Source organism: Pituophis catenifer, unplaced genomic scaffold (genome assembly GCF_029215685.1).
Source record: "Pituophis catenifer annectens isolate HBS135680 unplaced genomic scaffold, rPitCat1.0.hap2 SCAF_19, whole genome shotgun sequence".
NCBI classification, from domain to species: Eukaryota; Metazoa; Chordata; class Lepidosauria; order Squamata; family Colubridae; genus Pituophis; species Pituophis catenifer.
In genome coordinates, this window is record NW_027256899.1 from 565,435 (window position 1) to 637,245 (window position 71,811).

The 71,811-nt window shown below is 44.6% G+C and overlaps 1 protein-coding gene across 1 annotated transcript; it reads left to right on the forward strand.

Moving 5' to 3' along the window:
• The first annotated feature begins 16,114 nt into the window (after positions 1-16,114).
• LOC139326220 (vomeronasal type-2 receptor 26-like) lies at positions 16,115-32,328 on the forward strand. The gene is made up of 6 exons (XM_070956376.1): positions 16,115-16,341; positions 17,198-17,486; positions 18,384-19,178; positions 21,663-21,875; positions 22,380-22,506; positions 31,418-32,328. The coding sequence occupies exons 1-6, from the start codon at positions 16,115-16,117 to the stop codon at positions 32,326-32,328; spliced, it is 2,562 nt and encodes an 853-aa protein (XP_070812477.1).
• Positions 32,329-71,811: the final 39,483 nt, after the last annotated feature.

The following is a 71,811-nucleotide window of genomic DNA, read 5'->3' on the forward strand; positions in this document are numbered from 1 at the left end:
ACTATTATCTCCTCCTCTGTTATAGGATAATTCATTCTTTCCTTTTGTTGATCAGTAATTTTTGTAACTCTTTTATCGTTTAAGTATTTTTCTATAAGTCCATTCTGCACCTCCTCCTTAGCATATAATTTGGTATAATAGTCCACAAAAGCTTCTTTAATTAATTTTTGTTGAAAAATTTCTTTCCCTCCAATATCAATACTATCTATAGTCCGTATACTTTGTTTTTTCCTCAATGTGTAAGCCAACCATCTGCCCGGTTTATTAGCGTTGCAAAATGTATTATGCTTCGCATATTGTAAATTTGTTGCAACTTGTTCCGCCATAAGCATTTGAAATTGGTCTCTCAAAAGTTTTATAGCACTGCTTATTCTTTCATCTGTTGGGTTTTTAATAAGTAACTGTTCTTTATTCTTTATTTCTATTTCCAATTCAGATCTTTTCTTTTGTCGAAACAGTCTATGTTTAGAGTTCATGTAGATAAGTACCCCTCTCATATAAGCTTTACTTGCGTCCCAGACAATTTCAATTGGGGTACCTTTATTCAGATTTATTTCAAAAAATTCTTTCAGATGCTTTTTAAGTTTTGTTGTATTTTTTTCATATCTAAACAAGTTCTCATTTAATATCCAGGAACGTCTCTCAACCTTATCCATCTCAATTTCTATCCATACTGGGCTGTGGTCAGTCAAAGTTCTTGGAAAAATCTTTGTTCTTTTTGTCTTAACAAGTAAATCATCTGACAACAAGATAAAGTCAATCCTAGAGAAGGATCTGTGTCTATCAGAAAAGAAAGTGTAGTCCAGTTCTTTTGGATTATGTATTCTCCAAACATCTTTTAGTTCCATATCTTCTTTCATGTCAAAAAAAGTCTGTGGTAGTCTGATCCTAGACTTTGCCAAACTCTTTTTATCTAATTTAGAATCAATTACTCCATTCCAGTCTCCCATAATTAAAATAGATCTGTAATCCCATTGCAGTATTTTGGTATGTAGCATCTTGTAGAAATAGTCCTGTTGTTGATTGGGAGCATAAATTCCAATCAAAAGAATTTGGCCCTTTGCCGTAAGCAATTCAATTGCTACAAACCTACCATCTTCATCTGTTTCTATAACTTTAGCTGTTAATTTTTTATTTACATAGATAACCACACCATTCTTTTTTTGCGAGGTTGAAGATATAAAATGTATTCCTAGTTTGGAGTTTATCAGATATTTTTGATCTTGAGTTGTAATATGCGTTTCTTGTAAACAAATTATATCATTATTAAATTGTTTCAAATATGTAAATAATTTCTTCCTTTTCTGTGCTGAATTCAACCCATTAACATTCCAAGATAAACACTTAAAGGTCATGAGCCTCTTTTCGGAGCACAGAGCAAAATACTTGAAGATCATCCGAAAGCTTCGATTTCGCTCCTCCCATAGCTCCAGTCTCTTGTGCAGTACTCTTAGCTGCCTCCTTGTCTTGTCTTTCCTGTTGTTGTTGTTGCTTTTGTTTAAGTAACTTAGATTGAGCTCTAGTTATACGTTGATCCTTAGATTCAATCATCCGAACCGAGTCCAAAATTGGAGAAGATTCCAGCAAGGGCTCATCCAAAAAACCTCCTTCTGCACCTTGCACTCCTTCTAATTCCTGCTTGGACTGTTCTTGCAATTCTCGTTGAGGTTGCTTCTCTTCACTCTCTTTGATCTCCAAAACTGTAGATGTACGTGGAGATGGTGTTCTTTCCTTAAGAATAGTAGTATAAAAGTGTTGTGCCTTCTCCACGGTATTCAAACGACATCTTTCTCCTTTGTATCTGAAAATTATCCCAGCTGGTGCGTCCCACCGGAAGGGTATCTGTAAATTTTGCAATTCCTTAACAAGAAAGCCAAATTCTTTTCTAGCTTTCAACATTTTAGGAGGCAATTCTTTATAAATTCCAATTCGTGAGCCCCCAACTTGTATAGAAGTGTAAAAGGATTTTTGCAGGATATCATTTCTTATTTCTCTTTCTGTAAAATATATGACCACATCTCTAGGTAATTGTCTTTGTCTGGCCACCCAAGAGTTCACTCTGTAAATTTTGTCTATTTTATGAAAAACCACATCAGGATTAACTTGTAGAATCTTAGCCAAGGCCTCAGAACAGATTTGTCTCAAATCCTGTCTTTCCTCCTCTCGAATTCCCCGAAGCCGTATAGCAAACTCCATTGCCCTGAATTGTATCATAACAATCTCGTCTTCAACTCTCTGCATTCTATTATCAACATCAGCAATTTTATAATCATTGTCTTTCATCTTTACATTAACTTCTGATTTAAGTTCTTCAACTTTAGAATCAACTTTCCCAATAAATTCTGCCAGGCCAGATGCCACTTCTGATATTTTTTTGGTCACCTTGTTTTGATTCTGTTTCACCATATCTTTAACTTCATTAATTTCCTGCATAAATTCCTGGTGTGATTTTTGAAGTTTATCATCTATCCCCTGGTGTGATTTTTGAAGTTTGTCATCTATCTCCTGTTGAGATTTTTGAAATTTATCATCCAGAGTTTTAGAAATAAATTCTTTTAAATCTCCCACATCAAATTCTCTTTTTTGAGTCTGTAACTGTTGAGCAGGGGGAAGCTGCGTTTCATGTTTGTGTGTGGGGGATCCCCCCCCTGTTGCCTTCCCTTCCTGCTTCTTTGAAGCCATCGTGCCACGTAAGCTAGTTTTTCTGAAGAGGGAAATTCCTTTTCCTTTCCCTCTTCCACAGAAACTTCTAAAAAAGTCCCCCAGATTTAATCAAGTGAAGCTGAGATAAAACAAAGTCAAATTTTAGAAAAAGAATTTTTTTCTTTAGATAGAGCAACTTTGTAGCAGCTTTATAACTTTGTAACAAAGCAGGAAGGCTTCACAAATCCACTTTCATTAGCTCGTTAACTCAAATGCTGGGCGCCATTTTTTTCCAAATCACTTTCACTCACTCGCTTTCTCTTTTAAATTAGAAAGTCAACAAAACACTAATACTTGCAGTTTTCAAGTTTCTGGATTCAAGTGGTATTTCTGCTGTTTGTTAAAATTAGTTCCTTTCGCTTTAAGAGTTTGCTGCTGCCGGCTTGTTCTGCTAATTAGCAGAAACGTCCCACGCCGCCCGGAGTTCAGCAGGTTGGGAGGGAGCCACGCCTGTTTCCTCCCCAGAAACAATTCCCTGGGGGGTTACAGGGGCTCAACCTGTACCCTGCTGTCTCTTCTCCTTCAATCTTCAAGATTTTGGAGTTTTCGAGCTGCTCCTCGATTGCGGGGCGGCTCTACAGGCGGCGGGGCTGGCGGTCTTTAAAGAAACACCGCCGTCGCCGAGGCTCGCAAACCGGAAGTCTCAATAATCAAATATTTCTTATCCTTATCAAATGTTCGTTTTAGCACTCCCAGGAGATAGATTTCCGGCAAGAAATTGATATCCTCCTTTAATATTTCTTGGATCCATTTTTGTATTTTTTTCCAAAACTTCCTCGCTTCCGGACACATCCACCACATGTGATAGAAGGTACCTTGGTGGTGGCCGCATTTCCAACACTTGGGGCTTGTATTTGGATAGATCTTAGCAATTCTAGATGGTGCTAAGTACCATCTATATAGCATCTTATACTGATTCTCCTTATAGCTTGTTGCTCTCGTCAGTTTAAGATTGCTATTCCATATTTCTTCCCAATCATCTAGATTTATCTTTGATTCGATGTTTTTCCCCCAAGTGATCATTTGGTCTTTTAATATTTCTCCTTCTCTGTCGTATTCGAGCAGGTAGGAATATAATTTGGCTAATAGTTTGTTCTCACTACCTAGCCATACCTTATTCAAACTATTTGTCCCCTTCTCTATTCCCTTTTCTTGTTTATCTTTACTATATCGGGATTTAATTTGTAAATAAGGCCACCAATCTATATGGATCCCTTGCTCTTTTAATAGCTCATTGGATATAAGATTACCACTGTTATCTAAGATATATTGATAGGTGACCATTTTCTCCCTACTTATTGTATTTGGATGGATCAGTGCCTCCATTGTAGATATCCATTTTGGGTATTTTAAGTAATGTTTATGCCTGATTTCTTTCCATGTCTTCATTAATGTATCTCTAATTTTATGTTGGTGGAAACATATCCCTGTCTCTTTTCCTTTGTCCCAGAGGTAGGCATGCCAGCCTCTCAATAGGTCGTGCTCTTCCAGTTGTAAAATTCTCTTGTCTCTTAATAAGGCCCACTCTCGTAGCCATACTAAGTTGGCCACTTTGTGGTATAGTTCCCAAACTGGGAGTCCGAATCCGCCCCTATTCCTTTTTTCCTGCAAGGACCGTAACGCAATTCTCGGTTTTTTCCCTCCCCAGATAAACTTCCTTACTATCCCATTTAAGTCCGAAAAATATTTTCTGTCAATACTAACAGGAGTGGTTTGAAATAAATATAGTAATTTGGGGAGAACACTCATCTTAACAGTGGCTATCCTACCAAGGAACGATATTTGCAGCTTCCCCCACCTATCCAAATCTTGCTTTATCTTTGTCAGTAAGGGTGTATAGTTATCCTCCTTTAAGGTTGAGCATCTGGCAGTAATCCAAATCCCTAAATATTTTATCTTCTTAACTATTTGGATACCCAAATTATTTGCTAGTGTTTCCTGTTCTTTTATTGGAATATTTTTTGTTAACATTTTAGTTTTTGTTTGTTTTCCATGATCCATAAGTCATTCAGGGTGATGGAGTTGCACTCCCTCCTTTCTAACACTCAAATTCTTTTCTGTTTTTTTATTTTTATTTTTCATTTATTCCTATATTGGGGGGTATGTCCAATTTCCTGAATGCTTTCCATGGCTTATCTCTTCGGTCTAATTTTGTGAAAGAGACTCAAAAAGGGGTCGGAAAAAAAGTTAAAAGGGCTGCAGATTATTTTCCTCTCCCTGTTCAATCCTTAATTTATCACTTGAATAATGGATTTTATTTAAAGAAGGGGTGGAATCAGTTGTAGTTGCCCTATCTCGGCCCATTTCCATATTTCTGTAACTGATCTTTGCTTTTGGATCAATGTTGGTTTAAAGCTCAATAGGCTTCTGGAGAATTATATATATTATATATAACAAAAGTATTTGTTATGGCTGTTGAATATAATAATTTTTTTTTCAATAGGACTTCTTACTATTTTTCTTATTGCTTACGATACATTTTCAACATTCAACTGGCCAACAAGAATTCCCATCTCTTCCACAACCTCACACTTGGCTACAACATCCATAACAACTATTTGAGCACTTTCCACACTTCTGATGCTTTGCTGGACATGCTCTCCACTGGAGAAGCCAATGTCCCCAACTACGGCTGTGGAAGGAAGGAGAACCTCCTGGTTCTTCTTGATGCAGCTGACAGAGACATCTCCATCCAAATGTCAACATTAGGAGGCACCTACAAAGTCCCACAGGTTTGTGTGTGTTTTTCTCCTTCTGGTAAAGTGAGGGGTGGGTGGTGGGTGAGCAATAGATGCAATCATGTCTTCTCCATGGAATTCAAAAACTGCTTTTCTCCATATTAGCAAAAATCTCAATATTTTACCCCATTATGTTCATGTTGAGATTAATCATAAAAGGCCTGAAATACAAGTAATACATTTCCTGGCGAAGATATTCTAACAACTATTTAACTGATCAAAAAAGGTTCCATTTTAGGCCCAGTACTCTTCAACATCTTCATCAATGATTTGGATGAGGGGAGAAATGGGGAAATCATCAAATTTGAAGACAACACTAAAGTGGCAGGATTAGCCAACACCCCAGAAGATAGGCTGAAGATCCAGATGGATCTAGATAGACTTCAACCCTGGGCCTATCTAACAAAATGACATTTAACATTAAACCAAATATACACTTACAGAAGAGGTGAAACCTGGCTCAATAAGTGTAACTGTGAGAGGGATCTTGGAGTCCTAGTGGACAATCACTTAAATATGAACCAGCAGCACCTAAAAAAGCTAATTCAGTCCTAGGTTGCATTAACAGAGGGATAAAATCAAGATCACATGAAGTATTGGTACCATTTTATAATGCCTTGGCAAGACCACACTTGGAATAGTGCATCCAGTTTCAGTCTCCATATTATAAAAAAGATGTAGAGACTCTGGAAAGAGTGCAGAAAAGATGATTAAGGGCCTGGAGACTAAAACTTATGAGGAACAGTTGCAGGAATTCAGTATGTCTAGTCTAGGGAAAGGACGAGGGGTGACATCATAGAAATGTACCAATATTTGGGGGGCTGCCACAGAGAAGAGGAGGTCCACCTATTTTCCAAAGTACTAGAAGGCAAGAAAAGAAACAATGGAGGGAAGCTAATCAAGGAGAGAAACAACCTAGAACTAAGGAGAAATTTCCTAATCGTGACGAATGGAACGTCTACCCTTCAGAAGTTGTGGGTGGTCCATCACTGGAGGCTTTTAAGAAGAGACTGGACAGCCACTTGTCTGGAATAGTATAGATAGATACAGATTAACAGAGTTGGAAGGGACCTTCTGTCAAGATCTAATCCAAGCAGACCCTACACCATTTCTGACAGATGACGGTCCAGTCTCTTCTTGAAAGCTTCCAGTGATGAAGCTCCCAAAACTTCTGAAGGCAACTTTATCTCTTTATTTCCAGGTTGAATCTCTCCTTGTTCAGTTTTCATCCATTATTCCTTGTCCGGCCTTTGTCCGGCCTTTGGGTGCTTTGGAAAACAGCTTGACCCCCTTCCTCTCTGTGGCAGCCCCTCAAATATTGGAAGACTGCTATCATGTCTCCCCTGGTCCTTCTCTTCACTAGACCAGCCATGCCCAGTTCCTGCAATTGTTCATCATATGTTTGAACCTCCAGTCCCCTAATCCTCTTGGTTGCTCTTCTCTGCACTTTTTCCAGAGTCTCAACATCTTTTTAATAGATTTAATAAATCTTTTTAATCTTTTTTATAGTGTGGTGACCAAAACTGGATTCAATATTCTAGGTGCGGTCTTACTGAGGCTTTATAGGGTAGTATTAATACCTCTCTTGATTGTATCCCTCTGTTAATGCAATTTAGGATTGCATTGGGTTTTTTGGCTGCCGCTGCACACTCTTGACTCATATTTAATTGGTTGTCCATTAAGACTCCAGGATCCCTCTCACAGTTACTGCTATTATGCCTGGTTTCCTGCTTGAACAGGGGGTTGGACTAGAAGACCTCCAAAGTCCCTTCCAACCCTTTTATTTTGTTATAAGTTCTGTTATAGGTACACATGTTTAGCCTGCTAAATTCCTACTGGAATACACTGATTTATACAGATAATGTGATATTCTCTGCCACTGCATTATTTTATTTGCCAGCTGAACTCATCATTTCTGGACTGTCAGACTCTCCGTAGCTTGCCAACTTCTTATCAGTAAGCTACGTGTTTCCACATTCACCCACATTCCATTCCTTCACACTTCTTTCCTTTGTTCTCTTGCCAAGGTCCGGCTGAGATAGCCGGCAAGAATTACTTTCAAAAATGTAGCAATTAACTTTTCTTAGTTAGTGAGGTGTTTTATTTACTTTATAACAAATAAATGAGTTTTATTAGAAACTTTTCTTCGCGTTTCTTTTTCGGAATATTGCAAACAAGGAGGAGCCACGATTCATCTCCTCTAAACCAGAGTAATTAGTCCCAGAGCCAAACATGGGATTAATAAATGCCCTGACATCTGGTAGCTCGGACGGTTTGATTTATGGCTTTTTTCCTTGTTTTGTTATTTCTGATAAGAGCGCATAGGCAATTAGTTTTTAGCTACTGAGGTACGCTAATTATTTTGCTAAGATGCCGAAACAGAAGAAAAAAGGCAAAGTGAAACCAAGACCACTCTTCGTAAATGATTTGATTGATCTTTCCAACGAAGAAGTGGCAGACAGGAGATTTTCAGATTTCCAGCCCCTTACTACAGCCACACGCCTGAAACGAGAGGAAGCCGTGAGAACAGAAATGGAGGGAGATAAGACAGAAGCTGCTTTTGAAGATAACGTACTGGAACTGAGGTCAGTGACGTCTTCTTCTGATTATGCCAGCTCTCAACCTGTCTCCCCAGAACCTTCTGAATTTGTAACGCTCGATGCAAGGCCAAAGCACACTGCCGAGCAAAATTACTCCCACGCAGAGAGAGAAACAATTCATTATTCTCCTTGAAGCTCGAAGCTCACCCTGGATGAGCTGGCTATGAAAGCCTTTCGTGACCGTATAAAACTCTATGAACAGCAGCTATCCCAGGCAAAAATGGCTATATCTATGTTTGAGCAAGATAAGGGAGACAACTTAAGATCTTCAAAAAGCGCCATATTGCCTTCTTCTCCGGAGCCAAAGACACTCCCCCTGGTGGATTTTGTGTCAGGCCAATTAAGACAGAGGGCACTGCATACGTCACATGAAAGTCTCCCTGATCAAGTTACACATGTCTTACATAACCACTCCTACTCTAAAGCATACAATGCCACGTATGCAAAGCTGCCCGAAGCTAAAGGTGCAGCACCATCTGCTGGCAAAAGTAATTTACTACAGGAAGCTGAAATGCCACAAGTGTTTCCACAGGCCCAAACTCAAACACCCCCTGGTGGTGTTGGTGTCTTTTTAGATGGAACACAATTAAACTTAATGAAGCAAAGGCAAATGACTGCATCTCCAGCAGGTCATGCCAATATTGCAGATCAAGCACAAATGGCAACTGGAATACAGCAGATTCCAGTGCATCAGCCACAGCAGCTACAAATGCCTGCATATGTGCCCCAGCCACAAGTGCAAATAGGGCCACCTCCTGGCCCACCTCCAATGGCACAACCAAGACCATTTTTAGGTCCACAACAGGCACAGCAAATACCTCTGCCAGCACAGCCAGCATACCAAGTGCAGGTTCCTTACCAGGCATTTTCTGTCTCTCCACTAACTGGTGAGTCAAAACTACTCATGTCTGAACTCCACGGTTCGAGATTGAAACCTGGTGAACAAATTGGAGGACATTTGACCAAACTGAAAGGTCTGAGAACAGAATTGAGAGAAAGAGGCCATAACATTGAAGATATTCAAATGATCAGCATCATTATTAACTCTTTGAATTATGAATGGAAAGATGCTGTTACAAAAATTAACCAAGTCCCTATTGCTCAACGCACAGTGGACAATGTCTGTAGACTTTTAATTGAAGAAGAGGCATTCTTGTTGGCCACACCACACTTGAGAGGACCACCCGCATCAAGAGCTCCAGCTAGGCGCCCCTTCCGAGGAAGGACCTACGCTCCAAGGATGCCAAGATGCTACACCTGCGATCGTGTGGGACATGCCACCCGGGATTGTCCCCAACGAGTTCCAGCTCCTGTCATGTACCAGCCCAGAGGAACAGATTCCAGAGGCAGAGGCAGAGGCGGAAGACAAGGTCGTCGTGGTCCCCGGCGTGATCCACAAACTCCACTCGCCACATTGGCTTTAACCAATGATCCACAACCTCAACCAGAGTACGACAGACGACTCCTGTGGACTTTGGACAGTGGTGCAGCATTGCATGTTACCTACAGAAAGGAACTTTTCACAGAGATGCACGAGCCTGAACCAGAACTACGTGAACTTTATTCTTTTTCCAATCATCCTTGTCAGGTCAAAGGAAAAGGAACTGTTTATGTTGAAGAGCTCGATGCATTCATTCCTGATGTTTATTACATACCAACAGCAACCAGTAACTTACTTAGTCAGTGTCACTTGTCTAGAATGTTAAAGTTCCAGGTTCACCACCTTGAAAAAGCAAATTACATAGTTAAAGATGGAGATATTGTTGCTGAAACCATATTAATTGGTGGTGTTTATTACTTAAAGCCAAAGCCTAAAACACAAACACAGGCAAGTATGCAAACTCCAAAAAGGGAGAGCACAGGCCCAGAGAGAGATGCTCCAGAGAGAGATCCTGTTGCTATTCCTAAGGCTCCTAAAGCCAACAAAAAGAGAGTTGGTAAACAGGTTGCTCAGAGCAAGCCTGAGGTTCCGCATAAAAATGTCAATGTTGAGAATTCACTAACTGGTAAACCTTTGCATTCCAGGTGTACCCATAAATGACATAGAAGATTGGGGCATGCCAGTTTCCATGTTCTTAGGAAGATGCCGGAGTTCGCAAAAGGTTTGGATCTAAAGGGGTGTAAGGTGTTTTTGGATTGTGCTGTATGCAAGAAGGCCAAATCCAAAGCAGCAACCATTCCCAAACACGCTACACGCCTGTCAACACGCATTTTTGATTTGGTTCACATTGACATAGTTGGTCCTTTCCCGCCATCATTTGGTGGTAGAAAATATTTTCTAACAATTGTTGATAATTACTGTAGATATGGATATGTATATCCTAGGGAAAAAAAATCAGAGACCTTTCAGATCTTTAAAGACTTTGCAATCCTTGTTTCTACCCAACACCAAGTTCGCATCGCCAGAATCCAGAGTGATCGTGGTGCCGAGTTCATGTCTCAGCGTTTCCAGGACTGGATGCGTAAGAATGGAATTATTCATCAGACTTCGGCCCCTGACACACCGGCTCACAATGGAGAGGTACTGCAAACCATGATGCGTTGTCTCCTAGAAGACGCCAATCTTGATATGATATACTGGGGTGAAGCTATCAAGTATGCAAATTACATTGTCAACCGTACTTGGAGCAGTGTAACAAATCAGACTCCTTTCTTCATGTTGTATGGCTACAAGCCCGATCTTAAAAACATTCATATTTTTGGTTCATATGCTATGGTGAACATTCCCTTAGCTCAAAGAAGAAAAGGAGGTCCAGCAGCAAAAAGACTGAGATTTATGGGTATTGATGATAATTCAAAATGGAGCAGATTTATTGACTCTAAACATGCAATTGTGATTTCCCAATCTGCTAATTTTGAAGAAGATATTGACTGGTCCAGGATTCATTCCAATGATCCTGGAGTTTATTTTCCTAGAGATGATACTGCTGATGCCACGCAGATTGATGACCAAGATTCCACCACTGGTTCTTCTCAACCCGATGTTCCATCTTCGCAAGCCGCGGATGCTGACGCTAGCGACGAAAGTGAGGACGAGGACGAACCAGAAGAAGACTGGACAGTTGTTCCGAGACGTTCCAAGAGGGCCACAAAAGGAATCCCTCCACAACGATATTCTTGGCAACTGACAAAAGCACCCTTGCCTTTGATTTGCAATGTTACACTTCCACCTGATAATTTCACACAAATCAAGCAGCTCCCTGATTCAGAGCAAGACAAATGGTATGATGCAATGCAGGTTGAAATGGACAGTCTAAAGAAACTTAAAGTATTTACACATGCAAGACCTCCAGCAAACAAAAAGGTCATTGGCACTTGATGGGTCTACAGAATCAAAAAGAAACCAAATGGTGAGTCATTGTACAAGGCCAGACTTGTAGCTCAGGGTTTCGCTCAACGTTATCCTGAGGACTACACAAATACTTACTCACCGACAGTCAGAACTGAGAGTGTAAAAATTGCTTTAGCAACTGCAACTATCCTTGGTTTAGAAGTTTTCCAGTTTGATGTTGACACGGCTTATCTACATGCAGACCTAGACGAAGAGATCTACGTGAGAAGTCCTCCAGGATTCCGACAGCAAGAAGAGGATACCTGGTTCCTAAACAAAAGTCTTTATGGTCTGAAACAATCTGGTTTAATGTGGTACTTATGTCTTACTGACAAACTAAATTCAATGGGCTTTATTAAGTCCGAAACTGATGAGTGCGTGTTCACAAAAATATCTAACAATGCATATGAGATAGTTCTTGTTTATGTTGATGATATTGTTTATATTGGTCCAAATAAGCAAATGAGTGAAATTTTTGCCAAAGCTTTGCAGAGATACTTCACATTGAAATCATTAGGTCACATTAGCACTTATTTAGGTGTTCAGATTGAAAAAACACAGAAGGGGTTTAGCCTTTCACAAGAAGATAAAATTGAACAAGTTTTGCATCATTGCAACATGAAAGATGCTAACACAACAAAGACACCCATGCAAACAGATTTTCACAACTTGACACAAGAAGAAAGTCCTGAGTTCGAGGATCAAACACTTTATCGTTCAGTCATTGGGTCACTGTTATACATTAGTAGTTGGACCAGACCCGACATTGCACTTAGTGTTAATCTTTTATCTCGACACGTAGGTAAGGCAAAACAGTTTCATTGGACATGTATTAAGAAATTATTGAGATACCTAAAATACACCAAACATTTGAAATTATTGTTAGGACCAAGACATACTGATTATGCAGAATTAAGTTGTTATGCAGATTCTGATTGGGCAAGTGATAAGAAATCACGTAAAAGTACTTCAGGTTATATGATGTTCTTAAATGGATGTCCTCTTTATTGGCAAGTACGTAAACAGAATTTTGTTTCTTGTTCATCTACTGAAGCTGAATATGCTTGTGTTTCAGATGCATGTAATTCCCTAACTTGGTTTGATGCTTTAGTCACAGATATCTGGACACACCCGATCCGACCGATCACCATGATGGAAGACAATGAATTGGTGGTTTATATTTCTGAATCTCATTTTACAGGTTCTAGGTCCAGACACATTGACATCTGTTATCAAAACATAAAACATTTAGTGAAAAAAGGTTTTGTCAAAATGCAATATGTTTCTACACATGATCAAATTGCTGATATGCTCAACAAACCACTTCCAGCAGCTCAACATGAGTATCTGCGTAAGAAGATGTGCCTTATTTGATGATGTACAGATATTCGCTCAACTGGCAAAGAAGGGGAATGTCACTGCGTTATTTTATTTGCCAGCTGAACTCATCATTTCTGGACTGTCAGACTCTCCGTAGCTTGCCAACTTCTTATCAGTAAGCTACGTGTTTCCACATCCACCCACATTCCATTCCTTCACACTTCTTTCCTTTGTTCTCTTGCCAAGGTCCGGCTGAGATAGCCGGCAAGAATTACTTTCCAAAATGTAGCAATTAACTTTTCTTAGTTAGTGGGGTGTTTTATTTTCTTTATAACAAATAAATGAGTTTTATTAGAAACTTTCCTTCGCGTTTCCTTTTCGGAATATTGCAAACAAGGAGGAGCCACGATTCATCTCCTCTAATTAAACCAGGGTCATTAGTCCCAGAGCCAAACATGGGATTAATAAATGCCCTGACAGAAAGAAGGCCAGGGGTTGGGGCCCCATTCCTTGGGGGGACTCTGTGGCCCCTGCAGAGTTCCCCATTCCCTCCAGTAGACCCCAACATCCTCTGCGGCCCTTTGGAACTTCCTCCCCCCAGAACCCCGATTGGCCCCTGAAGTAACAATTGTGCAAGTCATCAAGGTTTTCAAACTCACAATTTATCGCCTCAGTCCGAAGGGCGGCGAGATAGTCATTAATGGACTCCCCTTCCTTTTTCACCCGTTGTCGAAACATGAAACGGCGAAAAATGCGGGAAGGTGCGGGTGCATAATGGCCCTTCAATTTAGCCAGCAAAGTAGGCCAAGAAACGGTGGACAGCTGTTGGGGCGCTACAAACGCCTGCGCCATTGCAAAAATCTGCGGCCCACACGCGTTGAGAAAATGGGCTCGTTTCCGGTCATTGGAAAAGTCAGTATAGTCATTTGCCTGCAAAAAACACTCGAAATGCTCAATATAAGCGTCCCAAGTTTCTGCGCTGGGCACAAAAGGCGTAAAGATAGCCAGATTACTCATTAGAAAGAGTTGCAGGCCCACAAGAAACGAGAGAGAAGAGAAAAAAAAATGTTTGCCTCACGTAGTTACCTTCCGAAATGCCAACAACAGAACAATTCTTCTCTCGTGGCCGTACTCAGTGGGAGTCATCCCATCCTCGTCGCCAGTCTTCTGAATTGAGAACGGCGGATAAGAGACCAAGATAAGCAACACAGTTTATTCCAGCGACAACACAAGGGTTAAAATATGTAACCTGACATCGGTCGTGCGCAGCCGCTATTTATATTGCAGCTGGGCTCGCACGGCCAATAAAACACTTTAAAACATTCACACCTCCCGCCGGCCGAGCTATCAGCTCAGCCGATCAGGAAGCCTCCGTTGCTGGGCGGCTGCTCATCAGACCGTAACATTTCCTACAGACTTTGATCTTTCTTAAAATCTTTGTTTAGTTTCTGTTTTCTATTCTTGTTCTCCAAAGTTTTAATTTTTCTTTCATTCTTTAATATATCTTTTAAACGTTCCCTCATTTTCTCCGTCTCTTCTCTCCTTCTGATTCTGGGCTTTATCTGAGCAGGATTTCCTAAAAGAAAGCAGATTTCGCATCCAAATCCTCCAGTTCTCAGGGAAGGCAAAAGTCCTGCCTCTCTTTCTCTCTACTGGCTACTTCTATTCCTTCCCCCTTCGTCATGACAACCTTGTAGCCAATCAAACGGGGGGAAGAGACGGTTGCCTGGGAGCTTCCCTGCCCTCAGCCTGATGGAGAAGAGGCTAAAGAAGCCAAGCCAAAGAGGGGGGGAGGTTAAATAAAGAGCAAAATTCAAAGCTTTGGGGGAGATGAGAAAGAGGCAAAAGCTCCTAGAATTGTAGAGGGAGGGGGGGCTTAAGCCCCTTCCCCAGAAAAGGCTCAATGAAGAGGGTCTCCTCAGCTGGGTGCTCTGGAGGGGCCACAGGGGACCCCGTCTTCCTCAGAGTCACGGAGGTTCCCCTCCAGGGTGAGACAGGCTGCCTTTTCCTCCCGGGCAACCCCAGATCCCCCTTGGAAGACCCAGCCCTGCATGGCTTCTCCCTCACAGGAGCCTCCCCTGAAAAGACACGGAGCCCAAGCAAGGCTGGAGAAACCCCGGGGGCTGCGTTCCCCCAACATTCAACCCTGGGACCCATAAACCATGTTAGTCTCTTCCCAGGAATGCCCCAGATCCCTTCATCCTCCCTGGCCATCCTAGGCCTTCTCCGTGGGTCTGGGCTTTGCTTTCCCCTGGGTGCCCCATGCATGTAAAGAGGTGGCTGAGCAACATGGGATATGGTCTCCCCCCCTTCCCAGGATTCAGTAGATGGAACCTGGAGGGGGATTTTGCAGATCTGCTTCCCTTCCCCAACATGAGGCTCCCCAGCTTCCTTCTCCCAAGAGGGGCTCCCCACTCAGCTGGGCAGAGGCCTGTCTGGCATCCCTGCAAGAGCCCCTTGGCCTCTGCATGGGAAAGGGTGGCAAGGGAACATGGGATATGGGCTTCTGCATTCCCAGGTCTCTGAAGATGGAAGTTGGATTTTGTAGATCAGCTTTCCATCTGCAACATCCTGAGCTCTCCTTCCCTCCCTCCCCTCCCCACATGGGGTGAGAGGCAGCCTTGATTTCTCCATCTCTTTTCACTTGGTTTTTTTCTAATGTCTCTCTTTCTGTGTTTGTATGGTGGGTGTGATTTTTTTTTAATTCTACAAAGTTCTGGTAACTAGTTTTTCACTAAAGTTGATTTTGTTCTTAGAAACTGGCTGCACTATTGCATCAGCCCTTTTGTGTGATGCTCTTGAACATTAACTTTCAAAATAAAGTAAATTTTGGCTTTGACTCAACAGGGAGCTATTTCAGATCTGTGACATTCTCTGGCATTAACTGGCCCCTGGGATTTTTCTCTTAAACCACAATGCCAACAAATGTCACATTTCTTTTTATTTTCAGCCACAAGTGCCATGTATTCCCTCTGAGGTCAGTTTCAAGCATAGAGATCCCAAACCTCTCAATTCTAGATGATGAGTTTAATTCAATCTTTGCCCCTGTTATTAAGAATCACATGGGGATTTTTTCCCTTTCATTTCCCTCCAGAGAATTTCCCAGCAATCTTTGAATCCAAGAATTAATTGAATTATCCAGGGATCCCTCCTGAGAGGGAGAATTATGATAGAAGTTTCAGCTCTGCTGTTTGGCTGAATCCTCCAGGGGAGACTTTGGGCAGAGAAATATGGAGTTTGGGGACAGGCAGAGTCTGTGCTCTTGAATGTACATCTCTCTCCTTTCCAGATGAAGCTGAGTGTTTCTCTGTGTTTGAATCAGGAAAGCAACTGGATCATATTCCAACTTGTGAGAGTGTTTTGAATTCTTCTAAATCTTCTTTAGAAACAGGAAGGAGATTGATTGATTCACGCCATGAATGATGGACCTCCTGCTTCTGCTTCTGATGCTGCTTTTGTCCCATCCAGTCTCTGGGAAGCTGAGAATGAAATGCCCGCTGAGTTTGAAGAACCAGGATGGAAAAAATCCATGGAGCTATTATAGCCCAGGAGACCATCTCATTGGTATAGTCTTCAGTGGAGATGAAAGATTGCGTATAAAGTTGCTTTTCAATGTTACTCCTTCTGTTCAGTTTGTTTTCCGTGATATGTAAGTCAATTCAGGGTGATGGAGTTGCACTCCCTCCATTCTAACCCTCTCCTTCTTTTCTGCTTTTTTTTTCATTTATTCCTATATTGGGGAATATGTCTAATTTCCTGAATGATTTTGATTTCCATGGCTTCTCTCTTTTGTCTGATTTTGTGAAAGATACTCAAATCCAAAAATGGGTCTGAAACTGAACAGACTGCAGATTATTTTCCTCTCTCAGTTCAATCCTTAATTTATCATTTGAATAATGAATTGTATTCAAAGTAGTTGTTAAACCAACTGTAGTCAGCCAATTTCTTTCTTTCTTTCTTTCTTTCTTTCTTTCTTTCTTTCTTTCTTTCTTTCTTTCTTTCTTTCTTTCTTTCTTCCTTCCTTCCTTCCTTCCTTCCTTCCTTCCTTCCTTCCTTCCTTCATTTATTTATTTATTTATTTATTTATTTATTTATTGGTTTGATTTATATGCCGCCCTTCTCCGGAGACTCAGGGCACCTTACAATGTGTTAAGCAATAACTTTCATACTTTTGTATATACCTGCTTAGTAGGGCTTTTGCCCCCCCCAAGCAGTATTCTTTTTTATACAAAGTCAGCTTATTGCCCCCACAAACCGGGTCCTCATTTTACCTACCTCAGAAGGATGGAAGGCTGAGTCAACCTTGAGCCTGGTGAGATTTGAACTTGCAGCTAAGTGCTACTTAACAGCACTTTAGTCCGCTGTGCCACCAAGGCTCCTATTTGTGTAATTGATCATTGGTTTTGGATCAATGTTTGCTTAAGGCTAAGTAGGCTTCTGAAGGATTATATATTAAAAACAGTATTTGCTGTTGCTGTTGATTATAATATTTTCTTTTACAATAGGAATTTTTATAGTTTTAGAAATGGCTTACTATTCATTTTGGCCATTCAAATGGCCAACAAGAATTCCCACTTCCTGCAGAATCTCACACTTGGCTACAACATCCATGACAACTATCGGAGCACTTTCTGCACTTTAGATGCCTTGCTGGACATGCTCTCCATTGGAGAAGCCAATGTCCCCAACTACGGCTGTGGAAGGAAGGAGAACCTTCTGGCTCTTCTTGATGCAGCTAAAAGGGCCATCTCCATCCATATGTCAACATTAGGAGGCACCTACAAAGTCCCACAGGTTTGTGTGTGTTTTTCTCTCTCTGGTAAAGTGAGGGGTGGGTTGTGGTGGGTGAGCAATAGATGCAATCATGTCTTCTCCATGGAATCCAAAAGCTGCTTCTCTCCATATTAGCAAAAATGTCAATATTTTACCCCGTTATGTTCATGTTGAGATTAAACATAAAAGGCCTGAAATGCAAGAAATACATTCCCTGGAGAAGACATTCTACCAACTATTTAACTGATCAAAAATATCCCTGGTTGTTGAGGCCTCTGTTGGCATCTTCATTTTCACACATAAATGTTGCCTGCCCTATCAAGTTGGATTGAAGTTGGCAATAGTAGCATTTTATCCATCTAAAAAGTGGAATGAAAAGGACTATAGCCATTATAGGCCAAATAGACTAACAGATATAGCAGATATTGTGGCTAAAATTTATGCCATGATCCTCTTAGTTAAACTTGAGAAAAATGCATTCCTTGCAGAAGAACCAGAAGGTTTTAAGGTAGAGTGAAAACTATATAGATTTTATAAGAAATAATGCATAATTTAATAATCTAATATTGGCAACAAATTTGTCTTGAAATGTCTAATCTATATCAGTGAGGTAAAAGTGCAGCATTTGACTCAATAAACAGAAAAATATGATGGAGAAAATTGATGGCCCTCAAAATGGAGGTCAGCCTATTGCCCCTGATCCAAGCCCTTGTTTGAGAGGGAGGTTTTTTAATTTGCTTATTATTTTCCACTTTTATTATACAATCTTGGTAATATTCTGTCTTTAATATTTTAAATAATGTCTGATTAACAAACTATTCTAATACATTCTGAGAACTAGGTTGGATTTATTAAAATCTAATATTTTGGATTTGATTTGACCCCAAATGTAACACAGCTTTTTCATTGCTTTTTCAGATCAAAGTTGAAACTGCTTCAGAGGCTCTGAGTGACAAAAGTAAATTCCCCTTTTTCTACCGGATGGAGCCCAAAGAAGGGATCCAGTACCCAGCAATTGTCCAGCTGCTCCTCCACTTCAGATGGACCCTGATTGGCCTCTTTGCTTCAGACACAGAGGAGGGAGAGAATTTCATGAGGACTTTTACTCCTTTGCTTGTCAGGAATGGAATTTGTGGTGTTATATCACAACGATTCTTAACAACTGAACATGCAGCAGCCTTCAGGAAGGCCCTCTCTGAGTGGAGACAAGTCAACGTCTTTGTTCACTTCATGGAATATGGGTCCATTTGGGAGAGAATCCTTCCTTTCCATGAAACACTTATGCGTCTGCCAGGAACCGTTGAAGCAAAAGTCTGGATCCTCACACATTTTTTAGGGTACACACTAAACAAGCGCAGACTTCTCAAATACATCCATAGTATTTGGAACTTTGCTTATCTGGCAAACGACAGGCCAAGAGATGATGCCTTTGAACCCTATTACTTTGTGGAAGAAAAGTTTCAAGATCTTTATTTTCTCTGTTCTCTTTCAAAGAATGTCTTTTCTGTCAAAGGCCTCAGAAGATGCACCCAGAAAGCCCCACTGGAGACCCAGGAGAAAAGAAACAGGAAAAGGATCCCAAATCAGTATCAATATTACAGTCTCATTCAGACTCTGGCCCAGGCCTTGCATGCCGCTTATTCCTCCAGATCCAGGAGGAGAAGGAAGGAGAGAGAAAAGACTTTGGGGTCTCCAAGGCTGCAGCCATGGCAGGTATGGGGGTCCCGATATGGATCCATTAATCTGAGATCCTTTGGAGGAGGAATCCAGAGGAGAAGGAGGGGAACTACCTCAACAGATCTGGCAAACTTAATTACTCAGGGAATAATGGTTCCAAAGAGTAGATACCATGGCATTTTGATATTAAACTCTGCTCATTTGAAAATGCTGCATTCTTTTTTAAATGAATTCCTGTATTTGTGGGTTTGTGATGAGCATGGTGGAATTTCCCCTTTGTTCCGTCCTCACTGCAGGTGGGTCTGTGCAACAACTGCACAATAGATACATGTTGTGGTATGACAACCTTTATAAATTTGGAGGAGACCCTGAGACCATCTAGCCCAACCCCTCCTCTCTGCAGGAATCCCAGTTAAAGCTTCTCTGACTGATGGTTGCTCAGTCTTTGCATTCAGACAATCCATGAAGAGGAGACTGAACTTCTCTGCTTTACTGGCTCAGCTCTAAAACAGCTCATCCTTTTATCATATTTTTTTTCTTTCAATCAGCTAAAATCTCCTCTCTTCTAACTGAATTCATTTTTCCGTGTCTGACACTCTGGAATAATAGTGAGCAGATCTTACACTCGTGTGTAACGTGTGTCAGTGATTGGAAGAGGGCTGCATCCTCCCTTCTCCAACCGAGAGATTGTGTCAGTTGGAAAAGGGGCTCCCAGACTCCTCCTCCTGATCTTCAGCTCTTCTCCTTGTTCTCTTTCCTCAAGGCTAAGAGCAGCTCCTTTGATCTCTTCCTTGGCTTATTTCTCCTTCCTTGAAGTTCACATGTAGATTTTGTGCAAGTTCTCTTTCAATTGCAAGGCAGGGATGGGATTCAGCTGGTCTGGACCGGTTTGGGCGAACTGGTTTTTTAGATTTTGTGCAGTTGGGAGAATCGGCAAATTCCACCACTGGCTGGCCCACTCACCCCGCCCCACCCCACCCTGTATATTATCTTCCCTTCACCATGCAGCCCAGCTAATCTCCAGGCCTCGCCTCCAGGCCTCATCCGCTTGGTCACCAAAGGTAAGCATGCTGCCTACTCACCCTTCCCCTCAGGATGGGACCCAGGGACATGCCATTTCCTGGTTCCGGCTTTGCCCCGAAGCCTCCACTCACATTCCGCTGCCCCCCTATGGTCTCAATCTATGGCCCTTCAGGCCAAAGCACCGGACCTGGACGGTTCTTCTTACATGTAAGAAGTCCCAGCCAGAAAGTGCTGCAGCAGAGATCTTGCAGCCGTCTCTTGCTGAGCCTTGGTCGCTCGCGGAGATGTTCCAAGTGCTTTCTGGGTCGGCAGCTGCTTCTCTCCACTGCTGCTCTTGCTAGGAGAGAGAACGTTTTGTGCAATTTAGCAGCTGTGAGCCGCCACTTTCCTGTAAGTCCCATCCGGAAAGCACTGTGGCTGAGAGAAATAGCATTCAACATGGCTTCTGCCAGTGATGTTGATATGAGATCGACACAGGGAAGCGGATCTCAGCACCCCCACGCTGAATCCTCTTCGTTGGAGAGTCCCCCAAAGGGCTAATGTCGCCCTGTAGGGGCACCAAGGGGCACACTGCAGGTCACAGAGAGCGGCAGCTCTACTGCTAGACCCAGAGTTTCTTCCCTCTCTGATGAAGACGAGGCAGCCATCATGGCCACCGTGAATCAGGGGCAGCTGAAGAAACTAAGATTTTGCTGGAGCAGTGAGAGTGGACAGTTAGAGCTGGATAAGGTGAATTTTACTTTTTGCTTAGGATTTGACTCGAAAAGAAAATCAATCTGGGAAAAGAGGCTCTCTGGAATGTTTTTAAGCTGCGATTAAGGAGAGGCAGAGAGAAATTGCACCCTAACAGGAAATAAGCAAAAGCTATAAAATGTGAAAAGACTCAATGTCTTAATCTTACTGGCATGGCTTTGATCAGGCCTTTTAAAATGCTGAACATCTGACTGTTTATTGAATATTCTGTTTGAATCAACCTGAAATGTATAACTGGCAGAATAGTTTTAAAGTGGATTTTTAACGTTGATTTTTAAGCTGAAGACACCAGTAAGCCATCTACTGGTGAATGGATATATATACTATATCATACTCCTAGAATAATAAAACAACCTTGGAAAATTTTGATAAGAGAAGAACAACACCTGGAGGTCTGCTGTATTATCTACTGTTCTATACTTATCTACTTTATGGTTACTAGAGGATCAACCTTGAAAACCTGGAGGATATCTAATGGAATGACTTTGAGTACTGGAACTAACTAGCAACTGCTCTAGAATGTTCCCTATAATTGACCAATTGTGTCAATTATATTTTCTCTCTATTTTGCCAGTGTATGATTGACAATTTTTTCTCAAACTTTTTCATTCACATGAAGATGATGGCAGTATTTGTATCCTATTTAACCCTAATTGGAGATTAGACAATTGTAAAAGAAAGATTCAGTGTGGGATAAGAAACAAAGTTTTCTGTTTTTCAAATTCCTGGACGTTCCCATTCTAGTTTCATCCCTTTCTGAAGAAGAATGAATTTCTCAATATTTCTCGAAGAAAACTGTACTTGGACCAAAATGGAGAGATAACGGCAGATATGGGCATTTGGGGCTTCTTGGCTCTCCCCAAGGGGGATGTCAGGAGGGAGCCTCTGGCGTATTTTAAAAGACAGAGATTTACTATCAGAGAAGGTGCTCTTTCACGGCTAAAGTTGCTCAATAAGGTAGGATAAATTTTTGGTGTCCTTTCTCTTTTTTCCAAAACCTGAGGTCCCATTTCAAGTGGGATATACCTATAGTCTCCAGGGTGGTTAAAAAATCGAATGGAATAAACGTTTCCTAAAATTTTTACAGTAAACTTTATTCTCAATTTTAATATAAATATATCATCATACATAAATCTTTTTCATCTTTTTTCAATTCCATCCCTCAAGACTTTATGAAATAGATTTTTATTAAATAGAAAAGTAAAATAAATAAATAAATAAAGTAAAAATAAAAGTAATGTTACTTTATTGTAATATTAAATTCCAAAAGCAAAAGGGAGGAACTAAATGAAGAATCTGCCAGTTGTTTTACCTCCTGCATCTGTTTAGAAGTAGTCAGAGGTTTCATATTTACCCCAATGAAGACCAGAGGCTACTTGTCTCCATCCATTTCTCCCTCCATTTCCCATGGACGGAGAGTCCTAACACCTTTTCTTTGGCATTCCTTGTTTTTCTGCTCAGTCCCTGCCTCAGTCCAAGTGTGTGGAAAGTTGTCATCCTGGATTTGTCAAGAGGGCTCGAGAAGGAGAGCCAGTTTGCTGCTATGACTGCGTTCCTTGTCCGGAGGGGACCTTCTCCACTCAGGAAGGTGGGTCACACTGAGGAAAATGGGAGGCTTTGTGGAAGAGATGGCCGGAGGGGGTGGCAGACTGGGCAAATTATATTAACAGCAGAGGAAATATTTTAATTTGGATATATGCTGCTAAATTTATCTTTCTAGGAACATCTGAGTTCTTTGAAATTTGATGAATTGTTTTAGGTCCACCTTCTGAAAGACCTTTCAATCCACTGTATATTGGATCCTCCCCTTGAGGATCACGGAGAAGGTGTCACTGGTCCATAATCTGGTGCTGTGGATAGTTATGGGGGGAATTCATTACACAAATATTCTACCAGTCATGTAGATCAATCAATCAATCAGAATACAGCTGGAAGGAACCTTGCAGATCTTTTAGTCCTACCACATGCTCAAGCAGGAGACCGTTTACCATTTCAAAGGAGTGACTCTTTAATGAAATTGTTAAGAAATGCTTCTTGGTAAATGCCTGTGGTATCAGCTGTTATCCAAAGAAGGTATTTTCTGTAAGATAAAAGGTCAGAATGTTAAAAAAAAGTTGCTTTTTGGTTTCTCAGATACGGAAAAATGCACCAAGTGTCCAGATGATAAATATCCAAATGTGGACAGAGTCCAATGTATCCCCAAAGTTATAACCTTCCTGTTTTATGAGGAACATCTGGGCATCATCCTGGTCTTGTTTGCCTTATTCTTGTTCTTAATCACAGGCCTTATTTTAATCATCTTCATTAAATATCGAGAAACTCCCCTTGTCAAAGCCAACAACCGGGACCTCTCCTACATCCTCCTGGTCTCCCTCCTGCTTTGCTTCTTGTCTCCTTCTCTCTTCATTGGTCAACCAAGGAAAGCCACCTGCCTTCTCCGACAAACAGTTTTCAGCCTCACCTTCTCAGTTGCCGTTTCTTCTCTCTTGGCCAAAACCATCACGGTGGTGCTGGCCTTCCTGGCCACAAAACCAGGAAACCGAGTGAAGAGATGGTTGGGAAAGAGCTTGGCCAACTCCATCATCTTCTCTTGTTCTGGAGTTCAAATTATCATCTGCTCAATCTGGCTGGGAGTTTCTCCTCCCTTCCCTGACTCTGACCTCCACTCCCAGCCTGGAGAGATCATCCTGCAATGCAACGAAGGGACCGTTGTCATGTTCTACATCACCCTCAGCTACATGGGCTTCCTGGCTGCCATCTGCTTCACGGTGGCTTTCCTGGCCAGGAATCTGCCTGGGGCCTTCAACGAAGCCAAGCTGATCACCTTCAGCATGCTGGTCTTCTGCAGTGTCTGGGTAACTTTTGTGCCCACCTACCTGAGCACCAAAGGGAAATCCATGGTGGCTGTGCAGGTCTTCTCCATCCTGGCCTCCAGTGCTGGTCTGCTGGGCTGCATCTTCATCCCCAAGTGCTACATTATCCTTCTGAGGCCGGACCTCAACACAAAGGAGCAGCTTACGGGCAGAACAAATGTAAAAACATGAGATCTAACACCATTGTGATATTGGAAGAATTATTAAAGTTTATTTTATTTGAAAGGAGATATTATTTACATTTAGATAGTATGCAGGATTTAAAGAAAATCATATCTATATGTTTCATAATTAGAAATTGTTGAATGACTGGAATTCTTATAGCTCCCTTTCCTTTCAGCTCAATAAATCTTGCTAAAGAGAACTCTGTAGAAGTCATTTAGAGGAATTTGCTGTTCAGCAACAGCTACTGAATGTGACATTTTATAGAAATAATTGAGGCACTTGTTCCTACTGACAGCAGCTAAAAGTGTGTGTGAGAGAGAGAGCAGGAAAAGAGGCCAGGAGGAAGCTGTGGGAACCAAGCACCAGCCTGGTTGCCTGATCCTCTCCCTGACAATGCCAGAATGATGTGAAATGCCATCAGCTGAAGAGGGAAATCTTCATCACTCTTATATAATTCTTTCTTGATTTCCTCATAAAAGCCTCCTTTGCAGAAATAATTCAGCAGAACAGCTGTCTGGGATTTCAGTTTGGGATTGTTTTTATTTTGGTATGTACTTCACACCAAAATAATAATAAAAAAGTAAAAAAAAAGAAAATGTGTAAAGAAATTTCCACTGTATATTTTTTTCTTTCCTCAACCACAGAAATAAAATAGCAGTTTTCAGACCTTTAATTTTCCACTCTACAATTTCTATGTAAAGCATTTTCTCTGCTCCTCTTCCAAGCTTGTCTTGTCTGTGAAGGGCTGGGCCAGATGTCCAGAGAAAGGGGACCTGGAGACTCTCCCCGGGAGGAGGTTGAGGGGATCCTGTCTAAAGGCAGCTGCATCATTAACCAGGTCACAAACCTTCAATGCTGCATAATATTCATCCAGGTCCAAGAAGGGGGTGAATAAGGGTGAGGACTTCTAGCTTTCTAGGAAGAGGCACCCATGGAAGCTGTTCTGCTCTCGACCCATAGAGATTGCTGATCAATTGGTAATCAATTTTTATGTTTCAGAATGGCTCCCAATTGTGAGTAGAATCCCTTTGCAAATTTTATTTTAAGGAGATAAGAAAAGCTCTGATGGCATCAGAACAAGGTCAGTCTAAGATTCTGTCAGAATGTTCATGACTGAGAAGACACGATAACAAAGTCAGCCAATGAATAGGCATAGCAACTAAGTCAGCCAATTGAGAGCTGAGACAGGGCATGTCTTAGTCTGCAGCTTCTGAGTCTGTGCAGAGAAAAGAAACGGAAACCAGTGTGTGAACTTGTCTGCTGTTCTGAGCTGAAATGAAACTGTGAAACTGCTGCTGGTATTGTAAACTTACTTCATGTATTATTATTGTGTATATAAAGAAGTTAATGAATCCAGCTGAATCAGTTTTTGTGTGCTTCTGGATTTGATTTTTGTAAGAAACTCTGACAGATTCACAGTAACCACACAAATATCTCTGGTTCTCCCACAAGCAGAAGGCAGAGACTTATGGCTTTGCTCAACATGGAACTGGTCTTTTCCCACAATTTCACTTTCCTCCATCACACCACACAATATTGGACACATTAATCTGAGAAAATATTTCCAAGTTTCATACCCCCAATCAAAAAGTACTAAGGTGGGACTGGAACTCAAGAGTCTTCTGGTGATTGGCCCTATGGGGAAATTTTCATGCCTATGGGAGGATTAGAACTCAGAGTCTCCTGGATCTTGCAGCCGTGGCAGGTATGGGGGGTCTCGATATGGATCCATTAATCTTAGATCCTTTGGAGAAGGAACCCAGAGGAGAAGGAGGGGAACCTTCTCAACCACATTGCACTTCAGAAGGTCAACAGTTGGGCCAATCTAATTGGTTGAGACATAATCTTCTAAGCACCACGACAGATAAATTTTGGTTTCGACCACTGCTAATGTTAAAAGGACGTATGCATTTTAAATACATTCATCTCTTTATGGATTTGTGATTAACATAGTCAAATTTTACTTTTATAATTTAAAGGAGATCCTGAGATCATCCAGCCCAACCCTCCTCTCTGCAGGAGTCCCAGTCAAAGCTTCTCTGACTGACGGCTGCTCAGTCTTTGCCTCCTCAGTGAAGGGGAGGCTGAACTTCTCTGCTTTGAGGGCTCAGCTCTGAAATGGCTCCTCTTTTCAGGGTCTTTTTCCTCTCCTTCAGCCAGAATCTCCTCCCTTCTGACTGAGCTCATTTCCCCATTTCCCCCACCTCCCTCTGGAGCAACATGGAGGAGATCTGGAGTTTCTGGGCAACTTCTTCCAGTTATTGGAAGAGGCAGAATGGGATTTACGACCACAATTGAGCTCAGCATTTCTGTTGCTAAGCAAGACGGTCGTTAAGTAAGTTTTGCCCTATTTTATGACCTTTCTTGCCTTTTCTTCTTAAGTGAATCATCACAGTTGTTAAGTCAGTAACATAGTTGTTAAGTGAATCTGGCTTCCCTGTTGATTTTGCTTGTCAGAAGTCACAAAAGGAGATCAGGTGACCCTAAAACTCTGCAACCATCATAAGTGGATGCCAAGAATTCAGATGTTGATCACCTGGAGACCCTGGGGATGCTGCCAGGATCCTGCGAAAAACTATCATGTCACTTTTTTCAGTGCCGTTATAAGTTTGAACAGTCACTAAATGAACCCGTTTCTCATAATCAACCTGATGCTTTCTAGGCGGTTAGGAATAATCTCTTTTTTCCCATGATTCATTTTATTTGTCACTTGCTCTAGAATGTTCCCCCAAACATACCAATTGCATCAATTCTATTTTGTTAATATATATTTTGCCAAAACATGGTGGAGAAATTGGACTGAAGCTTTGTTTTTTATTGATGAAGATAGCAGTAACATCTGTTTTTCCAAATAAGCATATTGTCAGGGTTGCAACAAACTCCTCATCAAAGGAACAAAGTCCCCTCCAAATCAGTCCATTCAAAGTCTTTATGAGAGAAGTCATAGTGACACGTCTGGGAAAATCCGAATCTGAATTCCCACGTTTTTCCAACCCCTAAGCTAAACTCAATCCCTGCCCCTGTCTACCCTCAGCCTGTCACATTCCTCAATCATACCCCTGGTCTCCAAGTCTCCCAGAGTTCAGGCACACCTGTCCAGGTGCCAGCAAGTGTCCTTGGTCCCACAGGAATGGAATGCTGTTATGGCTATCTTCAGGCTTCACCCCCTTCTCCCTCCCCCCATTCCCATCACAGGCCTCCTGGCTGTGTCAGCCCTGAGAATCAAAATGGATCCAGGGCTGACACATACAGTATTTTGATATTAGACAACTGCAAAAGAAAGATTAAAAGGTGTAAAGGCTAAATGGGATTTGTTAAAATTCTTCGATGTTCCCCTTCTAGTTCCATCCTTTCCTGCAGAAGAATCAGTTTTCCAATATCTCAGATTTGATACTGTACTTGGATCAAAATGGAGATCTAGCAGCAGATCTGAGAATCCTGAGCTATTTGATTCTCCCCAGGGAGGATCCCATCGAACAGCAAATGGGGACTTGGGAAAGACAGAGACTTGCTATCCACCAAGATGCTCTTTCACAGCTAAAGTTGCTCAACAAGGTGGGAGAAATTTTGGGGTCTTTCCTGTTTTTTCCTAAAGATTTCCTGTGGACTAAGCCTAGTTTCCAGGGTCCCTGACCTTCACTGAGAATTGAACGTGGGGAGTAGAAACCTTATAGACCACTTGGGAGGCTTCAGTACTATTGACCAAGCTGTTCTTCAGATGCTAATAATATTGAAGACTGTTTTTAGATGATTCAGCCATGTCCAACCTAGGATGAGAAACCCTTAAGTGCTGGAGGTTGTGTTGTTGTTGTCATTTTTTAATATTTTTATGGTACATTTTTCTTCTGTTTTGCATCACAGTTTCAACTTTGCAACAGCGGTATACTGGTTGTATCAGCAATTTTTTATAATATACAAACTATTATACATCCTAGTTACAACCATTTAAGTCTTATTCATACCATATCATGTTTACATCTATTGTTTCCATATTTCTACAATAAATCTCTATATACTTATCATTCTAAATATTTTACTTTGCACTTTTATACCATCTTGCCATAATATTGCTTACAGTAAATATTCTTCTAACTATTGTTATACTTATTTCTAGTTCGTTGATCGTCTTTCATCATTAATTTTCTAATCTTTGCATCTATTATCTAACCAATTGTACCATACATCCCAAATTAAATAATATTCTGTTTTTCCTTTGTCTTTAATTTCCATCATCAACCTGTCCATCTTGGCACAATCTAACATTTTCTTTATTACCATTTCCTCTGTGGATATATTTCCATTTTTCCAATTTTGTGCCTTCATAGTTCTGCCCACTGTTATTACATGTAGCATTAAATACTGAATTCTTTTATTATATTTCCCTGTTAGTATGCCTAATAAAAATAGCTCTGGCTTTAAGTCTATTTGTTGTTTTACCATTTCCTCTAGCCACTTTTTTATCTTTGCCCAATACTTTTTCGCTGATGGACAGGTCCACCATATATGGCAGTATGTTCCCTGCATCTGTTTACATTTCCAACATTCTGGTGACCTATTTGGGAACATTTTTGCCAATCTTGCTGGCAGTAGATGCCATCTATAGAACATTTTATATAAGTTTTCTCTATATGCTGCTGACATTGTCAATCTGTAATTTCATTCCCACAGTTTTTGCCAATTATCTAGTTCTATAGTATACCCAAAATTTTTTGCCCACATTATCATAGTTTCCTTTATTATTTCTACTTCCATTTTAAACCTCAATAAGTAGTTGTAAAAAAATTTTAATCAGTTTTTCATCTGTCCCCTGTAATATCCTGTCTAATTCTTGTGGTTCACTATTAAATCCATAATTTTCTGTGTCCTTCTTGTACCTCCTCTGTATTTGCATATAAGGCCACCAGTCCAAATCGATTCCCTGATTTTTTATTTCCTGTTTCATTTTTAATTTCCCTTGTATAATAATAAATATATTATTTAATATATCTTTATAACTTGAAATTTTATCCAGATCCAACACATTCGGATATATTAATGCTTCCATTGTTCATAGCCAGATTGGTATTTTGCTATAGTGGTTCTGTTTGATTTTTTCCCATATTAATAACAGAGCATTTCTAATTTGGTGTCTTTGAAAGTAACTATGTGTTTTGCTTTTCCCGTCCCATATAAATGCATGACATCCCAGTTGTAAATCATGTCCTTCTATCGCCAAAATCCTTTTGTTCTTTAAATTTATCCGTGGAAGAGCTGAGGCTTCATAGCACAGCTCCCAGTCTGGTAGCCCGAATCCTCCTTTGTTTCTATTATCCTGTAGCATTTTTAATTTAATTCGTGGTTTTTTTCCCTAACCAAATAAATTTTGTTATTAGTTTATTTAAATCTTCAAAGAAGTCCTTCCCTAATTTTATCGGAATTACTTGAAATAGGAATAAAATTTTCAGTAGAATATCATTTTAATTGTGGCTATTCTTCCAATTAATGAGAGTTAATTGGAGGTTGTGTTGTTAAGAGCCTCAGGTTCGCTTGTTCCTTGTCCTGAAAGAGCAAAGCTGAAGGGGATTCTGTTGAAGAGACCCTGAATTGAGGTTTGGACTGAATGGGATGAAATTGGATCATGGCTGGATGGAGCTCCTGGGGGTCCCATTGGGAGAGAAGCTTCCTCTTGTCCTGCTTAGGGAAAGGCCATTGGGAAATGGTTCCCTGAAAGGGCAGGTCCATGGTCTGTGATGTTTTTAAGTAGTCCAGACCTGGTCAAAGGTAGCCATATCTGTCTCTCTCCCAACTGGGGGGAGCAATTGATCTTCTGCCCCTAGGAAGGAGGTCCAAGGCTTTCAGTTCACGTAAAATGAGAGTGACCAGTGAGAGAATCCCTTGACCAGAAACCTGAAACACAACTTTAGTTCAAAGAAAAGGTCTTCCCGATATCAGAAGTAATGAGTCAGATTGTGACAGGAAATGCTAGTTAGATTTAGCCTTTGCTAATTAAGAGGGCTCTTCATCTGAAAATGAATGGCCTTGTTGATCTTGAGTGTTAGTTATCTTCAGTCCCTCTGCTTGAAAAGGAGTCTCCAAATTCAACTACTATTAAATGTGGGTCTGACTTTCCATGCCAGTTGGAGTTTCCTAATTGGAGTTCTTCAACACAAAGGACTTTTTCTTGGATAACTGGATGGGCCTTAGAAATATCTCCTCCTGACCCAGGACTCACACTCATGTCCCCTCTGTTGCAGCCAAAGATTTGCAACTTAACCTTTTTCAGGGACACCTTCTCATCATCTCCCCTCAATCTCACTACAGTTCTAGAAACTGTGCAGAAACCTTCAGTCTTAATAAAGGAGAATATTGGTAGCTCAGGGTTGACATGAGGGCTCCTTGGTGCTCTCTGAGCTTGCTTGTTTTCTTCCAGGCATTTCATTACCCAACTAGGTAGCATCATCAGCTATAATTTATGAGGAATTTTTCCTTTTTAACTGGGAGACTGTTTGGAACTAGTGTCAAAGGGGAGCAGCTTTACAAGGCTTTCTGTAGTGCAGATTCTATGGGTTAGAAGTTTCCCTTTTAATAACATCTTATTCTACTTAAATAAATCTAATAAAATAACAATTTATTAAATCTTTGACCACAAATGTATTCACAAATTTAATATGAGTAGATCATCATAACCATGGATAGATGAAGAGTGCAGGGATGCATTTTAATATAGCCATGAGGAGAAACTGATTTTCCCCCCTTAATCCTTAAATCTTTTCTCAATTCCATCCCTCCACACTTTATTAAGGAGAAACGTCCTTCATTGCAATGTTAAATGCCAGAAGCAAAAGGGAGGAACTAAAGAAAGAACCTGCCAGGGTCATATCTCCTACATCTGTTTGGAAGGAGTCAGAGATTTCATATTTACCTCCGTGAAGAATTTACTTGTCTAATGTCCATGTCTACCTCCATTTTCAATGGATGGTGAATTCTAACATATTTCTGTTGGCATTCCATTTCTTCTGCTTAGTCCCTGCCTCAGTCCAAATGTGTGGAAAGTTGTCATCCTGGATTTGTCAAGAGGGCTCGAGAAGGAGAGCCAGTTTGCTGCTATGACTGCGTTCCTTGTCCGGAGGGGACCTTCTCCACTCAGGAAGGTGGGTGACACCAGAGGAAAGGAAGGCCTGGTGGAAATGGATTTATCCACTGCATTTTGATGAAAGTGCAAATTAAAGTATCCATTGAAATTCAACTCCTTTTTCTTTATTCAAAATGCACTAGAAATCCTCCAATTTCATATACTTTGGGTATATAAGTATTAGAAAATTATATTGTCATTTTTTCCCATGGAATGATTAAACAACATTTTCCACATCTTGGAAAATATTCCAGGAATCAGGCGTTCTTCAAAAATGGTATTTCTTGAAATGCAACCCCCACCCCCAAAAAAAACAGAATATTAAAGATATTGCTTTTTGATTTTGTCAGATATGGAAAAATGCACCAAGTGTCCAGATGATAAATATCCAAATGTGGACAGAGTCCAATGTATCCCCAAAGTTATAACTTTCCTGTCTTATGAGGAACATCTGGGCATCATCCTGGTCTCCTTTGCCCTATTCTTCTTCCTAACCACTGGCCTTGTTTTAATCATCTTCATTAAATACCGAGAAACTCCCCTTGTCAAAGCCAACAACCGGGACCTCTCCTACATCCTCCTGGTCTCCCTCCTGCTTTGCTTCTTGTCTACTTTTCTCTTCATTGGTCAACCAAGGAAAGCCACCTGCCTTCTCCGACAGACAGTTTTCAGCATCATCTTCTCAGTGGCCGTTTCTTCTCTCTTGGCCAAAACCATCACGGTGGTGCTGGCCTTCCTGGCCACAAAACCAGGAAACCGAGTGAAGAGATGGTTGGGGAAGAGCTTGGCCAACTCCATCATCCTTTCTTGTTCTGCAGTCCAAATTCTCATCTGCTCCATCTGGCTGGGAGTTTCTCCCCCCTTCCCTGACTCTGACCTCCACTCCCAGCCTGGAGAGATCATCCTGCAATGCAACGAAGGGGCCGTTGTCATGTTCTACGTCACCCTCAGCTACATGGGCTTCCTGGCTGCCATCTGCTTCACGGTGGCTTTCCTGGCCAGGAATCTGCCTGGAGCCTTCAACGAAGCCAAGCTGATCACCTTCAGCATGCTGGTCTTCTGCAGTGTCTGGGTGACTTTTGTGCCCACCTACCTGAGCACCAAAGGGAAATACATGGTGGCTGTGCAGGTCTTCTCCATCCTGGCCTCCAGTGCTGGTCTGCTGGGCTGCATCTTCATCCCCAAGTGCTACATTATCTTTGTGAGGCCAGACCTCAACACAAAGGAACATCTTACGGGCAGAACAAATGTAAAAACATGAGATATAACACCATTGTGATATTGGAAGAATTATTAGATTTTCTTTTATTTGAAAGAAAATATTAATTCTTTCTACTTAGATAGTATGCAGGAATCCAAGAAGAATATATGTCTATGTTTCTTTAATCCCCTTCCCTTTCAGCTCAATAAAGAGAACTCTGGGAAGGTCATTCAGAAGAATTTCATGTTCAGGAACAGCCAATGAACCTGATGCCTTATAAAAATAATTTGAGCAGGTTTGACAGAGCCGAAAAGTGTTTCTGTGTGAGAGAAAAGCCTGAGGAGGAAGAATGGCAAGATGGAAGCTGTGGGAAAGAAGCTCCAGTCATGTTGTGTGACAATCTCTGAGAGAAGCCATGAAATGATGTGAAGGTTTCACCTGCTCTCCGCTGGGGAGGCAGATCTGCGCAACTCTTAAATGGCTCCTTCTTGATGTCCTGATGAGACCTACTCTAGAGAAAGAGTGGATCACAACAGCCGTCTGGGATTTCACTGGGGCTCACTTTGTCTGGCTCCCTATTTTTTCTTTCCTTATTCAAGAAATAAAAGAGAAATATCTAACAATGTTCAGGTCCTTTAATGGTCCACTCTACAATTTCTACCTAAAGCATTTTCTCTGCTCCTCTTCCAAGCTTCTCTTGTCTGTGAAGGGCTGGAGAAGATGCCCAGAGAAAGGGGACCCGGAGACTCTCCCCAGGAGGAGGTTGAGGGGGGTCCTGTCTAAAGGCATCACAGACTGTGGCATGAGGGTTCAACGCTGCATCTTCATCCAGGTCCCGGAAGGGAGCGAGCAAGGATGGGAAGAGCTGGGTTTCTAGGAAGCTGCTCTGGTCTCCAACCACAGAGTCTGCTGATTAATTAGAAACCAATTTTTATCTTTCAGAATGGCTCCTAATTGCCAATCGAATCCATTTGCAAATTCTGGGATTTCAGTTTGGGATTGTTTACTTCACACCAAAAGTAAATAAAAAAAATGAAAAATGCAAAGAAATTTCCACTGTGTTTTTTTCTTTCCTCAACCAGAGAAATAAAATAGCAGTTTTCAGACCCTTTAATTTTCCGCTCTACAATTTCTGAGTAAAGGATTTCTCTGCTCCTCTTCCAAGCTTGTCTTGTCTGTGAAGGGCTGGAGAAGATGCCCAGAGAAAGGGGACCTGGAGACTCAGCCCAGGAGGAGGTTGAGGGGATCCTGTCTAAAGGCAGCCGCATCACTGACCAGGTCACAAACCTTCAATGCTGCATAATATTCATCCAGGTCCAAGAAGGGGGTGAATGGCGGGGGAGGGGGACTTCCAGGTTTCTAGGAAGAGGCACCCATGGAAGCTGTTCTGCTCTCCAACCACACAAATTGCTGATGAATTGGGAATCAATGTTTAGTTCTCAGAATGGCTCCTAATTGCCAATTGAATCCTTTGCAAATTCCATTTTCAGGGGATAAGAAAAGCTCTGATGGGTCAGAAGGTCAGTCCAAGATTCACGATGAGCAGAGAGAGGCCTCTGGTTCTCCTACAGGCAGAAGGCAGAGACTTTGCCCAACACGCAACGGGTGTTTCCCCACAACTGAACTTTCCTCCATCACACCAGACAGTGCTGGACACTCGGCCATCTCCCCATCTAGGACTCCCCAGTTCTGGGATCAGAATATCTGGGGTATCAGAACTGGGGAGTCCCAGATGGAGGGATGTCTCAGTGCCCAACACTGTCTGGGGTGATGGAGGAAGGTTCAGTTGTGGGGAAGCACCCATTGAGTGTTGGGCAAAGCATATTATGACTTAATATGAGAACATTAATATGAGAAGGTTCATATGAGAAAATATTTCCAAGTTTCACTCCCCCAATCAAAAAGTACTAAGGCGGGACTGGAACGCAGGAGCCTCTTGGTGATTGGCCCAAAGCCCCCCAGGGAGTTTCCATGCCTAAGGGAGGATTAGAACTCAGAGCCAGCTGGCTTTCATGCCTAAAAGAGGAGCGGGACTCCAAGTCCCCCCATGATTGGCTCCAAGTCCCCCTTTTGGCTTTTGTGGGAAGGTGGGATTAAAGCTCCGGTGATTGGCACAAAGTCCCTCAGCGGCCTTTGACTCCCCTTATGGCCTCCAGGCACAACTGATGGCTTCCCACAGACGAGGCTGCTTTCTGCTGCCGCCCCCCTGGCGCCCCTCCGCCTGGCGCCCCTCGCCCCCCCACCGCTCGCCCAGCGCCCCCTCCGACAGCCCCGCTCCCGCCTCCCTGGCCTGAGTGGCCTCCCTCCCCCGGGACTGAGCGAGGAGCTTTGCCGCAGGGCTGGAGGGGGGGGCTTCCTGCGCCCCTCCCCCCCCCCCGGGCCGCCTCGGGGCTCCGTCGTGGAGAGCGGCAGAGGAGCCGCGGGGGGCGAGATCCGAGAGCGGGAGGGGCACCCGGGGGGGCAGCCTCTGCAGGTCTGAGCGGGACCTCCGGGGGTCTGCGGGGGGGGGCATCCGGCGAGGCGGCGGGGAAGCAGCCTTGGGGGAGCGGATCGCCCCCCCCCACCCGAGCTCCGGGGATGGATTCCTCTCCCTGCGAGGTTGCAGCCGTCGGGCTGCTGCGTGGGGAGAAACGGCAGCTCTTCACCCCGGAGGAAGGCGAGCGAAGGGCGGCGGCAGCAACGGCGCAGAGCGGGAAGCCCTTGGAAGGGGGGGGCTGGGGAGGGAAGGGAAGGTGCTCGGGGAGGGGGGGGTAAAGGTCTCAACGCCCCCCCCTTTTTAACCTGCGTCCAGGTGAGCTTCCGAGAGGACCAGCATCACCTGGAGCTTCTCATCCACTGCAGATTTGAGGCCTCTCAATTCTCCCCCTCCCACCTGAAAGGGCGCACCGCCTCCCCTCCCCCCACCCCCCCCCAATCCCTTCCCCGGTCTTGGTCCGACCCAGCGCTCCTAGGACGGCGGTCCTTCCCCCCCCCCCCCCCCGCAGCTCCTGCCCAGAAGCCTTTGGAGGGTCAGCCGACCTCCCCCCTCCCCCCCTCCACCCCAGGACAGAAAATCTTTTTCTTTTTCTTTCTTTCCTCCTTCCTTCCTTCCTTTCCTTCCTTCCTTTCTTATTTCCCTTCCTTCCTTCCCTTCCTTTTTCTTCCTTCCTTTTCTTTCCTTCCTTCCTTTTTCTTTCTTTACTCCTTCCTTCCTTCCTTCGTTTTCTTTCTTTCTTCCTTCCTTCTTTCCTTTCTTCCTTCCTTTTTCTTTCTTTCTTCCTTCCATCTTCCTTCCCTCCTTCCTTCCTTCCTTCCTTTCCTTCCTTCCTTCCTTTCTTATTTCCCTTCCTTCCTTCCCTTCCTTTTTCTTCCTTCCTTTTCTTTCCTTCCTTCCTTTTTCTTTCTTTACTCCTTCCTTCCTTCCTTCGTTTTCTTTCTTTCTTCCTTCCTTCTTTCCTTTCTTCCTTCCTTTTTCTTTCTTTCTTCCTTCCATCTTCCTTCCCTCCTTCCTTCCTTCCTTCCTGTCTCTGCCTTTCAGGGCGGCTGTTGCGCTGAGGCCCGTTAAGCTCCGTCCTTCCCCCCAAGCCAGGGGGGCTGCGCACCTCCCCTCCCCTCCCTTCCAATATTGTCTCCGGTGAGACTGAGTGAAGACCCAGCTTCCCACCGCGGGATCCAGCCGCCCCCCTGCCCTCCCCCCCCCCGTTATTGAGCGACCCCCGCCCTGCTCGGAGGCGTTTGTGCTTTGATGGGGCCTCTTTCTCTGGGCGAGGGGCGGGGGAGGGGAGGAAACGTGGGGGGGGCTGGAGGGGGAGAGGAGGCGAGGGGGGTGGGGAGTGCAGGGCAAGGACCTCCGGGGGGGGCTGATGCGGGGGCTGGTGCGGCTTCTTCCTCCTGCCCCCCCCCGGCGCAAGGGAGCGGGGAGGGGGCGAGGGCTGCGTCTACGGGGGGGGGGGGAAGGCGGGAGGGGCAGGAGAAGGAGGCGCCGTTTTTGCGCGATCCTCGCCGCCTCCAGGCTGAGCCCAACGACCGGGGCCTTGGCACGACCTCTGCGGCGTCTGGAGGGGAAGGAAACGGAGGCAGGAAGGGAAGGAGGGAGCCGGAGGGGCTGGGAAAAAGGGGGAAAAAGGGAATGCCAATCATCCCTTCACCTGCCCTTCGGTTGCAATGCTTTTGTAACCACAAATAACTGAATGTCAGCCTGACCTGCTCAGAGATCCCGTCAGTGAGAACGTTTCCCTCTTCAGAAGAGATCCCGAGTCTTCCATTCTGGCCATTCCTTCATCTCCCCTCCCTCCCTCTCTCTCTCTCCCTCTCCCTCTCTCTCTCCCTCTTTCTCTCTCTCTTTCCCTCCCTCTCTTTCTCTCTCTCCCTCTTTCTCTCTCACCCTCTTTCTCTCCCTCTCTCTCTCTCTCTCTCTCTCTCCCGTCTTTTCCTTCCACGGAGGTTCCCTCCCTGATCAGCTGCCCCAAAGTCTCTGGAGCTATTAGTGACGCCCTCTTATTACGCAGCCCTTACACAGCGGAGCAAAGCCCACCCAGCCCAAACTCCCCGGGAGGCTGGAGGTCCCAGTGGCCGAGAAAGGGACCCAGAGGGGCCGCTTGGAGACGTTGGACCGGAGGACGGAGGCGCTTCCTAGGGCGGCGGAGCTGCCTGAATGGCCCTCACGAAGGGCCCCCTGCACCTCCAGCTCCGCCCGGCTGCTCGGCTGAAGTCCGGAGGGCGCTGGACCCGGAGCGTCTCCGGGGCTGCCGAGTGGGCTGAATCATTGGGCTAATGGGGAGGAAAGCGCCCCCTGTGGGAAGGAGGCAGAGAGGAGCCGGCAGAGTTTGGGGACCGCCGGGCAGAGGGAAGGGAAAGGGGGGCGGGGCTTCTGAGAAGGGCGGGGGAAAGAGGGAGGAGAATCTGGCTTTTCCGCAGCGCTCGCCCTGGGCGCCCATCCAGGTGAGACCCTCAGCATCCCTGCTTAGCACCGGAGACGCTCCAGGCGCGCTGCCGGCCGAGCCGTTGAAGCCGCTCGGGGAGAATCTCCGCGATTCTTTGGCCTCTTTCACGCGCTCCTCTCGCAGCTCCCCCTTTCCCTCTCCTTCCCTCCCTGGCTTTAAGCCCCCCCTCCTCCTCAACCGCTCCCCTTCCCCCACCCACAACACGCACCCACAAAAACACCCCCCAGCCCCGACCTCCCATCCACAGCCAACCAACCAACCAGCCACTGTCCCGCCAAGATCACCCCCCAAAGACTCTGCCCTTCGCAAACCAACGCCTCGCCCCCTCCCCACGCACACCCCGCCCCCTCCCCAAACGCTCCTTTTCTGTAGTTGCACCTCCCGGCTCCCCCCTCGCCTCGCCCAAACAAGGCTCCACCTCCCCCCCCCAAAAGGCCCGTTTCGACTCACCTTGATCTCAGAGGGATCCACTTTTATGTCCCCCCCTCCAAAGGGAGACCAACCCTCACCTTCTCCAGAGGCTCTTTTCTACAGTTGGGGGAGCGAAGAAGCGCCGAGCTTTCTCCCTCCTCCCCCCGGGACTTTCAACTAAGCAGAAGATCCGGCTTGGGGGTCTCCGGGAGCCCCTCGGCCCCCACCCAGCTGCCCTTGACAAAGGAGGAGGCAGGAGGGTTTTTACTTCTGGTCTTGGAGAAGGTGAGGCCCCTCTCTTGCCCCTCCACTGGCTTCTTAGGAAGCCCCTGCCAGGTAGAAGGACCGCCATCCTCGGGTGCTGCTTGGGACAAAGACTGGGGGGGGGGGGGAGACTAACGGAGGGCAATGAAATCCGGGGCCTCCTTTCAGGTCATTGGGGGGAAGAATGGAGAGAGCTCAACTCTGCAGCTGCATTAAAAGCTCCGCAGTGATGCCGGCGCTCTTGGAACCTCACCTGGACACAGGTAAAAAAGGGGGGCTGGGACCTTGATCCGCTTCCCTCCTGCCCTCCACCTTATTTCCTGGCGCCGCAGCTGCTCCGGACCTTCCCCAACCACCGACAGCCGAGCGCGGAGGCGGCCTCCGTTTGGCCCCAGCCGGATGCAGCACAGCCTCGAAGGGAAAGGAGTAGGCGAATAGGAGCTGGAGCCTCGCTTTGGATTACAATTCTCACAATCCACGATGTTGCTCGCATTGGCTGGAGTTGATGGGATTTGTAGTACAAAATACAAGGGGGTGCAATCTGCTTTACCTGCACTGCGCAAATCCTACTCCCTTCCCTGTGTTGCTTGAGTGGAGAAATACTTCAGAGCCACCCCTAGGACTACAAAGCCAATTCCTGAAGAGGAAAGAGGAGCCCGTAGGATTGTATAGGAAACATCCTGATTGGTAGAAGCTGTTGATCCCTCGACCCCCAGGAGAGCCATTGCAATTGAAGAGGAAAGGAAGACAGCCAGAAATCCACAAACGATGTAGATCCTAGATGGAAGGCGGGACTCAGAATCCCTGGGTAGCTTTCAAGGACCCGGATGGTCTTATCCATCCTCTGATGCTCAGAGGAAGCTTAAAGGGCTTCACTGACTGGGATTGAGTAACGGTCAACTCTTCCTCCTCTGCCTGGGATGGGGGCTCTCCTTCTCTGGCGGAATGGAGCCTGGAGCGCAGGAGGCAGGAGCTCTTTCCCAGAGAGCCCAGAGACGGGGGAGCTGGGAGAGTCTGGAAGAGACTCTGCTTAGCAACTCACAGTGTCTCTTTACAGTTAGGGCAGAGAATTGCTTTAGTCTGGGGAGAGGTTTGTTGGTAAGTGAATAAGAATAACGGAACTACTCAGGAGTAACTTCCAGGGCTGGGATTCAGCTGGTTCTGAGAACCGGCTGAATTGCCTCGGCCTGGCCCCTCCTCCTGGCCTCCCTTGCCTGGGCCTGCCCCGCCCCTCCTGAGGGTTACCCCTCCCCCAGAAAATGACCTGTCTTGAGATCCCATGGACCCCTTTGGCTCAGGCTGTTGAATATTAATGAGGGAGAAGTCGTGATGTACGACTTCCCCCTCATTGGTCCAGGCTCCAAGGCGGGAGAAAGGGCCGACATGAGTGGCTGAAGTGCTGGACAGCTCTGGGGGTTTAAAAGGAGCTGCCGGCGCATCTGCTGTAGCTTTTTTTAAACTGCAGGAATAAACCATTTTACTGCCCCATGCCGCGTCCTGCCTCCTCTCTCTGACCCCACATCCAACACTGGTGATGAAGGTGGGTTTTCTAGAGGAGAACAAGGGACAAGGCAAGGACGGCCATTTCCCCCCCTCCAACCGGATTGCCTTCTCTCCCAACACTGGCTGGCAGAATGACTCCCTACGCTCCCCCCCGAACCTTTCAACCTGAACTAACACGACTGCCTCGCATATATGGGACAATGCAGGATGTTCCTGGAAGCTAATGGCCTGTGAGGAACTGGAGGCGAAAGGAAGAGAGCCCTGTTCCCCAGCTATTGTGGCAACCGCCTGTACAAGACGGCTGAAAGCCTGGCTGCCCCAAAGAACATCAAACCATGGAAGGGAAGGAACGACAAGAAATGCTGGAGAAACATTATGCCCCAGCAGCATCCCCATTCGCCCACCGACTCGAGTTTTACCGTAGAGAGCAACAACCAAGTGAGACCATTAATGACTACGTTACCTAGTTGAGGGATATAGCAGCCGGTTGCAAATTCGAAAAAGTAGATCAAATGCTACTGGACAGAGTCCTTGTGGGCATGAGAGACCTGAGATTGCAGAGGAAATTAGTGACTAAGAAAGCGCTCACTTTAAAAGAGGTACTGGAAGAGGTGAGGGCAGCTGAACTTTCTGATAAGCCATTGACCGATAACCCCAAGTCAGGAAGTCTCCATTCCTCCAGCAGGGCCGACTATAGATACATAGACGGGGGTGAAGAGGAGAGAAGCGGGAAGAAGAAGAAGAAGAAGAAGAAGAAGAAGAAGAAGAAGAAGAAGAAGAAGAAGAAGAAGAAGAAGAAGAAGAAGAAGAAGAAGAAGAAGAGGAGGAGGAGGAGGAGGAGGAGGAGGAGGAGGAGGAGGAGGAGGAGGAGGAGGAGGAGGAAGAGGAAGAGGAGGAAGAAGAAGAAGAGGAGGAGGAAGAAGAAGAAGAAGAAGAAGAAGAGGAGGAGGAAGAGGAGGAAGAAGAAGAGGAGGAGGAAGAGGAGGAAGAAGAAGAAGAGGAGGAGGAAGAGGAGGAGGAGGAGGAGGAGGAGGAGGAGGAGGAGGAAGAGGAAGAGGAGGAAGAAGAAGAAGAGGAGGAGGAAGAAGAAGAAGAAGAAGAAGAAGAAGAAGAGGAGGAGGAAGAGGAGGAAGAAGAAGAGGAGGAGGAAGAGGAGGAAGAAGAAGAAGAGGAGGAGGAAGAGGAGGAGGAGGAAGAAGAAGAAGAGGAGGAGGAGAAGGAGGAGGAGGAGGAGGAGGAGGAGGAGGAGGAGAAATCTATACTCAAAGCAGAGAGAAAGCTGAGGCAAAATGAGGCACAACAGGGAACCCCATGGTGTGCAGGATGCAAAGGGAATCACTCCAGGTCGGCGTGTAGGTTTAAGGATACCAGATGCCAATGGTGTGAAAAGAGGGGGCACATTGCAGAAGTGTGCAGAGCGAGCCTGCCTGCATATCCCAACCACAGGCAGCCTCCCAACAAAGGGGATTCCAGAGGGCACCAAACTCAAACTACAGGCGGGAAGGAAACAGAACCGCAAGAGAGAGAGCCTTTTTTTTTCCCCAAATCATTTTTTATTTTAAAACAAAAAAAAAAGAAAAATAAAACATACAAACATTGTTCATTCAATCAAGTACAGACAGTACATCGGTCGGTTTGCATCCCTAGTGCCCTCTGCTCTCTTCACAATAGTGCTACATATCCAAAATTTAATCTTACATAAAATATATCAGTTGTATCATCATTTAAGTATTTCGACATTTGCTTCCATATCACCATTTTTTGTTATCTACCCAGTGGTAAAATAAATCCCATATCAAATAACATTGTTTTTCTTCCTGCTCTCTTATTTCAAATGTCAGTTTACTCATTGCGGCACAGTCCAACATTTTCCTAATAATTTCTTCATCCGAAGGTATCATTTCTTCTTTCCAATGTTTAGCAAATACAATTCTAGCTGCTGTTAGGAGATTCACAATTAAATACTGCAATTCTTTGTTGTATATTTCTGGTAAGATCCCTAATAAAAATATCTCTGGTTTAAAGTCTATGTGTCTCTTGGTCATTTTTTCCAGCCACATGTGTATCTCAGTCCAATATCTCCTTGCTTCTAGACATGTCCACCACATGTGGTAATAGGACCCTGGGGTCTGATGGCATTTCCAACACTTCTCCGATTTGCTCTGGAACATTCTGGCGATTCTCGATGGGGATAAGTGCCACCTGTAAAACATCTTATACAAATTTTCCTTCTATGCTGTAGACATTGTCATTTTATAATTACGAGAACACAATTTTTGCCATTTTTCTAAATTAATCCCATAACTAAAATTTCCCCCATGCTACCATCGATTCTTTAACTTGTTCTTCTTCCAATTTTAACTCTAGCAAAAACCCATAGAACTTTTTAATAATATAATCATCCGCTCCCATTAAAATCTTATCTAAATTAGTCAAAGCCTTGCAAAACCCTTCTTGTTTACAATCTTCTCGACACCTAGAAAATATTTGCATATATGAAAACCAATCCATCTTAAATCCCTGTTCCTCTAGTTTCTGTTTTAATTTGAGTTCACCCTTTTCATCCAATAGTTCACTATACCTGATAGTTTCTTCCTTTCTAAATATTACGGGATAAGAAAAAGCCTCTGCTCTGGATATCCAAACAGATATTTTCAAATAATAAAGTTTTTTAACCTTCTCCCAATTCAACCGTAAAGCTTCACGTATTTGATGTCTTCTAAAATACCCTTGTATTTTTGTTCCTTTAAACCATAAGAAAGCATGCCAACCCATCAACAAATCATGTCTCTCCAAATTTAATAGTCTAGTATTCCTCAGAGTTATCCATCCTTTTATCCACGTTAAACTTGCAGCTTGATAGTACCATTCAAAGTTGGGCAGACCGAAGCCCCCCCTTGATTTAGCATCTTGTAACAGCTTTAACTTTATTCTCGCCTTTTTCCTTTGCCATATATATCTCCTTATCATTTTATCTAAGTCTATAAAAAATTCTTTATCCAACTTAATTGGAATTATCCGAAATAAGTACAAGATTCTAGGCAAGACATTCATCTTAATGATTGAAATCCTACCAATCAAAGACAATTGGAAGTTGCCCCATTTCAACAAATCTTGCCCTATCTGTTGTTTAAGCTTGTTGTAATTATTTTCTTTCAGAGCACTACATCTTGGTGTTAAATGTATCCCCAAGTATTTCACTTTGTTTGTAATCTGCATTTTCGAAATCTCCATCAACTCTTCTTTCTGTTTTTTCAACATATTTTTAGTCATTACTTTCATTTTATCCTTGTTAATTTTCAAACCAGCTACTTTTCCAAAATCTCCAATAATTTCTATTAATTTACTTATTGTTGTTAATGGTTCTTCAATAATAAAAACCAAATCATCTGCAAAAGCTTGGAGCTTGTCTTCTTCCTTTCGAATCTTCATGCCCTTTATCTCTTTTTCTCCTCTGACACGCCTATTTAAAACTTCTAATGTCAATATAAACAACAGTGGGGATAAAGGACATCCTTGTCTCGTGCCTTTTTCTATTTCAATCGCATCCGTCAATCCTCCATTTATCATTACTTTTGCCGTTTGTTTAGAATAAATAGTTTCAATGGCCTGTACAAATTTCCTCCCGAAGAGAGCCTTTGAGCACAGGATAATAGGGAATTCTGATGCCTAGAGAGGAAAGAAAAACGCACATCACCGTACAGATTGGGGAAGAGCCGTGTAGTGTGGAGATAGATGGTGGATCCTAGATCTCCATAGTCTCCTGGGCAACTATAAAGAAGGCAGCCCCATGATCAAGGAAAGAGCATCCCAGTCCTGGGAAGAGGATTTTCCCCTGTGAAGTTCAAGACGTTCAGGAGCCACTAACAATCGTGGATAAGGACCTGCCCAGCCTGCTTGGGGCAGAAAGGTTTAAAGACATTGGCAGAGAAGGAACCATACATACCCTACAAGGAGAGGACTTTCGTGTGGGGGGCTGGTGTGTTGTGTGGCTGGTGTCCTTGTCCCAACTTTCCCCGGGTGCAAAGGGAGGGGGACACGCAAGGGGCGGCCGCCACGGCTCTGTCTTTGGGCAAGGCAAGAGGGGGGTGAGGAGGCGCTTTACTGTCCATCCATCCATCCGTGTCTCTACTAGGGTGAGTAGGTTGAGCCACAGCAGCCCCCCAGCCCCTCCGCTGCCTTTGAAGCCTTTGCGCCGCGCTCCCCGACCCCCTCCCCGCTCTTTGGAGAGGAGCCTTCGCCTGCGGTCGCCCCTCCAGCCTCCCACCCGCGGAGGACGCATCACGCTGCGCCGCCAATCAACCGACTCCCCCCCCAATTTTCTCCCCCCCCCAGGCTTCCCTTGAATGGCCTCATCCACCCCCCACCTCCTCCGCTCAGCGCCTCCGTCTCTGAGTAACGGGGGAGGTTCTGCACCTGGAGGGCCCCCCTCTCCTCTCTCCTCGCCTGGCCCAGATGTTGCCGCCTGGAGGTTGGGGGGCGGAGACGGGCTGAGCTTCCCCATCGCCCCCGCAGCTTCCCCAGAACAGAGGATGCGGGTCTTGGGGGGGGTCTGGGGGGGGCCTTGGCGGAGGCAGGAAGGGGGCTTCTCAGTCCTGGGGGGGGGAGGGACCTCCGGGGCTTCTGAGCAGCAGCTGCCAGGCGGGAGGAGGGCCGGGTCGGAGGAAGAGCGGAGAAGCGACTGAGGGGGCCGGGAGGGATGAGGGGAGCCCCTTATCTGGGTGCAGTTCAAAGGGGCGATTCCGACACAGCCACGCAAAGAGCCGCTTCCTCCTTCCAGGAGCCTCCGACTTCGCCCCTCCGGCCTCTGCGTGGAGCCGGGCGCCCTCCCTCCCTCCCTCCCCGCCCGACGGCCGCCACCTCGGAGGGGGCGAAACCTTCCAGGGAGCCCCGTGGGGGCCGATCCGCTCCTCCCAAGCGCGGCTTCCCCGCCGCCGCCCCCTCCGCAGCGCCCGCCTCGCCCGCCTGCCCTGCAGTGTCTGTGGGGAGAGGGAGGGAGGCCCCCCCTGCAGCCCCCGGGGGCCCCTCCTCGGTTCAGAGCCCCAGAGGCCGCCTGCCCTCCCCCCCCGCTTCTCCCGCTCCCAGCCACGCTCGCCTCCCCCGGGTCCTCCGGCCGCTCTCCTCGGAGGGGCCGCCGCAGCCTCTGGAGCCGGAGCCCCGACGTGGCCCGGGAGGGAAGAGGCGCCGGGAGCCCCGCCAGCCACCCCCGCAGCCCGGTTGGGAAGAAGCCGCTCCAGGCGTTAGCTCGCCCGCTGCTCTCCGACCGGCTCCCTGGCGAGGCTCCCGGCCAGCCCCGAAGAGGCTCCTGTGGGGAAGAGGCGGCAGGAGGGGAGGGAGGGGCGGGGAGGGCCTCAGGCAGACTCCTTGTTGCGGGTGGCCCTGCCCGACCTGGGCGCGAGGGAGCGGGACAGGACACTTGAGTGACAGCTGTCTGTTGGGGAGAGGGGGAGGGGAGAAGGGAGGCGCAGGGGCAGGAGGAGCCTTGGGTGCTGGGGGGGGGGAGAAGGGGGGCCAGGAGTGTCCGGGGAGGGTGCAGAGAAGCAAAGGCAGCCAAGAGACTTTTCTCCCCTCACTAAAGTTTTCAAACCAGCTTTCAAATAAAAGCCAAATGGGCGCCTTTGAGACAATCACTGGGAGATTGTGAGTTCTAGTTCTGCCTCAGTCATGAAAGCCAGTTGGGGGAGTTTGGGCCAAGGTCCAGGAGGCTCTGAGTTCTAATCTTCCCACAGGCATGAAATCTTCCTCAGTGACTTTGGGCAATCCCCAGGAGACTCTTGAGTTCCAGTCCCACCTTAGTCCTTTTGGATTGGGGCTGTGAAACATGGAAAATATTTTCTCAGATTAATGTGGGAGACCAGAATTGGGGATTCCTAGAGTGTGAGATGGCCGAGTGTCCAATATTGTGTGGTTTGATGGAGGAAAGTGAAATTGTGGGAAAAGACCAGTTCCATGTTGGGCAAAGCCAAAAGTCTCTCTGCCTTCTGCTTGTGGGAGAACCAGAGGGATTTGTGTGGTCACTGTGAATCTTAGACTGATCTTGGTCTGATCCATCAGAGCTTTTCTTAGCTTCTTAAAATGGAATTTACAAATTATTCACAATTAGGAGCCATTCTCAGAACTAAACTTTGATTCCCAATTGAAGAGCAGTCGTGTGTGGTTGGAGAGCAGCTTCCATGGGTGCCTCTTCCTAGAAAGCTAGAAGTCCCCCCCACCACCTCTATTCACCCCCTTCTTGGACCTGGATGAATATTATGCAGCATTGAAGGTTTGTAACCTGGTCAGTGATGCGGCTGCCTTTAGACAGGATCCCCTCAACCTCCTCCTGGGGAGAGTCTCCAGGTCCCCTTTCTCTGGGCATCTTCTCCAGCCCTTCCCAGACAAGAAATGCTTTACTTACAAATTGTAAAGTGGAAAATTAAACAGCCTGAAAACTGCTATTTTATTTCTCTGGTTGATGAAAGAAAAAATATACAGTGGAAATTTCTTTACACACTTTAGTTTTTTTTTATTTACTTTATTTTTTTATTTTGGTGTAAAGTACCAGACAACAAATAAAAACAACCCCAAACTGAAATCCCAGACAGTTGTTCTGCTGAATTCTTTCTGCAAAGGAGGTTTTTATGAGGAAATCAAAAAAGAATTATATAAGAGAGATGAAGATTTCCCTCTTCAGCTGAGAGCCATTTAAACATGGCAATTGATATCATTCTGGCATTTTCAGGCAACCAGGCTGGTTCCCACAGCTTCCTCCTGGCCTCTTTTCCTCTTCACTCTCTCACACACACTTTTAGCTGTAGGAAGAAGTGCCGGAATTATTTTTTATAAGGTGTCACATTCAATAGCTGTTGCTGAACAGAAAATTTCACTGAATGACTCTTACAGAGTTCTCTTTATTGAGCTGAAAGGGAAGAGAACTAGAAGAATTCCAGTCATTCAACAATTTCCCATTTTGAAACATATACATATGATTTTCTTTTCCTGCATACTATTTAAATGGAAAGAATTAATATCTCCTTTCAAATAAAAGAAACTAATAATTCTTCCAATATCATAATGGTGTTATATCTCATGTTTTCACATTGATTCTGGCTGTGAGCTGCTCCTTTGTGTTGAGGTCTGGCCTCAGAAGGATAATGTAGCACTTGGGGATGAAGATGCAGCCCAGCAGACCAGCACTGGAGGCCAGGATGGAGAAGACCTGCACAGCCACCATGTATTTCCCTTTGGTGCTCAGGTAGGTGGGCACAAAAGTCACCCAGACACTGCAGAAGACCAGCATGCTGAAGGTGATCAGCTTGGCTTCGTTGAAGGCCCCAGGCAGGTTCCTGGCCAGGAAAGCCACCGTGAAGCAGATGGCAGCCAGGAAGCCCATGTAGCTGAGGGTGACGTAGAACATGACAACGGCCCCTTCGTTGCATTGCAGGATGATCTCTCCAGGCTGGGAGTGGAGGTCAGAGTCAGGGAAGGGGGGAGAAACTCCCAGCCAGGTGGAGGAGATGATAATTTGGACAGCAGAAGAAGAAAGGATGATGGAGTTGGCCAAGCTCTTCCCCAACCATCTCTTCACTTGATTTCCTGGTTTTGTGGCCAGGAAGGCCAGCACCACCGTGATGGTTTTGGCCAAGAGAGAAGAAACGGCAACTGAGAAGATGATGCTGAAAACCGTTTGTCGGAGAAGGCAGGTGGCTTTCCTTGGTTGACCAATGAAGAGAGAAGGAGACAAGAAGCAAAGCAGAAGGGAGACCAGGAGGATGTAGGAGAGGTCCCGGTTGTTGGCTTTGACAAGGGGAGTTTCTAAATACTTAATGAAGATGATTAAAACAAGACCTGTGGTTAGGAAGAAGAGTAGGGCAAAAGAGACCAGGATGATGCCCAGATGTTCTTCATAAGACAGGAAGGTTACAACTTTGGGGATACATTGGACTCTGTCCTCATTTGGGTATTTATCATCTGGGCACTTGGTGCATTTTTCTGTATCTGAGAAAAGGAAAAAGCAACATTTCCTCAATATCCTTTACATTTCAAGAAGTCCTCTTTTTTTTTGGACTGATTCCAGCAATATTTTCCAAGATGTGTTCTTTAACTATTCCACAGGAAATAATGATAATATAATTTTCTAATACATTTATAACTAACTATATGAAATTGGAGGATTTCTAGTGCATTTTGAACTTTAAGGCATGTTTTAATTTGCACTTTCATCAAAATGCTCTGGATAACTCCATTTCCACCAGGCCTTCCTTTCCTCTGATGTCACCCACCTTCCTGAGTGGAGAAGGTCCCCTCCGGACAAGGAACACAGTCGTAGCAGCAAACTGGCTCTCCTTCTCGAGCCCTCTTGACAAATCCAGGATGACAACTTTCCACACATTTGGACTGAGGCAGGGACTAAGAAGAAAAACAAGGAATGCCAAAGAAAATATGTTAGGATCTCCATCCATGGAAAATGGGGAGAGAAATTGACATTAGACAAGTAGATTCTGGGCTTCACTGAGGTAAATAGGAAATCTCTGACTTCTCCGAAACAAGTGTAGGAGATGTGACCCTGGCAGGTTCTTCCTTTAGTTCCTCCCTTTTGCTTCTGGCACAACACATTGGAATAATAAAGGACTTTTCTATTTAATAAATTCTGGAAGGATGGAATTGAGAAAAGATTTAAGCATTGTGACAAACTTAAAGGTTCTCCCTCATGACTGTATTAAAAGGCATTCCTCCACTCTTCATATATCTATCCATGGTGATGATGATCATATTAAATTTTTAAATACAGTCATTGTCAAAGATTTATTAAATTATTTTATTTAATAAAGAGTTATTTAAGTAGAGTAAAACGTTATTAAAAAGGAAACTTCTGACCAGTAGGGTCTGGAAAGGTTTCTTCTGGACTACAGAAAGCCTTGCAAAGCTGGTCCCCTTTGACACTAGTTCAAAACAGTCTCCCCGTTAAGAGACAAAGCAAAAATTCCTCATAAATTATAGCTGATGATATTACCTAGTTGGGTAATGAAACGCCTGGAAGAAAACAAGCAAGCTCAGAGAGCACCAAGGAGCCCTCATGTCAACTCTGAGCTACCAATATTCTCCTTTATTAAGACTGAAGGTTTCTGCATAGTTTCTACAACTGTAGTGAGATTGAGGGGAGATTATGAGAAGGTGTCCCTGAAAAAGATAAAGTTGCAAACCTTTGGCTGCAACAGAGGGGACATGAGTGTGAGTCCTGGGTCAGAAGGGGATATTTCTGAGGCCCATCCAGTTATCCAAGAAAAAGTCCTTTGTGTTGAAGAACTCCAATTAGGAGACTGCAGCTGGCATGGAAAGACTGACCCACATTTAATAGTAGTTGAATGTGGAGACTCCTTTTCAAGCAGAGGGACTGAAAATAGCTAACACTCAATATCCACAAGGCCATTCATTTTCAGATGAAGAGCCCTCTTAATTATCAAAGGCCAAATCTAAGTAGCATTTCCTGTTACAATCTGTCTCATTACTTCTGAATCAGGAAGACCTTTTCTTTGAACTAAAGTTGTGTTTCAGGTTTCTGGGACAAGGGATTCTCTCACTGGTCACTCTCATTTTATGTGACCTGAAAGTCTTGGACCTCCTTCCTAGGGGCAGAAGATCAATTGCTCCCCCCAGTTGGGTGAAAGACAGATATGGCTACCTTTGACCAGGTCTGGACTACTTAAAAACATCACAGACCATGGACCTTCCCTTTCAGGGAACCATTTCCCAATGGCCTTTCCCTAAGCAGGACAAGAGGAAGCTTCTCTCCCAATGGGACCTCCAGGAGCTCCATCCAGCCATGATCCAATTTCATCCCATTCAGTCCAAACCTCAATTCAGGGTCTCTTCAACAGAATCCCCTTCAGCTTTGCTCTTTCAGGACAAGGAACAAACGAACCTCAGGCTCTTAACAACACAACCTCCAGCACTTGAGGGTTTCTCATCCCAGGTTGGACATGGCTGAACCAGCTACAAAGAGTCTTCAGTATTACAGCAGCTGAAGAACAGCTTGGTCTAAAGTACTGAAGGCTCCCAAGTGATCTATAGAAAGGAAACTATAAGGTTTCTACTCCCCATGTTCAATTCCCAGGGAAGGTCATGGACCCTGGAAACTAGGCTTAGTCCACATGAAATGGGTCATAAATCTTTGGGAAAAACAGGAATCACACCAAAATTTCTCCCACCTGGTTGAGGAACTTTAGCTGTGAAAGAGCATTCTGGTAGATAGTAAGTCTCTGTCTTTCCAAAGTCCCCATTCGAAGTTCGATGGGATCCTCCTTGGGGAGAAACAAATAGCTCAGGATTGCCAGATCTGCTGCTAAATCTCCATTTTGATCCAAGTAGAGTTTTATAAGGGAAATATTGCAAAACTCATTCTTCTGCAGGAAAGGATGGAACTAGAAGGGGAACATCCAGGAAGTTTAACATCTGAAAGTTTTTTTAAAAGAATCCTATTTAGCGTTTACACATTTGAATCTTTTTTCTACAGCTGCCTAACATCAAAATATACATTTAGAAAAATAGGCGTTACTACCTTCATAAATAAAACAAATGTTCAGCAAATTGCTCAACCTTATATTGGCAAAATATATATTAACAAAATATAATTGATGCAATTGGTAAATTATAGGGGACATTCTAGAGCAGATGATAAATAAAATGAATCATAGGAAAAAATTATTTATAAACGCCTGGAAAACATCAGGTTGATTATGAAAAATGGTTCATTTAGTGACCATTTCAAGGTTACAACGGCACTGATCATTTTCCCAGGATCATGGCAGCATCCCCAGGGTCTCCAGGTGATCAACATCTGAATTCTTGGCATCCATTTATGATGGTTACAGCGTTTTAGGGTCGCCTGATCTCCTTTTGCGACTTCTGACAAGCAAAATCAACAGGGAAGCCAGATTTAGTTAACAACCATGTTAACAACTGCGATGATTCACTTAAGAAGAAAAGGCAAAAAAGTCATAAAATAGGGCAAAACTTACTTAACGACCATCTTGCTTAGCAACAGAAATGCTGAGCTCAACTGTGGTTGTAAATCCCATTCTGCCTCTTCCAATAACTGGAAGAAGTTGCCCAGAAACTCCAGATCTCCTCCATGTTGCTCTGGAGGGAGGGGGGGAAATGGGGAAATGAGCTCAGTCAGAAGGGAGGAGATTCTGGCTGAAGGAGAGGAAAAAGACCCTGAAAAGAGGAGCCATTTCAGAGCTGAGCCCTCAAAGCAGAGAAGTTCAGCCTCCCCTTCACTGAGGAGGCAAAGACTGAGCAGCCGTCAGTCAGAGAAGCTTTGACTGGGACTCTGCAGAGAGGAGGGGTTGGGCTAGATGGTCTCAAAGTGTCCTTCAAAGTTATAAAGGTAAAATTCAACTATGCTAATCACAAACCCATAAAGACATGAGTGTATTTAAAAATGCATACATCCTTTTAAAATTCAGGGGCCTGGTGGCTCAGCAGACTGATAACATTGTGATTAACACCAGCTGTCTGCAATTAGTGTGAGTTCGAATCTCACCAGACTCAAGGTTGACTCAGCCTTCCATCCTTTCTAAGGTAGGTAAATTAAGAACCCAGTTTGTGGGGGCAATAAGCTGACTTTGTATAAATATATACAAAAGTATGAAGGCTATTGCTTAACGGATTGTAAGACGCCCTGAGTCTCCGGAGAAGGCGGCATATAAATCAATTTTTTTAAAAAAAAAATTAGCACAGCCCCCCCATCCCCAAGGCTCTCCCCACTTCTCTTCTCTCCGTATACCAATGACTGCATCTCTAAGGATCCATCTGTTAAACTACTGAAGTCCGCAGGTGACACAACAGTGATCGGCCTCATTCGAGACAATGATGAATCCGCATACAGACGGGAGGTTGAACAACTAGCCTCGTGGTGCGACCGGAACGATCTGGAACTGAACACACTCAAAACCGTAGAAATGGTGGTAGACTTTAAGAGAAACCCTCCCATACTTCCACCTCTCACAATACTAGACAACACAGAATCAACAGTAGAGACCTTCAAAATTCTAGATTCAACCATATCACAAGACTTAATTATAGTCATAGGGTTATAATTATAGTCATTAAGTGTTTGACCTTATGATTCTTGATGAACGTATCTTTTCCTTTTATGTACACTGAGAGCCTATGCACCAAAGACAAATTCCTTGTGTGTCCAATCACACTTGGCCAATAAAAAATTCTTTTCTATTCAAATCCACCAGGTGGACCCGGATCAAAGCATGCAAGAGGTTTTATGCCCTTCCTCCCGTCACTCAACCCTGTCCTGCTTCTTTATTGGCTGAAGGACTAGCAAGCTCTCGGCCTATCCGGAGCTCCTGTTCAACAATATGGCCTTATTTTCCCCAGCAACCCCCTGTCTCCATGGCCTGGTGTGATTCTGCATCAGTAACTTTCCTTTGTTCTTTTGCGTAAATCGGTTATATTTTGAAATGTGTCTGTCACAAGTAAATGCCTTATTCTTCATTATGTAAATAGTACATGACCAGGGTATCAGGGGTTAACTTATTCTTCACTACTTAATGGATTCATATTTCACCACTCCCATATCTAGCTCCACCCATTGTATATATAAGGAGCTGTATACATTCCTTCTGTGCTTCTATCTGTGATTATTCAGTGAATATAGAATGCCTTCTGTAAATAAACAGTGCTTTATTTGAACTTCTAATTCTCAACTTATTTATTGAGTCTGATCCTGAAAATATCGTAACAGTGTCCATTAAGCTCTTGCTCAGAAATCCCCCCCTTTTCTTTCTAGACTTTTCTGAACCACTTTGCTCACTCTAAGAACAATACCGTTTTAACTAGTTTTTCAAAAAATTCCTTAATATTCTAGTTCCTTATTTTCTTTATTTATTACGCAGAAGCAGAAGCTGTAATGAAACATTATTTTAGAAGCAACTCTTCACATCCCACAATATCGGAACCCCATACCTGCCATGGCTGCAGCCTTGGAGCCCCCAACCTCCCTTTGCCCTCCTTCCTTCCCCTCCTCCATCTGGAGGAATAGGCAGCATTCAAGGCCTGGACCAGAGTCTGAATGAGACTGTAGAAAAGATAATAATTTGTGATCTTTCTTCTGTTCTTTTTCTCCTGGGTCTCCAGTGGGGCTTTCTGGGTGCATCGTCTGCGGCCTTTTACAGAAAAGATGGTCTTTGAAAGAGAACAGCGGAAATAATGATCATGAAACTTTTCTTCCACAAAGAAATGGGGTTCAAAGGCATCATCCATTGGCCTTTCTTTTCCCAGATAAGTAAAGATCCAAATACTGTGGATGTATTTGAAAAGTCTGTTCTTTTCCAATGCTAATGTTCTCGAAGTTGTATAGATCCAGACTTTCCCTTCAATGGGTCCTGGGAGACGCATAAGTGTTAAATGGAAAGGAAGAATTCTGTCCCAAATGGAATCATCTTCTATGAAGTGAACAAAGACGTTGACTTGTCTCCACTTAGAGAGGGAATCCCTGAGGGTTGTTGTGTATCCAGTTGTTGAGAACAGTTGTGATATAACCACACAAATTCCACTCCTGACAAGCACAGGAGGAAAAATCCTCATGAAATTCTCTCCCTTCTCTGTGTCTGAAGCAAAGAGGCCAATCAGGGTCCATCTGAAATGGAGGAGCAGGGGGACAATTGCTGGGTACTGAAATCCTTCTTTGGGGAAGATCTGGTGGAAAAAGGGGAATTTCCTTTTATCTCCCAGAGCCTCTGAAACAATGTCATGACTGATCTGAAAAAGCAATGAAGAAAGTTGTGTTATATTGGGGGTCAGATAAAGTCCAAAACTTTATTTTTTTAATAAATTCAACTTGGTATTGATGAACAAATTAAATAGATTATTGTTGATTAGCAATTATGCCATATCAATAAACAGAATATTAAGCACAGTGTTAACAACACTGTATATAAAAACGGAGCCCAAGAAACAAGTTAAATAAATAAGAATAAGAATAAAAAAACATATTTCTGTATCACAACTTATTGCAATCAGACCCACATGTCTATGGAGATTCTCAGTCGTCCAGGTTCTTCAGCTCTGGATGAGAAGCAAAAGGTCTTCAAAGAAAAACCAGAAAGTCCAGTTGCCTCTTGAAAAAAGCACCTTTGGGACTATCAGATCCAGATGTGCAGGTGTCAAGTGAGAGTTTTGTTCCAATAAAGGGCCCTATTATAACTTTAATTCTGACTGAACAGCAAATGTGTTGCTTTAACACAAGTTTCCCAATAGGTTGTTTGTCTAATGTGCAGCCCAAGACTCTCATCTCTCTCTTTCTTATGCAGTTGACATTGAATATTCCAGATTCTTGGTGAAGCAATATTTGTTTATTTATGTTGCAATATTTTCAGGATCAGACTCAATAAAGATAATAGAAGTTAAAGATTTAAATATATCTCTCTTTAATCATAATAGGCATTCTATATTCGCTGAATATTCAAGATAGAAGCAATGAAAATGGGGAGGATGGCTCCTTATATATACAAGGGGTGGAGCCAGGAATGGGAGTGGTAAATTATGAATACATTAAAGTCCAAAGAATAAGTTAACCCCTGATGTTCCATATATACATTATTTACACATTAGAGAATAAGGCATTTACATCTGACAAATCCCCCTCTAAATGCCGGTTCGTTATACAACACCAGTTACATTCAGATTCAGGACAATATAATACATATAATTTAGAAGTTAAATATTTGTGTTGTTTAGAAAGTAAGGGTTTTGTTAATATGTCAGCTAATTGTTCAGAAGTATCACAATGTATTGCTTTGATGAATCCGTCTTGAGATAGTTGTCTCACGTGCTTAAATTTTATATCAATATGCCTGGACCTTTGTCCAATTGCATCGGATCTAGATATTTCAATGGCCGCTTTATTGTCTTCATGCATAATAAATGGTAAAGTAGGTTTCTTCCAAATATCTGTGATCAAATCATTGAACCATACAAGGTTATTTGCAGCTTTAGACAAGCAAACATATTCCGCTTCTGTGGTAGAAGTGGCTACCAGTTCTTGTTTACCAGTATACCAGTAAACTGGACAATCGTTCAATAGAAAAACATAACCAGAGGTACTCTTTCTGCATGATGTATCACCAGCCCAATCTGCATCAGCATAACAAGTAATTTTTGGTTCTTTGTCATTATTGGGTTCCAATATTAAACAAAAATCTAATGTACTTTTTAGATATCTTAAAATTCTTTTGACAGCTTCCCAATGATACAAGGTTGGTCTGCTAACATATCTTGACAATAAATTGAGAGGTAATGCAATATCTGGCCTAGTCCAATTGGATATATAAAGGAGTGAACCTATAACTGATCTGTAAAATGTGTTGTCTTTAAACTCAGGGGAAGATTCATCAATGTTTCTGAGAAAATCAGTTTGCATAGGTGTGTCACATGTCTTGGCATTATTTAAGTTACATTTGTTTAGGAGTTCAATGATTTTATCTTTCTGAGTAAGTTTGAATCCCCTTTTTGTTTTGTTAATTTGTACACCAAGGTATTTGTTCACTCTACCTAGTGATTTCAATGAGAAGTGTTCGTTTAACTTATTTACAAAGATTTCCCTGCTCTCTTTATGCTTTCCAATATATAAAATATCATCCACATAAATTAATACAAATTCAATATGATCATTACTCTTTTTTACAAAGAAACAGTTATCAGCAGTGGTGGCGTTGAAATCCATGGTTTTAAGTACTTTTACCAAACAATCGTACCATCTTTTTCCAGATTGCTTCAATCCATACAGACTCTTATTTAATAACCAAATTTCGTTCTTATTAGTGTATTGACTGTGTGGTGCTCTTACATATATTTCCTTATCTAATTTTGCATGTAAGTATGCAGTCTGTATGTCATATTGAAACACGTCCAGATTGAGTGCAGATGCTACTACAAGAGCTGTTTTGACACTCTCTGTTCTCACTGTTGGTGAATATGTGTCAGTATAGTCTTCTGGATATTTTTGTGCATAACCTTGTGCAACTAGTCTGGCCTTGTATAAGGTATTACCTCCTTCTAAATTCTTAATTTTATAAATCCACCTGGTACCTATAATTGTTTTATCCTTAGGTGCGATCGCAGGTGTGAATACATTTAATCCTTGTAAACTTTCCATCTCTTTTTCCATAGCTAGTTCCCATTTTTCTCTTTCTTCACGGGGAAGTTTCAATACTTCCTCATATGTATTAGGTGTTATTTGTTCTCTATCCATATGCATTATGTAATCTTTGTATTTATTTGGTATTTGGTTTCTATTGTTTCTAATATTTCTTTCAGGTTTGCTATGGTTGTCATGCAAAAATCTAGCTTCCTTTTTTGTTAATGTGTCTGTCTTTATTTTATGCTGACTATTTGTCCAAGTTTTGGTTTTGTTCTTACTTTTGTTAATACTTTGAATTTCTGTTGTTCCTTCCTCGCAAGATATATTATCTTTGCTTTTATTAGGAAATATTTCATTAAGGTGCAATTTAGACCAATTGGCCTGCTCATGGAACACAGCTGTTCTGGATACTATAAATTTGTTATTATTATCAATGAATCTGTACCCTTTGGTTCCAGTTTCGTATCCCATGAATCTTAATCTCCTGGATACGTTTTCTCCCTTTCTCCTCAATTGTTTAGGTATGTGTACGTCTGCAGTAACTCCAAATATGTGCATGTGTGCTAATTTGGGTTTTCTATTGTACATCACCTCATATGGTGTCTTATTCACAATACTGGACCATGTCCTATTTTGAGTGTAATTTGAATAATGTAAGGCTTCTGACCAAAATTGTTTGCCTAAACCAGCATCCTCTAATGTGCATCTAATCATGGTTTGTAGTGTGGAATTCTTTCTCTCTGCAATCCCATTTTGAAATGCAGAAAATGGATTGGACGTGAAATGTAGCATCCCTCTATCCTTTAACCATTGGGAGAATTCTTTAGACATGAATTCACATCCCCTATCTGTCATAATTTGTTTTATTCTAATATTATGTTGTGTTTCTATGCGTTTGTAGAATTCCTTAAATTTCTGAAAGGTTTCATCCTTGTGCTTTAATGTGTAAACAAAACCATAGCGACTGTAATCATCCACTATTGTTAGGAAGTAACGTTTTCTATAGGTAATTGATGGAGTTAATGGACCAACTAAGTCCATATGTACCAAATCAAAAATATTGTTGGTTGATCTGTTAGATTTTTTTGGTCTGGGACTGGTTTTTAGTTTGGTGGATTTACATACTGAGCATTCTAAATAATTTTCACAATTTTTTATTTTGACACCTTCTGCGTGTTCAGTCATTTTTTGTACTACAGGAAAGCTTGCATGTCCTAACTTCCTATGTAAGATGTGAGCACACTCATCATGAATTGGTTTACCTATTTTTGGTTTCTTCTCATTGTGTGTATTTTTGTTATCATGAGTTATTTTACATTCATCATTGTCACTGTTATTGACATTTTCATCATCTGCTTCAATACAATCTTCCATATTTGAATCAATGTTATGTAACCATCTTTCTTTGGTTATCAGATAGGGTAGACCCCCTTTTATCATCACAGTGCCTACATTTGTTTTGTTCTTTTCTATAGTTGCTTTCCCCTTTGAGAAAACTATATTGATGTCAGATTCTCTGCTTAGTTTTATAGCACTCAGTATGTTGTGAGATATTTCTGGGATTAATAATACCCCCTCTATTTTCCCTAAACCAGGCAAGTTCACATTTCCTCTGCCTAATACTTGAACCTTTTCTTGATTAGCTACCTTTATCATAAACTTATCTTCTGTAAATGAAGATAATATACTTTTGTTGTTAGTGGTGTGATTTGTTGCACCAGAATCAATAAGCCAATTATTGTTCTCATCTTGTTGTGTTCTGGTGCTGTCTTGTTTATTTAGCCCATTTAGTGACCCAGATTTTCTCTCCTTTGAATTTTCTCTACCCCCTCTACTTTCTCTGTAATTTGGTGGACTTCTATATTTGTGTCTATCTGTGGAAGATTGTCTGTAATTGTATTTGCTCCTATATTCTGGTCTATGTCTCTCTCTTGGGACTTTGTGACAATCTCTTCTACTGTGTTCCCTGGATCCACAATTGTGGCATCTAAAGGCCTCATTATATTTATCTTGGAAGACTACTTTCCTAAAATATTTGTGTTCTGTTTGGTTACTGGAACGATTTTTTCTTGAATTGTCTTCTGCTATCAATTTGTTAGATAGACTTTCTATTGATAAATATCCCAAATTAATGGTATCTAAGTGTGACATAAAGCTATCCCATGATGGATCAAGTGAATTGATAATAACACTTTTCATTGTTTGATCTGAAATCACTTCCCCCCTCAATTGCAGCTCAGCTCTTATTTTGTTTAGATTTATCAAATGCTCACTTATAGAAACCCCTGGTTTCACTCTAGAAGAAAAGAAATCCTTAGACATTCTTGTGGTTGTGGCTACGCTATCGCTGTGAAATAGATTAAACATGCATTGAATTATTTCTGATACAGTTAGGTTTGGTTTGATGCTATGATACATTGCAGGAGACACGCTAGAAATTATTATGAAAAATGCTCTATGATGTAAACAATCTATTTTTAAAGTCCAAGGTCTTCTTGGGGGACTGGTGATAAAAAACATTAGGTTTTCTTTCATAAAGGCAACCTGAAGTTGCTGATACCACTCTTGCAAATTAATGCCATCAATTCTAAGTTTTGGAAAATCGCTAGGTAAGTCCCCAGTATTATTATCCCCACTACTTACAACGGAGGGTAGTCCATGGTCTCGTAAGTGTTGAAAGTCACAGGATGGAGTGGGTATGCTGTGCATTAGTCTGAGTGGTTTTTCTTCATCATAATGTCTTCTGTAGTTCTCTGAATGCATCTGCGCATGTGCATAGTTTGTATTTCTGTCGAAGTTGTCATAGGAAGCCTCTGTCGCTGCAGTTTCTTCGTAAGGTTCTTCCTCCGACGATTCGGTCTCCATTTCTATCTTGATCTTCTTGCCGATGGCTGATGCTTGCCTCTTTTCGCCAAAGCCGCTCCGCTTGAAGCTCTCCACCTCCGGAACCGTCTGCGGTGTGGGAAAAAACCTGCAGGGTCCTCTGGGCTCAGGTGTCGTCATCCTTTCTGTACGAGTTGAACTGGATATGTTCTGGTTTTTCTTTTTGCTTGCTTGTCTTTTTACTTTTAGGTCATTGGCTTCCGTTGATTTTTTCGCCATTTTTAAATTTGGATCAGAAGTTCTAAATAGTTGTTTCTTTATCGCTTCAACTTTCAGTTCAATAGATGTTTCTTTTGTGTCCGTGTTTGATCCTTCTGAAGAATAAAGATTTTCTTTACTATTTTTTGTACTGTTTGATTCTTTTCGCGCCAGAGATTTTGAATGGTGTATCGTGATTGGCTCTGCTTTGCTTGTCTCAGTGGCCGGTTGAAGACAAGATGGCTGCCATTCGAAATTTTGAGCGGGATCTCTGTTCTTTCTTCTCGTTATTTTCTCTTTTATAGATGGGTTGCTCACCGTCTTTGTTTCTTTGAATTCAGCTGTCTCGATGCTATTTTCTCTCGCTGCTTCGTTTTCTTTCAAGAAGTTTTGAAGGTTCGCGATGAGATCGTAGTCATCCTTTTGTATTTTTATTATTCTCAGTATCTCTGATCTGAGATCGTTGCTTTCTATTTCTTTCTTATACATGTTTATTTTATTGAGTCAATTAACCATCCTCTGCTACCAGCTTGTTGCAATATTTTCAGGATCAGACTCAATAAAGATAATAGAAGTTAAAGATTTAAATATATCTCTCTTTAATCATAATAGGCATTCTATATTCGCTGAATATTCAAGATAGAAGCAATGAAAATGGGGAGGATGGCTCCTTATATATACAAGGGGTGGAGCCAGGAATGGGAGTGGTAAATTATGAATACATTAAAGTCCAAAGAATAAGTTAACCCCTGATGTTCCATATATACATTATTTACACATTAGAGAATAAGGCATTTACATCTGACAATTTATTTATCTACCACCTTGATTATTTTTGGGCTTCTTCTCTAGTTACACAAGAGAGAGGGGCCTTTCACGAGGAGAGTCTCTGCTCCCCATGGAAGCCCTCAGAGCCCTCAGAGGAGAGAAAGTTTAGGCCTGGATGGCCTTGAACTAGGCCGCCTCCCTCCCTCCCTCAGCTTAGTTAGTGCAGAAGATCCTCTCCTCCCATAAGGCCCTGCCTGTTCCTGCCCCCTTTGCCTCCAAGCACCATATTAATTATCCCCAGGGCTCTCCTCCCCTTCCAACCACAGGCCATCCCTCCCCTCCCCTCTTGACTTCAGCCCTAAGAATAGGAAACGTCTGGAAGTCTCTCCCTGATTCTCTCCCCTTCCACCCTCCCCTGCCTCCCCTAGACACCCCCCTCACCCTCTTCTCCAGGGGTCCCCAAGGTCCCCAAGGTCCCCCAGCCCCCCTCCCCTCCCCCTCCGCCTGTCCCCAATTTTCTTTTATGTACCCTGAGAGCTTCTGCACCAAAGACAAATTCCTTCTGTCTCCAATCACACACACGCCAATAAAAAAAATTCCATTCCTATTCCTATTCCTATTCCTATTTCTTATTCTATTCTAATTCTAATTCTAATTCTAATTCTAATTCTATTCTATTCCTATCCTATCCTATCCTATCCTATCCTATCCTATCCTATTTCTTATTCTATTCTAATTCTATTCTATCCTATCCGATTCTAATTCTTATTCTATTCTATTCTATTCTATTCCTATTCTATTCCTATCCTATCCTATTTGTTATTCTATTCTATCCTATCCTATTTCTTATTCTATTCTAATTCTATTCTATCCTATCCTATTCTAATTCTTATTCTATTCTATTCCTATTCTATTCCTATCCTATCCTATTTCTTATTCTATTCTATTCTAATTCTATTCTATCCTATCCTATTCTAATTCTTATTCTATTCTATTCCTATTCTATTCCTATCCTATCCTATTTCTTATTCTATTCTAATTCTAATTCTATTCTATTCTATTCCTAATTCTTATTCTAATCCTATCCTATCCTATCCTATCCTATCCTATATGTACTCATTTCATGTGTTTATGGCTAAGTTTTGCTAATTTACATCCATTTATTTGTGCCATTTTTTTAATATGTCCATGTCTATGTTTATACTGATACGTGTTTCCTTGTACTTGCTGACAAATAAATAAATAAATAAATAAATAAATAAATAAATAAACAAACAAATAAACAAATAAACAAATAAACAAATAAACAAATAAACAAATAAACAAATAAACAAATAAACAAATAAGCAAATAAGCAAAGGGGGTTGGCGGGATGTGTGAACCACATCAGAGTTTGGCATTCAGGGAAAAGAGGTGGGATTGTGGCAGAGGGACAGAGAGGTGTTTTTAGGGATGGGGGTGGTTGGGTTTCAGTGATTTCCCACAATTTCTGGACAAACCTTGATAAGAGACTTGCAGAGCTTTGTGGTTGTGTGTTCAGAGGATCGAATTGGTGACTTTGTATCAGCCGGATCTCCAGCCTAGGATTCTCCTTGGATGCATGCTTGCTATTGTAGGAAGTTAGCACCCACCCCTTTCCTGGAAGAGTGAAATATTTTAGGAAATATGAAAAAGGCAGAATATTATATTTCCCTGGATGAGAAATGGAGAAGCATGTTTTAAAGCAGCTCCCATCTTCCTGCCCCCACCCTTGGTCAATGGGCCATTAAGGTCTGGGCCAGTCTATTCTACATAACAAAGATCTGCCTCCTTCAGGCAGAGCCATAGTAGGAATTGCCAAAGATCCAATAAAGATAGGATTAGCCCTCTACACAATAGCAACAGAAACTCACCACATGTGACCTGGGAAGCACATGTGACCATCAGCCAGCAAGGCTAGCTAAGACCCCCACCCCCTGGGAGTCTGACAACCAATCAGGATACTCTTTCTGGTCCCCAGGAAGTGCAAAGCCAAAGAGAGCATAAAAGCCCAAGAACTCCCTGTATCTGCCCTTTTCTGTTCAGGAACTCAAGCCATGTGATCCTGTCCACCATTAAATCATCTTTCCAAGCAGTCTCCATGTTTCCAGTGTCTGTTTCCCCACTTGGAGCAGAACCCAGAAGGATGTTTCTTCCAACACAACACTATCGGCTGCCATAGTAACGGGGAGGGGGGCACGGCATTTGGGTTGGGGGGCTGAGCTGGTGAGATGGAGACCCATCTGAACTAAAAGGGAGGTTTGCTCTCATGAATGACTGCTGAGTGGAGTTGTTTACACCCAGTCAAGGCCAACCGTCCTAGGACTCCAGGTGGACGAAAACACCTGAAGATGGGCCCCACATGACACTATGTGGGACGGAGATTGGACTTTCAGCCTGGGTCCCTGGTGGGTGTAGGGAAGGATTTGGGGAAACTTTCAAACTGTAACTTTCACGCCTTTCGAATCAGATCTTGCCTTGCTTTTGCCGCTACCATTTCAAACTCAGTAAAAGGACCTTTTCTCTACTTCAATGGAGTCGAGGGGGGGGGGCTTCTTTCTCGGGTTTTGAACAGAGGCAGGCCTGACACTTTGATTCCCCTCCTCCCACTTGGAGCCCCAGAGATGGCTTTGGATGCTGGTTTCCAGAATTCCCAGTGAGGCCATGGCTCAGGATACTGGGGCTGCTCCCCAGAGCAGAAAGGCTGGGCGTGAATCCCATCAAACTGAAGAAGGGAGAATGTGGCTGTGACCCTCCCTGGGTTCCCTTCTCTCTCTCTCTCTGTCTCCTGCCAGGCGTTGGGAGGAAGAATGGAGGCTGCTGCTTTCACGAGGCTTTTTCCAAGTCCTTTGCTCAATGTTGGCTTAGAGAGTTCTTAGAACCAACCAGGATGGCTTCCAAACCAGGATCAGGGTCTTGGGGTTATAAGTCAGTCCAATTAATTGTGGCACTTCTGATGGCCATAACAAATCATGGTTTCTGCATTATGCAATCACTGGTGGTCTCTTCAGGTGTCCTTGTTGTTTTCCAAAATGGAGGCAACATGTGGAGAGTTCTTGGCCTGTATCCGTGTTTTTCAAACTTTAAGATGAATGGACTTCAACCCCCAGAATCCCCCACCCAAAAATGCAGGGACTTCATCATGCTGGCCAGGAGATTCTGGGAATTAAAAGTCCATTCATCTTAAAATGCCAAGTTTGAAAAATGCTGGTCTACATTCTTCCCTTCTATAAGGAGTTAAAGCCCTGCACCAAGAATTGGCTAACTCACACGTTGCTCAATAAGCCAGACACAATTTTTTCCCTCCCTCTCTCTCCGGGCAACCCCGGATCCCCCTTGGAAGACCCAGCCCTGCATGGCTTCTCCCCCACAGGAGCTTCTCCTGGAAAGACACGGAGCCCAAGGGAAGCTGGAGAAACCCTGGGGGCTGCGTCCCCCCAACATTCAACCCTGGGACCCATAAACCAGGTTCGTCTCTTCCCAGTGAGGGAAGCTCCCCCCACCCCCACTCCTAGAAGGATGAAATATTTTGGGAAATATGAAAAAGACAGAATATTATATATCCCCAAAGGAGAAATGGAGAAAGAGGCTTTTAAAGACAGAAAACAGACTTGATCTTTAGAATTCACCCATCACCATTTAGCAGAAGGCACAGAGCTCACTACATGGCACAATTTCCTAAGGGCATTTCAGGCATTGCCCAATCCCTCCCCCCCCCAGCAGCATTTCAGGACCTGCACAAAATCCTGGCATTCGTCCAGCTAGTTGTTCAGCTGGTCCAGAGCCCTGGTGGTTCTGCTTCATCAGTAAATGGACCTTCTTCCCAAGGAGCCTCCATTTTATTTCCAGTGTCTTTCTCCGGATTGGAACTGAACCAGATGGATTTTCCCTTCCAACACCAGGAATGGGGGGTGGAGGGTGGGGAGCTGCCCCAGATCCCCTCGTCCTTCCTGGCCATCCTGGGCCTTCTCTATGGGTCTGGGATTTGCTTTCCCCCGAGCGCCTCATATATGGAAAGAAGTGGCAGTGGAACATGGGATATGGTCTCCCCCGTTTCCAGGACTCAGAAGATGGAACCTGGAGGGAGATTTTGCTCTGCTTTCCTTCCCCAACACGAGGCTCCCCAGCTTCCTCCTCCCAAGAGGGGCTCCCCACTCATCCAGGCAGAGTCCTGTCTGGCATCCCTGCAAGAGCCCCCTTGCCTTGCCTGGGCATGGAAAAGGGAGGCAGGGGAACATGGGATATGGGCTTCCTTATTTCCTGGTCTCAGAGAATGGAAGTTTGAAGGGGATTTTGCATAACTGCTTTCCATATCCCTCCCTCCCTCCCTCCCTTCCAGGGTTGAGTTGCTTCCTTTATTTCTCCATCTCTGTTCACTTGGTTTTCTCTCACTTCTCCTTCTTTCTGTTTGTCTGTGCATGTGGGTTTTTTTTCCAACTATGCAAAGTTCTGATAAGTAGTTTTTCACTATTTTTTCATTTAGTTCTTGGAGTCAGGCCACACTATTACATCAGCCCTTTTGTCATTGAGCATCAGCTTTCAAAGTAAAGTAAAGTTTGGCTCCAACTCAACAAGCAGATCCGTGACATGCTCGGGCATTAACTGTCCCCCGAGGTTTTCTCTCTAATTGCTATGCCAACAAATGTCACATTTCTTTTTATCTTCAGCCACAGGTGCCGTGTATTCCCTCTGGGGCCAATTTCAAGGCTGTAGATCCCAAACCTCTCAATTCTAGATGACAGATTTAATTCCATCTCTATTATTATGAACCACATGGGGATTATTTCCCTCTCACTTCCCTCCAGAGAAACGCCCAACAATCTCGGAGTTCAAGAACTCGTAGAATTATCCAGGGATCCCTCCTGAGAGGGAGAATTATGGTAAAAGTTTCTGCTCTGCTTTTTAGCCGAATCCTCCTGGGAGACTTTGGGCAGAGACCCAGGGAGTTGTGGGCAGCTTCTCTCTTCTCCCCCCTGCCCCCAAAGGCCCCGAATGGAAAACTTTCCTGCCAGAGAACTTGGCTTCAGGCAAAAGGTTTCACTGAACAATTTCAGACTCTGGACTTCCCTTCCCACTGAAGATCAGTGTTAAATAGTTTGTTCAGGCATGAATTAGGCCGAGGTTGCGTTTAAACAGAACACTTTATTAAACAGCAACAGGCATTGAGAAAACACGAACAAGGCTGAGGAGAACTGACAGCCTATTTATACTCCTTAGCTTGTCAAACGATAACCAATCAGCAACCACAGATACTCCCGCTTTAGGGAGGCCACGCCTCTTGGCCAATCACGGGGTGGCGTCCCCAGTTGCCGGGGCCGCCGAACACAACACTCCTTCACCCCTGGCTTGAACAGACGTAGTCTTTAAGGTACTCTGGGCGCCTGTGCAGACGAGATGAACGTCTCAGCGCCGGTGCGGCTGCAGTGGCAGAGGGGGCAGATCAGTGTCAGGAGCTGGCGTGGCTGGCGAGTCGTCATAGCCAATGGGGACATCCAGAAGTGCTGGTAAGTCTTGGGCGAGACTCGGCCCCCAGGGGGTAGGAGGAAGTGTGACGGCCACCGGGGCGTATCTGGGTGGTGTTGCATCTTGTAGGACTACGCTTGGGTCTCTTCTGTCCCCAGCGTCTGATGGGGTATCTTGTCGGCCCCTCAGTTGGTCTGAGTGTCGGCGCCACGATCGACCATCAGTCAGTTGAATCCTGTAAGAACAGGGGCCAGTTACATCTATCACCCGTCCCAGTAACCAACGAGGTTCGCCCCCATAGTTTCTGGCAAACACCAGGTCTCCTTCCTTAAATGCCCTGAGCCCCACACTAACACCCTGATAGCCCTCTGGAGCATAGGTAGGGTGCAAACGATCCATCACCGTTCGCAGCCGCCGCCCCATCAAAACCTCCGCGGAACTGCGATGGGTGAGCGGGCAAGGAGTCACATGTTGAGCAAACAGATAAGTGTCAATCTTGTCCTGCCAGCTCACTGAGGTAAACCAGGCCAATGCGTCCTTGGCAGACCGCACAGCCTGTTCAGCCAAACCATTCCCTGATGGCCGGTAAGGGGCAATCTGGGCGTGACGGGTTCCTAAACTCGCGAGGAAAGACTGGAAAGTGGCAGAGATGAACTGAGGTCCATTATCAGTAACGATCACATCAGGGATCCCATGGGTGGTAAAAAGGCGTTGTAATACCCTAACAGTGGCCTCGGCGGTTGTGGAAGGCATGAGTTCCAGTTCCACCCATTTTGATAGGGCATCCACAATGATTAAGAAATGTCGGCCCCGGAAAGGGCCGGCAAAATCCAGGTGCAGCCTCTACCAGGGGCTGCGGGGAGTTTCCCAATCCCTCGACGGGGTGGACAGAGGGGCTGGCCGGGAGAGCTGACAAGGCTGACACCCGGAGACCCATGCAGAGACATCGTGGTCGAATAAGGGCCACCACACATAACTACGCCCTAACTCTTTCATACGTACGATGCCTGGGTGGCCTGTATATAAACATCTAAGAACCTCAGGCTGGAGGGATGGAGGAACCACAACCCTGTGTCCCCACAGTAGACACCCTAGGTGGACCGATAACTCATTTTGGCGGGTATGGTAAGGAGCAAAAGCAGGAGGCACCTGCCCTAAAGGCCACCCCTTAGTAACCCAGTGGAGAACCTGAGAGAGGATCGAGTCACGGAGGGAGTGGGCTGCTATGTCAGTGGAGGTCAGTGGTAATGACAACTCGTCCACCAGAAGGACGGGCAGGGCCGGAGATGGATCCAGCACAGGGGCCAGCAAAGGGAAACGACTCAGTGCGTCCGCGTGGGGAATGAGCTTACCCGGTCTGTAGACTAATGAGTAGTTATAAGCGGCCAGGAATACTGACCACTGGGACATGCGAGGGGACATGACCAGAGGCGTTTGGCGGCAACCATCCAGTAACCCTAACAGGGGTTTATGATCTGTTACTAATTCAAACGGCCTGCCATACACATATTCGTGAAAGCGTTTGATAGAAGCGACAGCCGCGAGAGCCTCCCAGTCAAGCTGACTGTAGTTACGTTCTGCGGAGGACAAAGTCCTCAAGTACAACGCTATCGGTGCTTCTAACCCATTCGGAAAATGGTGACTCAACACTGCCCCAATTCCGAATGGGGACGCATCAGCTGTCAGAGTGAGGGGTAAATCTGAGCTGTATTGGACTAACACAGCTGATGAAGATAACAGGTCTTTAACCGCCTGGAATGCGCGGTCATGTACTTTTGTCCAAACCCAGGGAGTTGCTTTGGACAGCAACCGGTGGAGGGGTTCGGCTACCGTGGCTTTGTGGGGTAAAAATACATTATAAAAATTTAAGAGACCCAAAAAGGATTGCAACTCAGCCCGGCAGGTGGGCACCGGTGCATGCTTAATGGCAGCGACCTTAGATGGGGTGGGACGGATCCCCTTACCATCCACTAAGTAGCCTAAGAATTCAATTTGGGAAACACCAATTTTGCACTTGCTCTTGTTTAATTTTAAGCCTGATTCGTTCAATGAGCTCGCCCCGACACGAAGCGGAGACAAGCACATCATCAAAGTAAGGCACTACCCCCGGCAGGCCCTGCAAAAGACGCTCCATTAAATTTTGAAAGAGGCCCGGGGCTACGTTCACACCAAACTGGAGGCGCCGACACTTAAAAGCTCCACGGTGGGTCACGATGGTTTGAGCCTCAGCTGAGGTATCATCCATCGGGAGCTGTTGATACGCCTGGGCCAAATCTAATTTGGCAAAAATGGACCCTGGGCCTAGGGAATGTAGTAGATGTTGAACTACAGGAACAAGGTAAGGATTAGCTATCAACGCCTTATTTAGGGTGCATTTAAAGTCACCACAAATCCTAATAGACCCATCAGGTTTGATGGGAACCACGATGGGGGTCTCCTACTTAGAGTGATCGGTTGGCTCAAGGACACCTTGTGCTAAGAGCTTATCTAATTCCACGTCCACCTTTGGCCTAAGAGCAAAAGGGACACGGCGCGGTTTAAGCCTAATCGGAGCAACCTGGGGGTCCAGATTGAGGGAGATGGGGGAGCCCACATACTGACCCAGGCCCCCATCAAAAATGTCAGAAAACTCATTAAACAGGCCCCCAAAACTGTCCACGTGTGTGGAGTGAATCCCTGATACCTGTAACCCCAATGCCCGAAACCAATCCATTCCCAGTAGGCTGGGAAGGAAACCCTTGACCACGATCAATGGAAGAAGTCCCACAAACCCCTCAGTTTCAATTAAAAAGGAATCCTGTCCTAAAATAGGAATGAAGTTCCCCTAGTAGTCTCTTAATCTGACAGGGCAGGGTTTCAAACGTCTCTTCTGAATCGTTGGAATTAGCCGCTTTAACACCCCCCATGACACGATTGACTTTGCTGAACCAGTGTCCACCTCCATCAGACAGGAGGTGCCTTCGATGAGCACTGTCATTGAAAGTTTGTTGTTACTGGGTAGTCTGGAAAGGGAAGTCACCTCAGTGATACGGCAGTCGCGCGAAATCGAGAAACATTCCTCCTTTTTAGGACGGTGAGACTTTGGCAAAACAGCAGGTTTGGACAGAGATCGGCATGCTCGAGCAATGTGGCCCAGTTTCCCACAATGGCGGCAAGTTGCAGATCTAAATCGACAGGTCGCCCTTGGATGCTGTTCACCGCAGCTGAAGCATAGAGAGGGCTGAGGTTTAATTGGCCAACGTTTGTTCTTCGGTCTAGGCTTAGAAGCTTGTAGATGACTAATATCGGCCTCCTCATCCGTAGACTCATCAGAGGCAACGTCTTGCAGGTTAACAGTAGTAGATGACAACCCCCTGGAAGGGTAGAACTTTCTAATGTCGGCAGTAGATTTGTCCGACATTTCAGCTGCCTGTGCCTCCTCGATCGCAGTCGGGAGATCTAAATTCTTTTTGGCCAGTAAATGTCTTTGCAGACGGATGTCTTTAATGCCACACACCAGTTGTTCCACCAGCGCGTCATCAAGGTCGCGGTATTCACAATCGAGGGCAGCTGTCCTCAAACGAGCCACATAACGATTGATAGACTCCCCCTCCTCTTGTAACACCTGTCGCAGTTGAAACCGACGGGCAAATCGGGAAGGTGCAGGGGAGTAGTGGTCTTTTAACTTAAGGCGCAGGACATCCCAGGCAACTGTGTGCACCGGGGTAGGGGCAAACAAAGCCCGAGCGGTCGCGAAAACCTCAGGGCCACAAGAATTCAAGAAATCAGCTCTCTTTTTACCTCCAGAAAGGTCGGTGAAGTCGTTTGCCTCTAAGAAACATTCGAAGCGTTCCATATAAGCTTCCCAGACCTCAGTGGATGGGTCAAAAGGGGCAAAATTCGGTGGAGCCATTGGAATTCTTCCTCTTCCTCGTTGCCAGTGTTAAATAGTTTGTTCAGGCATGAATTAGGCCGAGGTTGCGTTTAAACAGAACACTTTATTAAACAGCAACAGGCATTGAGAAAACACGAACAAGGCTGAGGAGAACTGACAGCCTATTTATACTCCTTAGCTTGTCAAACGATAACCAATCAGCAACCACAGATACTCCTGCTTTAGGGAGGCCACGCCTCTTGGCCAATCACGGGGTGGCGTCCCCAGTTGCCGGGGCCACCGAACACAACAATCAGGGCTGCCTGGATCCCTTCCCATCAAAGGGGGCTACTCTGGGGAAAAGAAGAGCTGAGGGCAAAGGGAGCCCTCTTTCTGCCACCCAGGATCACCCCCCAAAAGACCCCCCTTTTCCATCTTCCCAAAAGAGAGCTCTGCTTTCTTCCAAGGGGTGCAAGTTTCTTCTTGGGTCCCTTGTATTGTCCCCCTTCAACGCCCCCCCTGCAAGCCCCTCTGTATTGTGTAGAAGGGTTGGGGGTCCTGGGCCCTCCAGATGTGGGGTAAGAACTTTCTCCCTCTTCCACTGGGGAGTTGGCTGGGAATCGTACTTTTGGGGCTCCTTCAGATGTGGAGGAGAGACATCACTTTGCTGTGCTGGGTAGTTATCAATATTCTACTCTGAGATTTGTGATAGTTTGTGTGTGTGAGAGGGGGGGGGAGGGGAAAGAGAAAGAAACACTAGAACAACCCCAGAACTCCACCCTCCAACAGATATCCTGGACCACAAAACCCATAATTCTCTCTTAATACCAGACTTCTCCCCCCCACCTCCTGGGAGAATCCACCGTTCATTTCCCATGGGGAGGGGCAGCCAGGCCCTTTTAGCAGCACCTGAGAAAGGCCCCTTGTAGCCCCCCCCAACAGCCCCCCAAAAAACCCCCCAGTGGCGCCCATCCGAACAGTTCAACGCAGGGAAAAGGAGGGCTCAGAGTGGAGCCAGATTGCCTCGTGAGTCCCCCCCTTAGAACCCCTCCCCAGCTTGAGGGAAGCCTCCGAGCCTTGCTCACAGAACGCCCTGAAGAAGCAGCCTCAGTGGCTTCAGAGGACAAACGGAGCATGTGCGAGAGAACGTTGCCCGCAGTCACTCCCAGATGGAGGGGGAAGAATTCCACATGGGAGGATCTTTTGCAAGGAAACTGGAACTCCTTTCCGCTCTAGGACTCAACACCTCTCTGGCCTTAACCCTTGCACTGCGCCTCAATCAGACCGGCGTAGATGAGGCGGCCTATGTACGCGGACTACCTGCTGTCAATTGGCGTCTCCTTTGTGTCCCCTCATACACTCCCCCCACCTATCAGATCTAACTCCGCTTTGATGGCGGCACGAAGGAGGCAAAGGCACGTCTCTCACAAGAGGAGCTGCCATGGCCGGCAGGGACCAGCAGGGGGCGCCCTTCGTAGGCAGAGAAGTCCTGGCAGCCTGCGAGCCTCAGAAGGGAATTGAGCATGCGCGTCTGCCCTTTGCCCGTCTCTGCTTCTCTCACTCCCCCGCCTGATGGAAAGACATGTGGGTCCCCTCTCCCCTCTCCCCCCTGCCCTTTGCACCCAGACACCTTCAGCCCCCCCTACAGGGCCAAGAGGCTGCAAGGGGGCCTGGCAGGAGGGAGGGGCCAGGAGGAGCATCCCCAGGGTCCCACCAGATGGAAGGCTGCAGTGGGGGGATTCTTGCAAGGAGGGGGGCTTCCTATCTCCTCCCAGACACAATCACAGCCAACGCAGGAATTTCTCTCCTTTTAGGCTTCTTTTCCTCTCCCTGCCAGGAAAGTTTGGATGCTCTTTGGGAACCCCAGGAAGGAATCCCTCCTGCCCTTTGGGGGTCTCCCCAGCATTGCCAAGCAAAGGGTGGGTGGCCACTGTCCCCCCCCCCCCGGACAATCCAGGATTTCCCTGCAGGAAAGGAGCTGCTGGCAGCGTTGCTGGGGGTTCCATTCAGGGGGCTGGGAGGGGGGGCATTTTGGGACACCTCCTGGGAGGGAGAGAGAGACAAGCCTTCCCCTCCCTCTGTGTGTGTGTCCGTGTGTCTGTCTGGGCCCCTTATGGATCTCCAGCAGAACGTTGGGTCAATCGTCTCCAAGACTTGGGTGGGGGGAGGTTGGGGGACCCTCGTGGGAGGGAGTGGGATCTAAGTCCCCCTACTGTTACATCAGTCAATCAGTCTGCCTGCCTGGCCCCTTATGGCCCCTCAACTGGACTGTGAGTTTGGAGGGCTAATCCCATCCAAGACTCAGCCTGGCTGGATCCCTCTCCCCTCCGCAGGTGGGAGACCAAAAGGATGGGAGAAGGTTGGGAAGGGCCGTTTCTGCCCAAGTACAAGAATGGGATCTCTGGGCAGACTCCCTCCATCCACTTAGGGGACCCACTTGAGACCCCAGAGACGGATGCTTGCCTGGTCCTGAAGAGCCAGCCTGGAGGGACCAGAGATCCCAGGCACTTTGGATGCCCTTCTCAACCAGAGACCCTGGAAGAACCGCTGGTGCTGGCCCAAAGGGATGGAAGCAGATTATGTGCCCGGAGCAGGTGGGCAGAGGCCCCAGAATGTGCTGCTGGCTGCCCCGAACCCTTTCAGATCAAGAGAAATCAGAAAAATCCCCCTTTGCAAAGCCAAAGGAGAAAACAGCCTAGCCAGGACTGTGTTGTGGGGGAATGCTGGTTATTTGGGGGGAAGAGGGGCAGCTGCATCCCATCGGATTGCACCCCCCAAAATACTCTTTAATCTGGAGGTGATCAGTGGGATCGGTTGGAGAGAGGAAAGGATCTCGTGTGACAAGGAAAGCTCCCTGTCTGGAGAGGTAAAGAGCTCGTGGAACAGGCCGAGGGAATTCCTGGTCTCCAGAAACCACTTTCTTCTTGGCAGGTCCATGAGGTTCCATGTCAGCCCCATGGAAAAGGGGGGTTTGCAGGGCAGCAGAGGTGGGGAAAAGCCCCCCCCCCGGTCATTCTGGGAAATGGGCCTGTTGGGAAGCTCTGGCCAAGCCTCAGGACAAACAATCCACAGGAAGGAACCACACAAGTTTTGGTCTACAACATTCCCACTTCAAGAGTTGT

What these genes read in the sequence shown, in the direction of transcription:
- LOC139326220 (XM_070956376.1), top strand. Translation starts at nt 16,115, where the DNA reads ATGGACCTCCTGCTTCTGCTTCTGATGCTGCTTTTGTCCCATCCAGTC. An exon ending in GGCTAAAGTTGCTCAATAAG is followed by an intron (nt 21,876 to 22,379) that starts GTAGGATAAATT and finishes TTTTCTGCTCAG; the next exon opens with TCCCTGCCTCAGTCCAAGTG. An exon ending in GACCTTCTCCACTCAGGAAG is followed by an intron (nt 22,507 to 31,417) that starts GTGGGTCACACT and finishes TGATTTTGTCAG; the next exon opens with ATATGGAAAAATGCACCAAG.